Raw genomic sequence first — 57,152 nt, 5'->3', positions numbered from 1 at the left:
GCAAACAAGGCTCCAACAGACAAACCAGAGGAAACCCTGGTCTCTGATGAAGGCAACCCCAAAGATGGGAACACGAAGACCCTCACAACAGCACACTGCTCTGCGTTTCCTGCAGGGCAACCAAGTCTCCCAGGAGACAGAGCTGGGGTTCCAGCACAGCATCCTGCTACGCACACACAGTGATCACAGGGCCATGGCAGGCAGTGGAGCATGCATGGGTGAGTGCAAGTAAGGGAACGCATGAATGAACGCGTGCCTGGGAGTGCTGCAGAGAAGGGGCTCCCCCGATGCCCACACAAACCTTCTAGCACCTTGCAAACTCTCTCTCTCTGTTGCAGTCCAGTGGAAAATCATGTGGAAAAATACAGGCACAGGGTCAGGTCTTGAAATTTGTCTTTTTAATAAAAAGGCACCTATAAAACAGGTCAATACATTACAGGCAGCACAGATACCCAAAAACAAGCCTAAAAATTGTTTCAAATGAAAACCAATAAGATGTCTTCACATATTGTATTTATATATTTATATTTATATATATATTTATATAATGGTACAAAATGACTGGGGAAGTTTCTCCATGGGATGACAGAGAACAGGTCAGTCAACTTTACCTCAATGTGAAAGCTAATTCCAGATGTGTGATTATCCAACATACTGAAAGATGCAGATTCCTAGCATTTGCTTTTTTGGAGCTGGAAAAACATGGCAAAGTCATGGCTAAAAGATGGGCAAACCTTCTACTGCGATTAGGTGGAGTCAGTACACAGAACTCAAGGTGAGGAGCCGAGCAATAAACTACAAGACACAAGACTAGACACAGGTCACGGCAGCGGGCAACCAGCTGATGGCAAACCTTGCCTGAGTCTAACAAGGACTGGCTGTCACTGAGCCTCCAAAGGAACTCCTGCCACACTGCTGTTCACAGACATGGTTGGGAGCAGCGCCCAGGGCACAGGGGTGTTAGGCAGCATTTCTTCTTCCCATTGTTCAGCCATCACAGTGGTAGGGGTAGGGCTGGCTCCAGGGCAGTGAGATTTTGCAGAAGAGCACCAACTGCTGCTCCAGAGTCCTCAGCTCTGACCTAGCATCAGGATTCCTTCTATATCCAGGGCAGCTGAGTCAAAAGGCTTATTGGTCACTGAAGGACAGGTCTTCCTCCTGTTGCCAGGCAGAAACAGCATCACACTGCCATGTCCCTGTGAGCGCTCAGCACTAGTCTTCTGAGCACTGCACAGCATGTGCCACAAGCCTGCAGGCTCCTGCTGATACAGGGACAATGCGCTGCTGACACAGTGAGGACTTCTGTGTCGGGCTGGACAAAAGGGACAACAGGGAAAGTACAAACACATGGAGAGCTCAACCAGGCTAAAACAAAAGCTATCTACAGGCAGACAAAAAAACTTCCATATAGAAAATGGTATGGCTTCAAATTAGCCAAGACTTGCTGGTAGGTGATGAGCAAAGTTTGGGATTATAATGGTATTTGGATGTTTCTGACAAGCTACCAGCAGCCAACAGCCTGAAGAGCAGCCAAGAGAAGCTACAGCCTTTCAGGCAAGTCAAGCTTAGAAAGAGCTACATCTGTTTGAGCCACATCCTCCTGCCTGAAACACACACTGAAAGGACCAAGAATCCAACCAGCTAACAAGTCAGGTCCAAAGCCTGAGCTGAAGATTATTCTTCTGCTCTGTCTCAGGAGGAGCAGAGAACTTCTCATGATTGTTCCTGTTTAACCACTTCAATCCATGTTACTTGCTCACACTGTATACAACAAACCTCTACAAAGCAGGAGACTAGAGCAGGATCCTTCCTCAGATCCAAACCCATGCTTCTCACCCACCACTACAAAATGCCCCAAAGCTTCAGTGTATTCTTAACTGGACTTTATGATTCCATCTTCTCACAGACTGGATCAAGACAACTGCTGGGCTGACATTTCAGCACCCACCAGCCTTTCCAAACAACTTGCAACCTGATAAAAAGCGTTGCTGTTCACTCACTACTTGGCAATCTCCCTTTCCAAAGCCCTCTCCTCCTGGCAACAGCAAGTTGCAAAAGATGAGCTCTGTTATAAGAGAGGTAGTGTGTTAAGCCTGGCTCTGCAGAGATAATCCTCCAACTGTGTGCCCCAGGTTCACCACTGGATACTGGAATTGCAGGTCCTCACAGAGGTCCAGAGATACTGTGATGTGTGCAGAAACGTGCATGCATCATGACACATTCCCCTCTGTGAAAAAACATGAGAGCTGCATGCAGGAAGACCTTATGGAGTACAGGATGGAGAGGGTGGAGTGCATCCAGAAAAGCCAGAGTTGTCCAAATGGCATGCTTTTGCCAGCCTAGGAATGAGAGATTGCAACTCAACTTGGCCTCTTCCATCTGAAGCATAGGACGGCCATGCTGCTGACACTGAACGCTGAGGTAGAGTATTGCACTCAAGGACAGGTCCTCTTCAAGAGCTGGACCTCTCCTGTGCCACAGGGCAGGGCTGCTGCCAGTAGCTCAGGTTATCATGGAGTGAAGACTGCCTGCTAAACTCTACAGATGAAGGACTGACAAGCACAAGGAAAACCTGGGAAAGCATTCAATGGCAGGGAAGCAGGACACAGTGGTGAAGGGTAATAGACTGGTGTAGGAAGGCTGCAGAAGATCAGGGTTCCCAGCTAGCCTCTCCTGGAAGCACTGAAATGCATCACCTTGCTCACCTCAAAGCCCATCTGTCCCTACCCACCATAACATCTTGCCTACAGGGGACATAGCATGAAGGGAAGAGAAGGGACTAGAGGTGACAGAGCTGATCAAGACCTTCAGGTCCAGCACATTACCATCTGTGAAGCCCAGATTCTTCATGCTTCTCCAGCTGAAGGGCCAGCATCCTTCCCATCCCAAACACAGCAGCTTCTCCAGAGAGCAGCAACAGCTGCATCCTCTAAAACTGTGGCCTCTGCCCTGCCAGATGATCACCGCTCCAGCAGCATTTCACTGGGGCTAGAGCTTGGCGGCCTCCCCCGGCCCAATGGTCCTTGGTCAGTGGTTGTGTTGGTGTACTCAGCATAGTATCCATGGGACCTGAGATCTGCATGACACTGCACCACCCCTTCTCCACACACATGCAAAACCATTCAGATTCGTGAATAACACAGGTCTGACAGAGTCACTCTACAAGGGGATCTCTCAACACCCTGTGCACCCTGGGGATCCTCCTGCCTCCTCCACGGAGAGATTTCAATCCTTGTACACTGTTGCCTTTAGCATGTTCTTTTCTTTCTGTTTTTTAAAACATGTTTTGAGGCTTCTATTAAAACACAGAAATACAGGACAATTAAAAACCAGCACAAATTTTGCCTTTCCCAGCAACCTATTTACAGCTAGTTCCAAAAACCCTCTTGCACATTTTGGTTGTTTAAAAAGGAAGGACAAAAAAAAGAGAGAGGAAAAAAGGGCAAGAAAAACACTAGACGGAGGAAAACCATAAGTGAAAACTTTACAAACTGCCACAAGGTCTGGATGTCCCTGGTTGCCACTCAGGGTTCAAAGTAACAGCCCCACTCCCAGCCTCTTCACCCTCCCCTTCCCCAAAAAAGAAAGGAAAAAGAAACCCAATTCACATCAAGTTTACTGCACATCTGGTTTGCTGTGTAGAGGCAAATCCGATATGAAAAGCATCCCACGTGGTGTCCTCCATTGGCATTGGCCCCCAACCCGCCCCCAGAGAAAGGTTTAAAAATGTTTGTAGGCGGAGCCCCATCCCTGCCCCAGCCCTGAGGGCCAGTCAGGGTTAAAAAGGCAAGTTCGCCATGTTCCCAGGCCCAGGGATATAACTCATCTGGCTGTCCAGGGAGACACTCCTCTGCCTCATCTGGTGTGTGACCATGAGGTTCTGCTGAGGCGGGGGGCCCATGAGAGAGCCCTGAGGTGACATCATATGTCCTGTCTGGGCATACATCTCCCCTGACACAGACATGCTTCTCTGCTTGGCCTGCATCAGCATGAAATTCTGCTGGGCCATCAGGCTCTGCTGCGGAGACATCATGCCCTGGTGCATGCTATTGCCCATCATGCCTTGCTGGGGCGGTATGCCTGTCCTGCCCAGCATGGGCACTTGTCCAGGATGGCACAAGGGCATGCTGAGTCCCCTCTGCACGCCCTGCTGCCCGGGGAGGCTGGGAGCATTCATACCTGGACGCACGGGGGGCTGCTCAGCCATCATGTTCTGCAGGTTCATGAGGTGAAGGTTGGAAGGCTGAGATTTGGGTGCCTGGCTGTCGCTCTTGGGGAAATACTGCAAGGTGCTGCTTGGCTTCTCTGATGGGATGATCCTGGACAGGTCAAACTCCGGGATCCCCGTGGGCGTGGGGCGGATGACCTCGCTGAGCTCGGGGTCGTTCAGCACCGACGCCACTCCAGGAAGCACGGGCGGGTAGGGATCACCAATCCGAGGAGGGATGTTCTTGCCCATCATGTGCTGCTGAGGGGGCATCTGGCCAGGCTGCTGGGAGGGAAGGTCCTCAGGTGGCAAGGGCATCCCTGGCGGGTAATGCTGCTGCATCCCAGGGCCACCTCCTGCACTGGGGGCCATGGGCATGCCTCCGGCAGGAGATGGCATGGCATTGTGGGGCTGCTGCATGCGGGGGAACACGAGCTGGTTGGAAGGAATCATCTGTGAACTGTTGGGCACAGGGCCACACTGCTGGTTCAATGAGTCCTGGGGACCCGGGGGCAGCATCATGGGGTTCTGGGGGGGCACGCCCGCCCCTGGCCCACTTGGATGCATAGGAATGTTGGAGCCCAAAGGGTTTGGGGAGGACATCATAGAGGTGGGGGGTGGTTCATGGGAAAGGGGCTGCTGACCAGGTAGGTTCATTCCCATGGGGCTCTGAGCGGATCCAGGCCCCACAGAGTTCAAGTGCAGTTGATTTGGCTGATTCCCCGTCACGCCTAAGGACAGGAAAAAGAGAGAAGAGTTAACCCCTCCTACAGACCTTTCAGGGCTGTAAAATCCACATCCTGAGAGCCTGCAAAGCAGTCCTGCTCAGAATGCCCTGAGCATGGAGCATGATGCTCAGAAAGCAGCCCCAAGATGGGCTTACAAAGCACCAACATGAGGAAGAACCGTCTCCAACTCCAGCTCCTCAACCCCACAAGCACCAGAGGGCTCTTCCAGCTTCATCCAGTCCCATGCCAGATTTGTAATTTCTTACATTCCCCTGATTTTAGAGTCCTGACTGGCTCTGTGTGTGCCTTACATCATGGTCTCATCAGGGCTCTCAGCTACCTGAAAGGCAGCAAGGAGTGACCCTTCACCCCTGCCTGCCACAGGGTTTGCCACCCAGCAAGCTCCAGTGACCACACAACCTCGGGTGCTAAGGAGGAAAAAAGCAGAAGAGTCAGCGGCCCGGCACAGGTGCTGTCTGGGCGGGAAAGTCTGTGCCCATCAGAAAAGCAGAGCAGCCATCAATGCTTGTGGAGGCAGCCAATGCATTTGCATGCCTTGCGGTCAACCTAAGTGACTGCTCAGCAGTGAAAGAGTCAAAAAGTTGATTTTTCATTTCCAAAACCGACAAAAATATTTATCAGACGGCTTTAGACCCCTAAATCAAGTGGTAGAGCATGTTGGAATTCCCCTTTGAGCTGGTCACCACGTGACCAAAAACACTCATTTGCCTAAATGTCCTCACCAGTGCCACCAGTTAGTGGAGCGTATCTGGCCTACTGAAATCACAACTGTGCTACAACACAGCCTTGCCTGTGCAGGCACTTGGGCTCCACTCAAAACACCAGATTCCCAAGCCCCAGTCAGAGCATCCCTGTCCCACTGCACAGGAACACAAGGGCTCTAAGCAGGAGACCTCTGCCTGCAAGTTCTGAACCTGACAAAACTCCGGGAGCCATGAAAACTTGGGCCAAATACATCTCCATGGTAAAGGTAAAAAACTTCCAGGTCTTGTGGAAGGAGGACTCCTCAAGCCAGACCAGCTCACGTCCTTCCACCCAAGCCAAAAGCTGATGGACAGGCTGGGCAGAGGGCAGGGAATTGCACAGACTGTTACAAACAAGGGGAAATTTATGCTATGTGACATGGCAGTCATGGGGAGATCAGAGTTCCTAATACTTTCTCCACCCGCTGCCTCAGGTTCACTGGCAGCCACAAGACAGTCTGACCCCTTGCAAGCCCACCTCCAGAAGTAGATACCTGACATACTTCCAGGTGGGAGCATAGGCCTGTCTGGCAGCAGCTCATCATCAGAGGTGGCGATGGTTTTGATGGCATTGTGGTACAGTGGTGTGGAGCTGGGCATGGCATACTTGGACATCTGGGACATCATCAGTGAGAGGGGGTTCTGGGAAGGGGATGGATCTGGAGAGGAAGTAAAAGGCATGTTTGGATTCATGGTGCTAGAGGTGTTGCTGGCTGGTGCAGAAGAGCTGCTCCGAGGCCCAGAAGGGAGAGAACCTGCAAGAATGAGAGAGATGAACTTAGTATGGTCCACATGCAATGGCTTGCTCCCACCAAAGAGCAACCCTGGCCTCTGGCCACTATGACCAGAGGAGGCTGCAAAGCACAGAGCTGGCACAGTGCCGCACTCTCTGGACTCTGAGAAGGCTCATGCAGAGACCCTGCTCCAGAGCAGTGACAGACTTCCACTGAAACCTGCCCCTGACTGCCCAGCACAGACACAGCATTTGCTGCATGTGTCACAGATCTACCTGAAAAGGCCCTGTTTGGACTCCTGGGAAAACATACTTGCTCTGCGAGATGCAAAGCCAGGCACAGGAACGCATGTCTTCCTGTTCCAGAGAGAGCTTGTGGGCTGGAGAGAAACCCTGTCCACGCACTCATCAAAACTAAGCACAGACATGCACTCGCATACAAGACACCCAGCATACCCTGCTCCAGAGCTCCGATGGAAGCAGATGAGTTCATGTTGAGAGTCTGCTTGCTCTGGTTGACTCCTGGGCTGGGCATGGTGGCTTTGGGAGATGGCACCCAACCAGGGGAAGAAACAGCCATAGAAGGGGACTTCAGGCGGCTTGGTGAGCCAGTTGGAGACCGGACGTTGAGGGAAGAACTCATCACCTGGGGGGACTTGAGGGGTCCAGACTGGTTTGAAGGTGGCATGCTGATCATCTGCGAGGGTGTCTGTGGGGACTTGAGACTGGCAGATGGGGAGGTGACCAGTGGCGAATGCACCTGGCTAAGTGTGGGAGACTTGAGGTGACCCATACTGGGGGAATTCATCTGGTTGATGTTGATGGTGAGGTCAGAGGGCCGGCGGCCCAGCCCCCGGGAAGGTGCTGGGTGCATGTTGGCCAGGTTTCCCCCTGGTGTGGGAGTGGGATTGGAGACTGGAGGCAGAGGAATGTGGCTGAGTCTGGTGGTGCCACTGATGCTCCCAACAGGCATGGTGCCCTGCTCAGGGCTAAACATGTCTGAGCCACTGCCCATCTCCTGGGGCAGGTTGGGATAAGACCCTTGTGCTGTCGAGAAGCCTTGCTGTCCTTGGTTGGGGAACTGTGAGGGAATCATCATTTTCTGGGGTCCTGTTAGTATTGCACTGCCATTGCCATTCTGAGCCCTAACCCTGGCCAGCTCCTCAGGGTTCATGCCCTGGTGGGTCATCATTTCAGGGCCCCTCATCTTCTGGGACATCATCATCTGCTGCTGTGGGGTCATCTGGACATTGAGGTTCATGTTCATGTTCATATTGACATTCATGTTCATGTTGAGGTTGCCAGGGCCCATGGGTGTGTCCATGTCCCGAAGGCCTGACTGACTCATAGGAGGGCTCAGCATCCCCCGAGTGCCTGCAAAATCCATTCCCATTGGGGCACTGCTCAGGGTCTCACTCGTTATCTGCCCAGCAAACATGGATGGATCCATCTGCCTGTGAGCCTGCATCATCCTCTCCATTTCCATGCCCTGGCTCATGGAGTTGTTGGATATCCCCACAGGCCTCTGCATTGCCACTGGGCGTTTCTCCATGAGCTGATGCCGCAGAATCTCCTCTCTTGCACGGGGATTCATAAACCTTTCTGGGTCTCCTTGCCCTGGTGGGTAGGGCAAGGTGCCTTGTGGAAAGTTCCCAGGGCCTCCCATAGGAGACATATCATCGCTCCATCCCATGCTGGGCCTGACTGGCCTCTGCATGGCATTCATGGGCCCAAGAGCATCCAAGGGCATGTTCTGCATCCCTCCAAAGCCAGAGACTCTCTGCATTTGATTCCCAGGGAACCGTGGGCCAGGGAAGGGTGGCCCTCCCCGCAGCTGCAGAGGGTCCTGCACATCTATGGGTCCCCGCAGCTGGCTGCCCATCCCTGGTGGCCACTGCTCTCCAGGCTTGCTGTGGTAGGGTGGTGGAGGCCCACGCATCATCATGCTCCCCATCGACTGAGGGATCATGATCTCTTGCATGGGCCGGCCATGGATGCTGATCTGCTCCTCTTTCCGTCGCTTTTCCTCATAGTACTCTTCCTGCAACTTCCTCCAGGCCACTTGCTCTGGTGTCAGGCTGTCCTGGTTCAGCCGCTGCATCATCATGTTCATCTGCTGGCCCATGTCAGCACCAGGGTGGTGAGGCACCTCATGTTCCAGGCTGGGCCCACCAAGGCTCTGGGTCTGGGAGATCATGGACTGCAGAGGCTCTTCATACTTCTTGATGGTGGCAGGGGGCGCGGGGGGCTGGGCAGGGGCAGCCTGTGGCTGAGGGGCAGTGCCTCCCTCACCTGCATTTTGGCTGGATTTGAGGAAGGGCTCGGCCTCCCCGCTGCGCAGCAGCAGACGCTCAATGTCTCTCAGGGTCTGCAGAGAACGCTCTCGGTGCTCCAGCTGCTCCTTTGAGAGCCCTTCTGAGTTCATGGTGTTCCTGGGGCCCAGGCCTGCCTGCCCATTCCCCGCCATCCCTGGGCCCTCTCCAAGGAGGCTGGAGCTGGGTGTGGCAGAGGAGTCCACTTGCCCAGGCTGCATGGTGCTGGCAGATGCAGTGGGCGTATTTGGATGGTTACTTCCAGGCTGGTTGTTGCTGCTATTGTTCCCCAAAGAGTTGGGAGTCAGATCTCTCCGGCCATCTTCACTTGTCCCTTCCTGAGGCAGGCTGCTGGATGCAGGCAAAGGTGTTTGACTGATGGCCTGAGGTGGTGGGGCTGGAGGCTGTGGTGGGGGAGGCTGTGGCTGCGGTTGACTTGCTTGAGGAGCCAGTGGCTGGGACTGTGGAGTATTGGCAGCAGGAGGGTTAATTGGAAGTGGCTCAGCAACGCCCAGCACTTTAGGAGCAGGTGGTGCCTGGCAGAGAAAAGGGGAAGAAACTTGAGCAGGGAAAGATCCTAGGAAGGTATTCTTCCCTGCACCCTGCAGGAGACCTCTCTGTCCCAAAATGAAGCCTCATGGCAGTTCACCTTCATTTCTTGCAGGAAAAAAAATGTAGGTAACTACTACATGATCTAGGAACACACAAGCAGGTACGCTGCACACGTGGCTGTGGGGGAGCATGCCACGCCCCATCCCAAACTTGTCACAGCTGACAACAGCAAGGACTTGTGCCAAAGAGATTTTGCAGCAAAGCAGCTTCCCACCCCACTGAAATGGCATTCTGGCAACCCATTCTTTCACAGCTGAGCCAGGGGGTGGGGGAGAATGACCACATCAGACTGGAAGGGTAATAGTCATCAGCATGTGACAACAGGAGCGATTGCTTCACAGGTGGTATACCTGGTCTAGCTTTGCCCGCGGGACATTCTGTTGATGGTAGGCCAGAATGGAGTCAGCTCGGCCCTGCAGGACAGCTTCTGCAGCTCTGGGGAGAGAGCACAAATCACTTGAGAACAGGGCACTGCGCCCCATCCTACCCATCCAAGGCCCCAGCTGCCGCCTCTGTTCTTCAGTTCTACAGGAAGAAAGAAATCCCTAGAAGTAACCAAGAATGGGGAATGTTCTCAGAGTCCTCGGATATGTCCTGCACAGCCTCTAGTGAGGATCTCCAACAGACGATCACTTGCTGTTCAATTTCCCTCTTCCCACGTCCAGTGACAGGCTTTGCTTTGTGCCTGCTGCCCCCTAAGGTGGTTGTCACCAAGATGCATTGGAATCTCCCACACTGAACCTGTGATACAGCAGAGCTCTAAAACTAGGCTAGTTTTAACCTAGGCCAAACAGACTAAACTGACTTCTAAGACTCTGTGGCTAAGACAATGCAGGACACAAGAGAGGAGTTGTGTGGAGAATACCGTGTGTTACATTACACTCCCTGTCACACCCACCCCTTAGATACTTTCAAATCAGACCAGCAGCCCACACTGCAAGCAGAGAGACACAGATTTCTCCAGCTCTCTTGTGCATGCGGCAGGCAGGTGTGACAAGGCCGGCCAGGTGTGGCAAGGCCAGCCAATACCAGTGGAGGAGGTGTGGGGTTTACCGCTTACGTGTTAGCAAGCTGCGTTGTAAAGACGTAAACAAACTGTGAAGGCTGCTTCCCTGTTCCGCCGCCTCCGCCTCCTGAAGCCTCTGCCCGCAAGGCAGGGGCAGCACCATGGGGCACGCCGGAAGCGCTGCTCTCGCTCAGGTTAGGCAGCGGGTTGGACCCTGGGCCAAGCTGTGGGGCCGTGGACATCGCAGGATCTGCTACATTACAGCCTGGGGAGCAGAGAAGAGGAGCTGCCGGGCGCTGCTGCGGGGCCGCCAGCAGGCGGCAGCACCGGCCCGCCCGGCCGGGGCCGCTGGCAGTCGTCAGCCGTTATTAAGTAGGATCCGTAATTAATATTAGTAAGCGCTGCAATTACCAGAGGCATGCCTTGCCTTCCTCTACCTTAACCCAGCTGGCTCCCTGCTCCCCTCCAGCTGCCTCTCCCCATCGCAGCAGCCTCTGCAGCCCGACCCTGCCACCGCAGCATTCACACAGGAGACATCGCCGGGAACTCGGTGCGGGGACACTGGCGGTGCCTCGCTGCCAGCCCCTGCCCTTGGGCAGCCCCACCGTGACGCATTCCCGCCAGGCAGATCTGGGGGCAGGCTGACCCTTCAGCACTATCCCTTCCCGCGCAGGCTGCTCAGGCTGCGGACTGTGCCGAGAAGTGCAAGTGGATGTTCCAGAGACAATGGCAACAATGCACTGGCAGGCACAGAGGCCACTCTCTTCTTGCTTTTCTACACGTTCATGTTCTCTAACAGATCCCACAGGACCTTGCCCCATCTCTCAGATATTCTCCCTGTTACAGTTTGAAAGCAAAGTGAATTGTAGATACAAAATGTCAAAGAATGCTGGTGCTTTTGGAAAACAGAGGAGACCTACAGCTCATTGTCCCAAAAAGAGCACATCTCAGACCAGCTCAGCTCTGCCTGAACCACTGTCAAGACCCCAAGAGCCTCTTTACACTGAGCTGTCTTTACAACACAGCTGCAGAGAGAAAGGTGAGTGGCTTGGCAGAGATGCAGCTGCTGCAACAAGAGCAATGCACATTGCACTCTGGCTGCCACTATGACCAGGGTAGTGTGGCCAGAGCAACGTACAGCAGGGACATTCAACCTCAACACTTTTCCCTCCAGCATGTCTGTAGCATCTCCACCAAACAGGTCCAAGGCCTCACTGCATGGCAAACATTCTCACAGCACAATGATCACCAACTGCAATGGGCCCCACAACACTCGGCTAAGTGAGCAAACACAGGCAAAGCTAGCGTCATCAGCCCTCCTTATGAGCTGTAGGAAGGACCTGGATTTATTCAAGCTTCAGAGCGGTAAGGAGGCAGTGACTCACTGTGTGCACTGCTGATGGGTTTGTCGTCTTCCTCGCTGTCCGGCCCAGAGCACCATTCATCGCCGCTGTATGGCTGCTTCCTTTCCAGCACACACCGTCGCTTACTGCGGGGAGCCACCTCACCTGCAAAGGGACAGGGCCAGCAGAGGTGCTTAAGGGACTGAAAGGCTGGGGTCCTGCCCAGCTGGGTGCTGCGTGCTGGCAGCACCAACCCAACCAGGATGCACTGAGCAGTAAGCCTTAAGCTAACAGCTGCCCAACACTGGTTAAGAACCTGAAGCATCTGCTCAGTCTGGGCTCCTTGTCTTAGCAGCCAGATCGAGTGAGGCTTCCCTGTGAGAGTCAAAGGTTCAGAATGAGATGTATTTCTTACCACCTGAAAGGAATCTATGCACATAGGATGTGTCTACCTGCAGTTCCAAACTAGAGAGCTTTGGACATTAACCATAAATTTAAAGGGTCTGTGACTCAGCAATTTAAGGAGGGGAGGGCACATTCACATTCTTTGTAGGAACAAGAGACAGACTCTGCCCTTTGTCGACACCAATCAGGCAAGGGCCTTCATGCTCTCTTATAAACTTGTATGCTCCCTCCACGTGTCCACCCTCTCAGATGGGACTGATGCAGCTCAGAGAGGAAGTGGCTTGCCTAAAGGCACTTAGGGACTTGGGGAGAGCAATCAGACACAGGATTAATAACTTCCAGTCCTGTGCTTTAACTAATGAAACATTGTCTGGCCTTACTTTTTTTACATTGTCTTTTTTACATCATGACCATATTCACATGATCTGTCAGTGTATTAGGAACACAGGAGATTCAGGCATTTCTGATCAGGCCATTTAAATAATTTCCCTGTGGAAGTGTGGTTACAAGACAGCTCTGGGATAAAACTGCAAATGCTTATGATCGGTAGTGTATGGTTACCCCTGTAACACTATGAGGAGAAAGCCCTCCCAGTGCCAGGAAATTCATTCAGGTATATTCTACCTGTTGTTCCATGGCACAGCTCTGGCCTAAGGCAGTCAGGCAACATGACTTTGACTGTGAAAACAAATCCGTAGGGGCACAAGCCAGAACTGCAGCTCTGCGTCTGCAGACTGGGTGTGAGTCTTGGTTGGAACCAAGGGCACAACCAGAATTTCTCCCCCTACAACCGTCTGTGAGATGCTCAAGTATCCCACACAGCCACTGAGCACAGAGCTTGATGGAATGCAAGAGGTTAGAGGGAAGGCTGCTGAGGACAGGGTAGGCAAAGGGTTTAGAAGCACTGACTCAGCCCTTTTCCAGAAGCCACATGCTGTAACACAAGAGTTTTCCATTGCTGATGAAACCACAGAACTGTTCAGACTGTGACCCTTGCAGCAGTTCCTTGCTAACCATGACTGAGTCTTTGGGCAGCTGCAACACCACTAAGCAGCTCTATACCAACAACAAGAAGATAGAAAACAACTCAGTCTCAAGTTAAAAGTTTGCACATTGCACATGCAGGGGCATTTGGTGTTGTTTCAGTGAACTGTGCTGTTGCTTAGATGGCCTCAGTAGCCTGTGAAAACCAGTGCCAGATTCTGGGTGTAACAAATGGTTTAGGGAATGAAATGCAAAGCAAATGAGAATTCAGCCATTCTAGTTCAAAAACTGCAGATGTGACAAGCAGTGATGCAAAGTCACACAGGCAGCCAGGACAAGCCTGAACAGAAGACACAGCACAGAAACCAAAGATGCTCCCATCCCAAGTCCTGCCAGGATGTTTGTAGCAACTGAGAGGAGGACATGCTGAGGCAAGGTCTAGGAGGGCATTACCTTTTGATTCTGTGTCCTGTGATGGGGTGCTGGCTTCTCGCTGTTCTCCGGAGTCCACCGAGATGCTTCGTTCCCGCTTCACCTTGCCCTTCAAGGAGCTGAAGTTTGGGACAGTGTTCTGGCTGTTTTTCAGTCCAGAGTTGCCAGGGGAAATCTGAGTGGCCTTGCTGCCATGGCTGCCTGCCCCCACACCCTTTGAGCCCAAGTTGCAGGTGGGTGCTTGGCTCACATTGTGGTGCTGGGCCAGGGCACTGCTGCTGCCTGCCTTGCCATGGCTGGGCAGTTTGTTGTCAGGGTGCATTGGCTTGGCTAAAGCTTCCCACAGTGCCAGTGGAGGGAGCTCACAGGCCCTTCAATCAGAAATCTGCAAGAGAAAAGAGCAGAAAGTCAGCACAGTGCCCCTCACACGGGTGCAGCTGCTGGGGGCACAGCACACGACCAGTGCACTGGGGCTGTTACTTGGTCACAGGGCCAGACAAAGTCCATGGCAAGGCACAACCCAGAGCTGCTCATGCTGGGAATTAGCCCGGGCCCCTTCGAGCAAAAAATCCTGCTCTGCAGTTACTCACTCACATCATGACAAGCTGTAAACTCTCACCCAGGCATGGCAGACTTGCCAGTACTTCAAGAAACAGCCACAGACATAAGAGCCCTCATTTCAAAGGCCAAGATGAGAAATGGGTGCTCCATGCCAGCCTGGCCCTTTGGAGAGTAGAAGGATGCACAGAGCTATTTTGCAGGTGTTCCCAAAGACACCTTTGTGACCCTAGAGAGAAATTGAGTGCCCTACTGTTTTCAGCAATCCCCTTTGCTGATAAATAAGTTTCCTCTGTGCTGCAAAACACACAGAAGACAGCTAGACAACTGAGCAGACAGTCTTGACACAAGCTTATAAAGGGAAAACTGGGACAGAGCAGGGGACAAAGGTTGAGGCAACCGAGAAGGAGGCAGAGAAGGGTTCCAAGGCAAGGACAGAGCCAGGAAGTGCAGGCACTCATCAGACAAGCTCTGCTTCTCCCTGGGGCCAGAGGGACAGTTCCAGCTCCTGCTTTAAGGCTCTGGGTGTCCACTTTAGCAGGAGCTTCCAGACCAGCAGAATGATGCAATGTGCCACATACCTGGATGATGCTTTCCTGCTCAAAACCCAGCTTAGCTACCTGAATAGTCCCGCAGCCTGAGGCAGAGTTTGGCAGAGAAGAGGAGGTTAGGGCAGAACACAAAAGTTTCTGGGCTGAAGGACATGCATGCAGCTAAGCAATGCTGCAGCAGCCCTCCTTGCAGGATCTAGTTGCCTTGGCAGAGTCTCATGCTCACACCTGGAATATTCCCCTTGGAACTCTGCACAGGCACTAGAGATGACTGGGATGCAGCTCTGTATCACACTGTGTGCTCTGGAAGGCCACCACAAACCCTTGGTCCAACACACAACCCTAATCCTGTCACAGTAGTTTTTACTTCTTGAGGAAGCAGGAGGGAAGGAGAGTAAACCACATGTTCATGGAAGCTGAGGTATGCCTCTGTTTGCTCACATCTGCTATATGCTTTGCATGACACCCCAACAATGCACCCGAGAAGCTTCCCTGTGCACAGGCTGAGAAACTTCCCACCACACAAGGAAGGGGGTTGCTGTGGTCTGCTCTTCCCATTTGGACCATGCAGGCCAGATGCTGTGCACAGATTTCTTCTGCCACCCAGGCACAGGAAGCACCAGCTCCAGACCAAACCCTAGGTGTATAGATATAACCGCAAGAGCTCAGCAGCACTACACATGCTGCTCCTGGCTTGCTAAAGGTGAGCCTGGAGACGCCACTAGCAAAAGCCAAGTGCTTGCTGTGCCAGGGCAAATCACTGCACCTTTGCAAAGAAAGCAGAGTGAAGCACATTTGGCAGATCCATAATCCGCAAAAGATTGCCATCGCCAACAAGGCACAGGCTGCAGCCCATCAGGCACTGTGAGGGAGTCCTGTGCTTGCAGAAAGGGTCGCCTCAGCACCTGGCTCCCTGCAAGCTGAGCCAGGGGCTGATGGCATGCTATGCAAACATGTGGCACAGCTCAACCAAGCATTCTTCCTTAGTTATGCATAGCTTGGCCTATCACTGCTTCCCAGCTAGGAGTTGTTAGTTGCTCCCTTCTCCTCCACCTCCGCCCCACACACCTCGGTGAGGGCTCTGCTCTAGCCAGGAGGAAGAGCTACGGCACTGATTAATTTTCACAGCACATAAGGGAGTTGCTAGCCCTTTAAGTGTCAGCCAGTCTCGCTTGCTCGCTCTTGTTCTCCAGAGACCTATTAATAGCAGTTGGAAAGATCACATCACTCTCTGGATATTTATACCCCTCATTCCACACCAGGAGAGATTTATGTCAGAGCTGCTGTCCCAGTGCCTGCCCAATTGCTCTGTCAAACCTCTTGCAGGGGGAGGGGAGCTGAGCGGGGAAGGAGACACAGAGAGGGCAAGCAGGGAGGAGGAGAAGGTCCATATGGCACAAGCTGCAGCATTAAGCACACATGCTGCCTGCAGTCGCTGGCTGGCCAGCCACAGGGAGCCTTCAGCCCCACTGGAAGAGGCTGCTGCCAGACAGCATTCCAGAAAGCAAGCCCTGCAGCAGCTCCTGCTGCTGGTGGCCCAGAGGCCCTCCCCCACCTCTGCTTTGCTGCACTCACAATCCCTGCAACACTCTGCACCACAGTCCTGAGGGTCACAAAGCCACTGATGATGGCATTGTGTGGCTGCACCCGCTGAGGACGTGCTTCCATTTCAACAGAAGCTTGGGAGATCCAGGTCTGCCTGCACATCTGCACAGGCATGATATTGCGTTTGTAACAGATCCCAAAATGCTTCACTGAAAATGTGACTGCTCAGCAGCACTGCAGCACACCCCTAGCAAAGCCCAGCACGGTGAATACTTCAGGGAGGGAGGAAGAAGTCTGGGGCCCTGAAAAGCCGACACCTGCAGAGTCCAGAGATACACCTCCTGTCCCCCTGGTTCTCAGGTGAGACTGCACGGAACAACACACCTCGATCCCGAAGGACCTGGTAGTTGCCATGATAAAACGTTCAGGCACTGCCTGCAGTGTGGATGAGCCTCATCAGCTGCGAGGTTCCTCCAGAACATAACATTTGGGGGGGACCTACCTTCTTTCTTTATTTTGGATTAGGCTGCTGCTCCAGGCAAGTCATTCAAAACCTTGCCTGAAGCAGGATTGAAAGCTACCCTGGGCTGACAGAGGGATCTGGCTAAACTTTGGAAAACCTTCCTCTTCTAGTGACCACTCAGAGGGATAACACTTGCCTCACAATTCCTAATGGGACAAATGCCAGAAGCAGCTGCCTGAAGATTGTGCTCTGCTTTCAGGAGTAGCAACAGCTGGATTCTGTTGCAGATGGATAGCAGGGATCCGCCTCAGCCTCTTATCTGTCTGGCCACAGCATAACAACAGGCATCTCGACTGCTGTAAGCTCCTTCCCCACACCCTGAGACTCAAACTAGATTTGAGCAGGCGTGCCATACATCTGGGCCACAGGAGATAACTAACTAGAAAGTAGATACAGTGACACCAGCAGACAAACAATTCAAAACATCTTGAGAAGAACATGACAAAAAGAAGACTGCACAGAAATCTGTCCTTCTCGGCAATTTAGCAACACACCCACTCCATCCTAGTAGTTTTTAAAACAATAGCAAACTTAATTCCCAGTCCTGCTTTCTGCCCCTGGCTACCACCAATCCGAAGCAAGATGCCTGGGTTTTGGGTGCCTTGATTCCACCATCATTACACAGGGGGACAACCCAGCCAACCTCATGCAGGGAGGGAGGCTTTCAAGGCACAGCAAGTATCTGTTGAACAAAGGGCTACATCCAAATGCAGACAGTGTTTGCACCTGAAAAGTCACAGCTTTAATCAAAGTCTGGGACCTTAGTAGACAAGAAATCTTGAAACAAAACAACATAAACTGCTTTCAGGAAGTCTTCTCTAGTACAGTGTGAACAGCAGCAGAGGGAGAGGAGTAAGCTCTGGCAGGAGAGACTGGGCTGACATATTTGGAATCTGAGAATTGCTAGTTGACAGTTGAAGAAACCTGAACCCTCCCCGCCCCATTCCCGGAAGACTTTTTCTGGTGAATCATGCTCCTGCTCTCTCCACAGGACGATAACATGGATTCCCAACACAGCTGCAAAGATGAGGAGCCCATCTCTGCCCCCAGCCTTGCAGCTTCCACATCTGGGAGTTGGCTGGCATTGCTGCTGTATTATCCCTCTTGGGAGAAGGCACAAGAGAGGAAGCCAGGACAGCAGAGCCACGATGATTCAAAAAAGAAGGTGCTTCACCACACCTCCCTCCCATCAGAGGCTGGGAAAAGCTCTTGTGAAACTCAGAAGACTACCCAGCTGAGCACACACAGTGGATACCAGAATCCACTGAGCTGTGCTGTGTGTTCCACAGCTCACAAAACCCAACATTCAAAACAGGTTATGACACGGTGATGCAACACACAAAGTCATCGAACCCTTCTCTGCCAGCCTGTCCAGGAAGTAACAAAACCAGATTACTATTGCAAACACCCTCTAAGTACATAACCTATGCTGATAACCACCCAATCACTCACTACAAGATGCAATCTTGACCAATCCAATCCAAATCCCGTGGACACCACCACAAACTCATGCTGAACACCTTGGCTTTGGAAATGAGAGGTCCTAAGCAAGCTGAAGGGTTTCTTGAAGAAAGACATTATGCAGAGAACAGCAGGAGAGACTCCAGAAACCCACTGCTCCTTCGTGACATACTGTGCACTCCAAATCTGGATGAGATCCCCAGCACATGACCCAACATCTAGATCCTAGATTACCAGTCCTCCCAGGGTTAACAGCAGAAGGGGTTGAACACCTCAAAAAAATATCATACTACATCAGTAAAGTCAGTGTATTTCATGAAGGGAAAGACTACGACAAACTTTCCAGAAGTGAGATTTCTGACGTATGAGACCCTTGAATCATTTATGATTTGAGAGAAGACCAGAATCAGAAACTTGAGCTTTCCCATGCAAAAATCATTGTTTCAAAACAATAATTTTCACAAAACCATTCAACAGGTTTCGAGTCTGTTTCAGTGAGAAACAACCCCCCCAAAACCAGCAGTGAAACAGCATTGCTGTCAGCCAGCCAGCTCCAGCCAAGAGTCAGGTGGGTTCCAACACCCAGATGAGCCTGAAAGCGACCCGAGCCCAACAAGCTGCAAGACAGTCCAAGACAATGCGCTCCACAGCAGCCAGTGACTGCAGGAGCATCCCCCGGCCCCAGCAGGGCAACACCTGCCCGAGAGTGCTCATCACCAGCAACAACAGCTTCAACTCAGGCTGCTGCTGCTAAAGGCACTCTCATTTAAGCTTTGCTTTGGCCAGAGAGACTCAGACACTTGAAGACAGGGAGTTCTACCAGGCAACTCTGCTGACAAGGGTCATCTGTTTTGAATGTGTCACGAAATTATCTCACCCTTATATTATCAGACTGATAAAGTAGAGAAGCCCTTTTTCACTCATATTTATTTCTTGGATCCTTCTCATGCCCTTTTAAATGGCAGAAAAGGTGGTGCTCTCGACAGGTGTATGGGAGGGTTCTACCTACAAGACCTGCAGAGAGAACTTAGTGCTCTTTGGAATCCTAGCAGTTCTTCAAGTCGTTTTGGCAGGCCCTGCTGATCTCCTGTCACTTGGAGCTGTCTTGAGAAAGATGAATTTCTGTGGGGCTACTTGGCCACAAGTCTCAAAGGTCTTTAGTAGAACAAAACCTCACATTCATGTTCCCTTCCACCTGGAGACACATATCCCATGTAACGTGGCTGGAAGCTGAGGCTCAGAGACAGCAAGGTGAATCAGGAATGCCATTTGCTTTCTGACCAGCACCCTACAACCTCTCTCCTGTAACAGCTTCAGCCCAACCACGGTTAGAAGACCTCTTCTAGCCCTTACTTGTCCCCCTAGTTCAACAGTTTCTCCCACTCCTCTCCTCCTTACTGCAGCACCAGCCAGAGCCTGGTTTCCTATCCTGCGCTGAGGGAGTTTCCAGGTCTAACTCTAAATTTGCAGATCCTTCTAGCTTCCCAGTTCAACTAGTGTATTCCCTACAGAAACCCTGCACGTGCCAGACAGTCACATGTGGCTCCCTTGGGATGATAACAAGAATTGCCTGATACCATGGCTAGTGTGTCTTGCTAGGGATGGGTCAGCAAGAGACCTGCAGGGAGCTGCAGGTGCCCCACACGGAGGGCAGAACAGCCACCTGTATGCTGCAGCTTGGCAGACTGCAGTCCAGTAACAGAATCCAGTAGGTCAGGAAGCAAACACAGAAATCTCTTCCAAAGGTACTGCTGCTGCCCAGGGAGCTTCAATTTCCTCTGAGGCAGGATCTCATCCTGCAGTATATGAAATCTGGCCAGGAACACGGGCTACTGTGACAGCTGGACACTCCCACGCAGCCTTTGGCTGTGCTGGGATGCACTAAGACAAGCTCATCTGTATATGAATGGAGCGGTTTCCCTTCTGGCAGATAACACCACAGGCTGCTATGCAAGGCCACAACACAGACCTCCCTGGACATTTGCTACATGGGATGAAGAGACATCCTCAGGCCACTTCCACTGTGTTTGTGCACTGGGGTTACTGGGACTGGGCAAGTAATGCTAAAAAGCCTAGCTAGTGAGCTGTGCCCCACACTGCCTCTGCTCTCTTGAGCAGCAGGGCTCACAGCTGAGACCTTAAACCTACACCTTTTCCACAAGAATCACAAGGGAGACAAGTCTTGCCTAACGTCACACATGTCAGGTAAATAGCTGGTGTAGCTGAGCCTATGAGGACAGCCTTTCACCTGCATCTAGGATTTAGTAACTGCTTTAGGATCCTTTGGCAACAACAAAAGAAGTCTGCAATGCCAGTAGTGTTCAGGACTGGAACCCAGCAATGCCTGAACTTCCTGAGGAGCTTCCAAGCCTTAACGCAACAGTTTCTGCTCTTTTTTTTTATAAGAAAGTCTCTTTGCAGGGCTCTGTGACAGACTAGCCATGGTCAGCAGGCAGGGCCATCGCCCCGTCAGCCTTCTCTGCCCACCTGTCTCCACGCCAGAGACACGAGGGCTCCCGAGCACTGCAGGGTCTGTTGCCTACGGCCGGTCCAGCTTCATGCCGGCTGTCCAAAGCTCCACATGTTCTGGGTGCCCCAGCTCTGGGCCCGAGGCGAGCCTATGGGACGAAGCCACTAGGTGTCACCGTCAGCCAGGGCACGCAGAGCCTGGCCAGGGCCGAGCCCGGGCCAGCCAGCGGCGCTCCGGCCCGGGCCGGGGCACGGCGTGTGCCCCGCAGCCCAGGCTGCCTCAGCCCTCAGCCAGGGCCTCCGCACTGTGCTGGGGAGCAGAGCCATGCACCACATCCCTACGCTCTTTCACATTAAAGCTGCGTGCAGATGCCTGTTGTACACTGCAAGACAGGGCTGAACGTTCACCTTGCAGAAAATCTCCCTGAAACACTAGCTCTCCCTTTGAGCAATCTCAGATCACTCTCCAGCCTGAAGAACGGCACAGTCCTTGCAGGCAGGATCCCAGCAGGAAACCCTTGTGGCAAGGACTCCCCTCCCACCTCTCTCAGTGCCATGCAGCCTGCTGTACCACCAGCAGTGCAACAAGTTTGTTTGCCTTTGAGGAGGCTCGTGGCAGAGAGCTGGGAAAGAGCTGGACTCTTCCTATGCCCAATCCTGGAACTACATACAACATACAAAAGATACACCTGGACAAAAGGAATAGGTTTGGAACAACTGCAGGCCTGCAAATTGCCTGGATTGCAGCACCACGTCTGTGCAATTGGGCACACACGTGTGTGTACCCCAGCACAGCTGGGGAGGGGGCGCTGACCGAGGAAGGCGGGAAGGAGGGGGAAGCAGGGTGGCTGCCCCAGCTCCTTGCCCCCACGCTGCCCCCTGCCAGCCCGGACTGTACAAGAGACGCAGTGAGCTGCTGAGCACTCCTCCGAGATTATAAATACCAGGCCCAGCAGCAGCAGCAAGTGCCGGGCTCTATAATTAAACCACGGCTGAGGTCACTTCCTTTTCCCAGCAGCTCCCTCCAGCCCCCACCCCCTTGCCTCGTATTTGCATGCCATCATGACTAAGGCACATCAGGGTGTAAGGTCATAGGGGAAGCAGCTATGCGACTACCTCGCAGGAAATTCCACCCTGGGAAACCTTTCACCTTCCCCAGTGCAGAGAGGATCGGCACAGGCAGCTGATCCTGCAGCTGAGTGGTGGCAGCTGCCTGCAAGCAGTACTGGGACTACAGTGTTGGGCTGGAAAGGGAGGGAGAGACCTCGAGGAGAGGGGAGCCACTGCTCCCCATCTAGCTTTACCATCAGAGTCTGGGCTAGCACCGATCTGGAGAGGTTAACCCACTGTGCACCCCAAGACAGCAGCTGCTCTGCCTCCTCACCGTGCTTCACCTTTACCCCCTCCATACACAAAGCTGAAACTCCTCAGCTTCTGCCACTCAACAGGTGCAAAAAAGCAGCACGGCCTTCCCCACAGATCCAGTCCCGATTCTCAGGGGCTATTCTGCCCTTATGCAAACACTCACGCAACTCAGAGGAACTCCTCCAGAGACACAGTGATCTAACCCTGGCCAGGCCTCCAACCACCCAAAAGGAAACAGGCAAAAAGAACTGGGAATTGCCCCATCTCACTAACTGCATCCTTTGGGGAGGCAGTGAGCCCTCTGTGGCTGCAGATGTACAACCACAGATGGAGAAAGGCCCGCAGGCAGCCTGCCCTGGGGCTCTTCCTCACCAGAGAAGAGACATCTTATTAACTTATGACTGGCCAAGTGGGCAAGGGCTTCTGACATTGCTCCAGCTCTGAGGTTTGCAGGAGGCTTTGGGGTTTGCAGTGGTCCTTGTGGCCAGAGGTCAAGTGCCCAGACTCAAGCAGATCAAGCTCTGAGGCATTGTTTGCACTAGGTACAGTAGCTGGGGTCATCAAGTGCTCACAACTCAGCCCTTGGCCCTCCACAGTTAACTCTAGTTCTGCCCTTATTTAAGAAACAGAACATATTAAGGAAAGTTATTGCAACAACGAAGACCAGAGTACAAGGAGGGGAGAAGAGTGCAAAGGCTACTGAGTGGGAGGAAATAAGAGATCTTTTGGGAGCAGGACAGCCGTTTAAGTAATGATATGAATAAGTTATCATGGGGGTTTGCAGAAGAACTAGTTGGTGACTTTCACAAGGTATCTATTAGTTTTTAAAGTCCTCAGGTATTTGAATTACCAAGCCAATTCTCCAGTCTCTGAGCTAGCATGAGATTTATCAGGGTTAACATCTCTGAAGACTGACATCCAGAAAGTTTCCTGTACAGAGCCTTACCATGCTATTCAAATGCCTCTTCCTCACCCCCGTCCCATGGATTCTGGAGAGGAAGTTTGTGACAGAGCAGGGGTGCCGAGGCAGCCCTATAACCCCTGGAATCAGCTGATCAGGAAACACACATAGCAGAAAGCTGTGGGGAAGCACAACTGCTATCAAAAGATGGACAGTGCAGAGCCAGCGAGCAGAGTGGGACACGATCGCCCAGCTCCTTTGGCCAGCGACAGGGTACTTGTTGTCCTCTTCAGCACACGGATATTGTGCTTTGGCTCCGAGCCTGCACCCGCAGCGAGACACGCCTGTGCCCTCCAAGACTCTGTCTCCACAACAACAGGAACCAGAAGCCACAGCAGACCCCGAGCAGCTCAGTGCCCGAGATCACATTACAGGACAGGAAGGAAGAAGGCACTTTGATCAGTCTGGAATTGCTTTAAACAGGTTCCACATCGATGTCTCAGCCACTGGAATTAACCCCCCACCACCCTAAATGTCCCATTCCTAAAGACATGTCCTGCTCCGGCATGCACATCGGGGCCCAGGCAACCAGGCCACTGGCAGCTGCTCCCAAGGAAAGGTCATGGCAGAAAGCAGCCTAGAAGAAGGCAGAGAGCCTCCCTATGCCTTGCCAGAGGAAATTAAGGCTCAACAGGGCCCTACCTCTCTGGTGTATGTCTTTAGCACAGGCACATGCTAGCTGTCCTCAAAACAGCAGCAAGAGGCAATTTTAGAGGCAGCTGGCAGAGACAGGCTGGTGCTCTGCTGCAGCTCCCCTCCTCACCTGAAGGGCAGTGGGAGCTCCTCCACCTGCCTATGGGACCTCCTGCCCCATGCATGCCCATCCTGCAGCCTGCTCCCAGCAGGCAGAGGGTTAACGATGCCCAGGGAGCTGCAGGAAGCCTCTTCCTTGCCCTCTCATGAACAATGGGGCCTTTGTGGGAGGCCAGGCAAGTGTGGGCAGATCCCAGGACTGGCAGTTACCCAACTGGGCACGTTGTTCCTGCCAGGTTCTCTCTCTGCCTCCTCAGGTAGGAGGAGAGCGGGTGGCTGCCAGCCCTTCCTGCGGGCCCTGGAAGAACACTGGGCAGCCCAGCCACAGAACACCACGTCAGCGTGCCCCGTGGCCCCACCAAGCAACCTCGCTCCTACCAATACGCCTGGGTACAAAACGCAGTCAGACAGCCACAGACACAGAGCTGCCAGATGACACCACCATGCAGCAGACCAGACTGCGCGCTGGCTGAGCGCTGCCAGCACTGCCACCTTCACACCTGGGCATCCAGCAGGATCAGCTGTGCTTGCGGGATGTGTGCGGGGAGGGGGGGAGGTGCTGCAGCAACCAAAAGCAGTTTGTCTCACCATAAAGCCACATTTTGATTATAGTCCCCCCCCACAACTGTCTGTGGGGGGACTACGGTGACCGATTTCCAAGCCCCCGCAGTCTGAAAGTGGAATGAGTAAGCAAGGAAGCAAGCAGCTCCAACATACTCCTCCTCTCTACAGATTTGCATCTCCCACGCCCAGCACATCAGTGTACAGAAAACTTGGGGATGCTCTGAATTCACACTCTCAAAGCACAGAACTGATCCCCAAGGCAACACGAGCACTCTACGTCACACTCCCAGACCTTCCAGCAGAGCTTCATGCCCCCTTGCGCGTGGAATCAGGGTATACAACAACAAACCCAGCTCACTGAGGCATACACTGAGCATCTGTACAAAACCTTTGGCCAAGCACCTGACTCTGGACAAACAGCCTGCCTTAGGGCTGCCGCATGCCACCTCTAACATAGGAAATGCCTCTGGCTGGTTCACAGGCGATGCAGTGCAAAGACAGTGGAAAAAAGCCCTATAAGACTCAGCACTGCCTCCCTGGAATCTCTATGCTAGGCACAAGCTGCCAGGCAGAGAGCAGCTCCAAATATCTGGATTAGCTGAAGTCCCAACAGAGGAAAGGTGCAGCCCAGGTGCCTGCCATGTGTGCCACTGTACACAACCACCGCAGCTCAAACCCTACAAGATCAAATGCCTGTGATCAGTTACGAGGGAGGAACGTCCTTTTCCACTTGATGCTGCAGCTGCATCCCCCATCTCACAGCAAGACTCAATCTTCCAATTTTTAGGAGCACAAATACCATCTTTCTTGGACCTGGCAGCACCAACTCTGCCAGTGGCAACCACTTCTGTTTCTTTTTTATCCAGTCCCAGTGCCCTGCACTAGATCCAGGAGTGACACTGCTCCCTAATTTTGCCAGAGGCAAACTGAAAAGCAGCTTGAGCAGACTCACACAGCTCCCCAGGTCTGCACCCCAGTTCATCCTTTCAGAGCCAGTGTCTTCTTCCCTGCAACTCTCAGATAACTGCTCTGTCAGTTCTTTATATGTCCCACCTGAGGGCATGGCTTTCTTCCTTTCCTCCGATCACTTTCTCCCATGCCTGATACTCAGCTCTGTGAAGGCAACTTCAAGACATGCCAGACAAGTTAAATACAACACTACCTCAGACCCCAAAAGGGAGGCTAGATGCTCTCGAAGAAAGGACTGCAAATAGAGCTGTCACTGCAAACCTGCCATGCGCCTCACTTGGCAGCCAGTTCTGTTCAACAAAGCAGCACAACCCCCAGACGAGTTTTGCTCTTCCCTAAACGCTCAAGCACAAGAGTCCAAGATGAGGGCAGGTAAAAACATTTGATGGATCTGACAGGGCAGAGTTTAATCTGTATCTCTTAAGATGGCAGCGCCTGAAAGAAAACAGAGTATCTGCTTCCAACAAGGAAAAGGAAGAATCTGGATAACCTTTTGCTAAAAGAGAAAAAAAAAAAAAAAAGAAAAAAAAAGAAAAAAAATCAGGGCAAGAGGGACAAAACAATCTTTGTCCTCATTTTGCTGGTCACACAGACACAGGGCAGCCACAGCACCCACTGCCCCAGCTTGGCCAGCAAATAATAACCCCAACCAGCCCATTTTCACTGAGGTTTATAGAAACCAGGCTCCATGGTCTAGGGAAAGCTGCATCCTCTGAGAAAGAGGTAGAGCATAGATGGGATTTCCAGACTACACTGATAATCGGCTCACAGAAACCAGATAGGACAGCACACCCTCAGAGGTCACCACTCGGCTCTACCACGTTTGCTCCAGATGCTGCCCCTTTAAACATAGCTCCAGAGACCACACAAGGGTTAAATCTGCCTATAAATATCTGTTCTCAGCAGGGCTGCTGCTCTGAACCCTCCAGCCATCTGTTCTAGCTTTCCCCCATCTAAGACTCTAACATCTGAAACACGCTTACAATTCTTAGGAGTGCTCCCAAAAATAGACCAGTGCCATGGCTCAGCTCTGTTGCCAGTGTCTGCAAGCACAGGAGCATGTATACTGGTGCCTGTGCCAGCACAAGCCCGGAGTCATGCAAATATGAACATGTCTGCCTCTACGACAGCGAGCAGGCCTGCACCAGCATGGCTCTGTGCTGGCGTGGGTGTGCCTGCTTAACTGCAAATTCATGTGAATCCGCACAAGCGTGTTCATGCTGGTGTGAACCTGTGTCTGTACACGTGTGCGTGTCAGTCCCAGCGCGTGGGCGTGAGAGAAGGTGGAAGCCTCTCTGCTGGTGGATGTGATGGAAGTCCTGCCGTGCCTTCTTCCTCAGTGGACAGCAGCGCTGCAGGACACAGACACCTCTCCTCCCGCAGCCCGGTCCTGCTTGGCCTCAGCAAGAAGTCCCGCTGCATCCAGGCCCTGGCACTCCAGTCTAGACAGGGAGCCTACCCTACAGCACAGCAGGGAACAGAGGACACCAGTTCTCTTGTTCAGTGCCTGGCTCGGCAAATTCAGCAGTCCCACCTCTGGGCACCAGAGCCTCACTGCGAAAGCAAGCGAAGCCTGATATGTGTGAGGCCCAGGACACACCACCCTGCTCACATCCAGCTGCAGCGTGCAGGATTTTCTCTAACACTCCAGAGAGAGCACAGGCAAGGCTGCAGTTACAACAGTTTTGGAGCAGAGTGGGCTCCAAGTCTCTCAATAGCTCTTTCCAAACATCCCAGACATGAGTGGGTTCACCCTTCTGACTCCCAAGGCCATTAGCCTCACTCCACAAGGGCAAATGCAGGAGACAAAAATCATCTTCATGGTCAAATGCAAAACAGGAAATGAGCTGTCAGCTCCCAGATCTGGACATACTGTCCAGGAGCAGACAGACCATTCTCCTGAGCATCCTCAGGACACAGCACCTGCTCTGTGCCAAACAAAGCTCATTCTCGAACTCCCATTATGCACTGGAAACTACCACAAAGAAGCTCAGCCCTGGCTGCTGGCCCTGCTGACACCACATTGCAGGATGATGTACATGCACGGCCTCAGGGAGGGGACATGCAGTGTCCATCCTCAACACAGTGACAACAGCCCGAGGATGAGACAGCAGCTACATTTTCATCTCTAACTACTTCCACAAGAGTGATTTTCCCCTCCAGAGCAAGTAAAACTACAGACAAAGCTCCAAACACTCAGTGCCTGGCTGTGCAGGACAGGGCTTTTTCCAAGCGCTCCAGTTCTACCAGCCCCTGTACCCCACGGTGATGGCAAACACCTGCCACAACACAACACAGCACACGTGGTGCTGAGCATCCTTGTCCAGCACAGGCGCACACAGAGCCCACGGGCAGGGAACACTGTGGGGGCTCCCTCACAACTGCCCCCAGAGGGATGGGCCAGCGGGAGGGACCAAGCCCACTGAAGTGTCATTTGCCTTTTTTCCAGAGTGTATTCAAAAAGGCACCTGACAAGTTGGAAGGTCGGAAGGCAGAAAGTACATACCACCACAATTTTACTCAGGACTTGCCAAGCTGCCCATTGTCTTTCACCCCTCTGATGTACTGGAGATAGCCAGCTAACTCCAAGAACTATAAGCAAGACTTCTAGTGAGGCCTAAAATGTATGTTCTCCTTCAACTCAGGTGACAACAGAAATGGAAAAGAGGTATTCCAGCTCTTTATTTCAGGCTTTGGCAGGGAGATGACCTAGGAAACAGCCTCAGCAGACTGAGTCAACACAGCTGTACTCTGAGAGAGGAAAAAAACCCCCATTGATTCAGGTATTGATTTGCTGCAGGAGTTTGTGTTTGTTTAGAAGTTTGCCCATGGGTCAGACCTTGTTACAAGCATCTTTCCTGGTGATGAGGTTAGAAACAGACTGTGCCAAACTCCAGTCACCTGCCTGGGGAGCAGAATGCAAGCAAGTCTGGAAGTTAAGTAGTCCCTCAGGGATGCTTCCCTCCTCCACTCCCTCAACTTTAAAAACCATGCTGTTGGGTGGAGGAACACCACAAACAGCTGTAAGACAGCATCAGCATTTTGAGGAGTCCAGCTAGGGTGTAAACAGAGGGGCTGAAGGTCAGGCAGTTTATCAGAAGTTTCAGATCATGAGATGGAAAGGATTTAAACAGCAGATCCATTTCAGGATTATTTTCCCCATCCCTATCTGTCAGAAAGAGCACTGGGATTTTGAGATCCCCACAGGTTTGCAATTCTGAAGGCAAGGACTGAAAAATGAACCAAAACTGAACTGACAAGTCTTATTTCTTTATCTCTGGCAAAACCAAAAGGTTAAGTACCAGGATCAAGTAGACATCCACTAACAGAGACAATTACCAAAAGCACTGCACACAAAAAGTTCCTGTATGGGGTCGGGTCCCCGGTGTGCTCCATGTTTGGTGGAAAACAATAGTGTCCACTTCAGTACCTGGCCACAAGTGTCAGCAAACTGCAGGCCACTAGATTCTTTTCCAAACCATTCCTCCTTCTCTTCTGCCTTGCACGATTGCTGAGTGAATGACCACAAATCAGTTTAAGGAAAAAGAGTGGCTCTGTCAGGCACAGTGATTCCAGAGAGACACTGAGGTATTGCTAAAAAGCTCTCCTCTTCCCACACCTCATCAAGCCTATGGGCATAAGCTCCTAAAAGATGGGAAAGGAAAGAGAAGTGATGACAGACTGAGGACTAGGCACTAGGCTGGAGATACATCCCCAGTATCCTCCTGACCTGAAAGCTCCCCTTACCGCTCAGCAAGTGCGCAGCATCCATTACCCTCTACTAATTTCCAGCCCCAGAAATCTCTGCCAACATCAGGTCCCAGCATCGCTTCTCGTTTTTCCTCACCTCTTCTGAGTTGCTGCCATAATTTCTGTATGAACTGCAGATGTCTCCCCAGTGCAGCACTTTCACAGCCACCTCCAGCTTAACCGTATAGTGGACCACCAGAGATGGCCACCAGCCATCAGAGAAGAGACGGGGGCACAACTACATGTGCAGAGATATACATCTTGGGGGATAACAGAGCCGTCGTTCCCCTCATGTCTACATTCCCCATGTGACATGTGGCAAAGATGCTCAGCCTCACCAGCAACTTGTGGGTACCTTTCCCCACCGTGTTCTTAACCCTTTGTCCATCTTTCAGTTCCTTTCATTTCAACAGAGCAAAATATTGTGAAGGATTTACTTTGCCTTTTAACATTTCTTAGCCCATGACATCCTTGCTAAAATAAAAAACAGTAAATCAGTTTCTCCTCTTCCCCACTTTTGCGGCCTTGCAAGTATGTCCTGTGATTAAGTAGTGAGATATGAGAGAGGAAGCAGCAAACTAGCTCAGACCAACGTGGGTATGTATCCTCAGCTACTTGGAGGCTCACAGCAGGCAGCCAGCTGCTTACTCTCATGCAGCTCCCTTGCTGAAGTACACAGAAGCCAGTCAGACTGGAGAATTTGCTGCATTGTATGCATTTGAAATAGCAAAAATCAACATAGAAATTAAGAAAATCTGTCTCTGAAGCCAACTGGACAATTTGCATCTGAAAACTTCTCGCTGGAGGAGCCTCCTTTATTTACAGCTAAGTTTTATTTCTGTGGGGTGCCACATGTGAGCTGGGACACACACTGAGATTCCATGACTTGTCATGATCTGTCACACAGTTCAGGCTGGAGCAAAGGCTTGCCACAAGGAAGGAGGGAAGGAGCAGAGTGAGTACTTCGAACACACCGGCTTCACCCCTGCACCATCTCCTCTCCACGCAGAGAATGGGTAACAAGGCTGCCCATATATGGGGCTACAGAATTTAGATGCCCAGAAATTAAAGATGTTGATACCCAAACCACAGGCCACAGCAAGAAAACCACCCCTTGGTGCTTCCATTCTCAGGATAAATTGTGAGCAGCCCAACAGCATGAGGTGCTCAAAACCTGGCCAGCTGCCCATGCAGACTGCCATCAGAGCGGCCAAACACCCCTGGTTCCCCCCAAAGAGTGTCTTGGTCCTCTGGAAGATGTTGGCTATTCACACAGGAGTGTTGTTGGCTCCCATCTTCCCCATGGAAGCGCACATTTCAACCAGACCATCCCTACACCAACAGCAGCCAGGAAAACACTCGGGAACCTCACACAGCTTCCTGCCCCCTGAAAGCCAGCCCATGTCCAGCATAGCTTCTGGGTGTCAGGGTCCAAAGGAGTCTTGACCCTCAGCTCCCATCCTCCCAGGCCAGGCCTGCATGGCCTTGGGCAAGGCACTTCACCTCTCTAATTGCCTGTAGGACAGCAGATGCTGCCATCAGCCTGCAAAGGCCTGAACGCAGCAGGGAGCTCCCTCTCCTCCCAGGCAGCATCACTGTGAGCAGAAGCAAGAAGGCAAAGCCAGGCTGCCCTCCTGTACCTTCTCTGCCTAGCCTGATTCTGAAAATAAAAACCAGCTTCCATTTGTCCCAGCCCCAAGAGAGAAAAAGGCAGAAAGAGGTTTGTTGTAAATACATGAAACTGTCGCTAAGTGAAGGAGGAAAAAAAATCCGGGGGGGGGGGGGGGGGTGGAACAAGGGAGGGGACAAAACCGCATTTTTACTCCTGGTGGCCAGCCAGCTGACTGACTCAGTCAGTTTGGTTGCTTGCCATATAGATTTAAAAACAAAACCAAGCCTCAGAGAGAGAAGGGGGTTCGGATGAATGTGCTTTTTTCTTGTGTTTTGAGTAAATCCTAGACCGGCCCAGGATATGTTTAGGAAAATGGCTTCCCTGCCTCACTGTACCCAGGGATGCAGCACAGAGCAAGGCACAGCACAGGTCAGCCAGTGCCAGTGCAGTGTGAGACTCCTGCTAAGGCACTTTGCTCCTGGCTATCACTGGGTCTGAAAGAGAAGCGCAGTGAAAGCCCTAAGGCTCCAGGGCTACCGTCAGAGCTGGTGTCCTCCAGCCACCTCAAGGGGTAGGGTCTTTGCTCTGGGTCCCCAGACAGGTGTCACATGCCTGATGGGTGGCAAGGCCAAGGCTAAGATGACCTGCTCCATTCAACGTGTCCTACATCTGCTGAGAAGAGGGCTGTAGAGTCTAGTCTGCCTGCTGCTGCAGCTGCTCTTGGGCTATGGGCTACAGCTGAATTCTGTGGGCACCTCCTCACCTTCGCCTGTTTCTCGCCAGAGGAATGTGCACAGGAGGTGGGAGGAGCAGGGAAGAGGTTGTTTTGAAATACCAGCTCCAATTTTTTTTATCTGGATCCCACAGTGCCCGTGGCATGGTAGCCACCTGTAAGAGTGTTCTGCTCCCAAAGCACTGTACAAACAAAAACACGTGCTCCCCACACCCTCTGCAGCAACTCAACATGCTGGCATGTTCAGCACAGCACCAGACAGACAGTGCTCACTGCTCCACGCCAACTCGGCACTTCCATACAACTGGATGGCCACAAAATCCTATGTGAATAAGCAGTTCTTGGCACTTTCCAGCTGCAGCAGTCATTACAAACACTAGCTGGTGAAGGAAGCCTCATGAGCCTCCCACGCAGTGATCTCCCATAGAAACTGGCCAGCCTCCCTGGCAATTAATCTGTCACTCACTGCAGGGAGTGCAGACAGAATAAGTTACCTAAGGAGCTGACGACAGGTAAGTGCAAACCCTGCTCCTATTCCCATTTCAAGATAGCAGAACTGAGGCTAAGAAAAACCAAGGCCCTGTCCACAGCTGCCCCAGCCATCAGCAAGGCCAAGAAGAAAACTTTGCTCTTTGGTTCCCAGTCTCCAGCATGGACAATAAGACAATTCTGAAGTGTGGTCCATCAGCAGAGGCCCACTGGCCCCATGGGGGCTCAGAGGAGGGGTGCAGATGTGCACCCTGCAAGTGGGGGAAGCAGGTACAAGATTCCCCCAGGGATTGCTGCAGCAAGGCACCTGGGAAGGCTGCTGCTGCCTGCACTGGCTCATGCAGAGAAGAGGCAGACAGACACAAGTACAGCAGCCAAACTGGATGGGACCCACCAGTGCAAGGTGAGGGGCACTGTTCATGAACCAATGGCTGGAGCTCTCCCCAGCCTTCAGCCTTCCCCAAAAAGGCCTGCCTCACTCTATAGAGGTGTTTGGGGCTTGAGCAGGAAAAGCACAGTGTGGGGCTAGGGACAGGGCAGGGGAACAACAGGCAGAGGTTTGCAGCGAGCTAAAAGGAGAGATTTAATAACTGTTGGAAAAAATGGCTGCTTTATTGCAGGCAGCTTGTAAACCCTGGAGCCTGAAGGTCTGGGAGTAATTTCTCCCTCCCACGTGCTGGGCTCAGTTTGTACTGGGGGTCAGAGGCCAGTGCTTTTCCAAAGCATTCTGGGACAGACGCCAACTGGAGCAGGCTGCTCAACACCGCTCCTGCAGCAGGGCCTGGGCTTTGAGCAGCAGGCTGGAGCTACTATTAACCCTTTGCGGGGTGATTGCTCCCTTCCCCCTCTCCTGGCTCCATCCCTCCAGTGCAAAGAAGAGCTGCTGCAGGCCCTCCGGGGCCACCCCAAAGGCTCTGGGCTAGGGAGGCCGCGGGTCTCCCCCAGGGCCAGCTGGCGCTGCAGTGCTGCCCAGGGCCTGTGCTGAGCTCCCTGTGTGCTGGCTCAGCGTGCTCCCGAGCCCCTGGCGACAGTCTCACCTCTGGGTCCAACCCAGGAGCTGGACTCCTTGCAGAAGGAAATGAGAGCCCACAAGAGTGACAGCCAAGCACTTGGGGTAGTCTTGCACCAGCCTTGGCATGGAGGGAATAATAACTCATAGGAATGCACCCAGCACCACCAGGGAAGGAAGAAGAGCCAGGTACCACTCTCCTTGAGCCCAGCACCAGTCCCTGCAGTCCAGACACCTACACCTGCTATGCCACTTCCTTCTGGGAAGCTTTTGGGCACAAAGTCACAACCAGAGGTACTAATCAAGGCGCTCACAGGAGAGAGTGCTCGCATCTCAAGGGTCCCTGCTGGACTCTTGGCACCCCTTCTCTGCTCAAAGGAAGGATGTCCTTCCCAGCAATCTCCTGGGCCCTGGTGCTCCCTCTGCCTCCACTTATCAGTGCTTTCTTCTCAGGATAACATTGTGCCCAGCTGCTTTCCCCTGCACTCCCTCACTAGTCTCCTGGGGGAGGCAACAATTGGCTCCACATGGCACCTTCTGCTTTTCCTCAGCATTGGGTAAACACCAGAACCTACCAGTCCTTGCTTCCAGCTGCTGCTGACATCCCTATTCCCCAGTGGGGGTTTAAAGGCTGCCTGCCAGAGCCCTCTAACCTCCTTAGCTGTCTCCTCCTAGGCTCTGGGACAGGCCTAGATGTCTGGGGGAAGCATGACTTTGCTGTGTCACTGAGTTGCAGCGGCTCTGGATCACCTGTGCAGGCAAGAGCATGGCTTCCTGCAGCATTTCAGCTTCCCCTCTCAGGGATGTGTGCGAGTGTTTCTGGCCTGCAACCCAGCCCCTCTGCCCCCACCCAACTGAGTATTTGCCAGCACAAAAAGAAGCGAGCTCAGTTCTGTTTCTCAGTGGCATCTCTCATCTCCCTCTCAAACACATGCCTGATCCTTCCCTTGCTTCATCTCCTTTGTGCTCAGCGCCACACCAATAAGGAGAAGGGGCCTGTGGCTACTGCCCAGGCAGACAGCACACTCAAGCACTCAACCTGGGTCTGGCTGCTGGATCTGCTCCAGGCTCTCTCCTTCTGTGCAGCAGCACTGAGCCCAGCTGGCACCCACAAGTGTGCACTTGGCCCTGCCTGCCATGCAGCCCCTGGCCTCGCTGCTCCTGTCAGCCCCCATCTCTGTGCCACATCCATCACAGGCATTCAGGTGATTTTGCAGGCTCCTCCAGCAGCATTTACATGGCATCCACACAGCTCTCCCACTACTACTTCTTCTGACACCAGGTGCAGTCACTGTCCACAGTCTTACTAAGCAAACAGGGGGGGCAGAACCTACTGTCAACCACGTGTCAAGCAATACTTCTCCACATAACACCAAGCTTCCTCCAAGCTGCCAGGGGGGATTTGGCTGTGCCTCTGCACTCCTCCATTGCAAAGATGCTCACATGAAGATGATGATCCCTTCTCCCTCCAAACACAGAGTTGTGCCTTCTTGTCTAAATCAGTTTAAATTGTGCTCGCATATTTCTGATCCAGGTACAAAATGGCAAATTTCCCTACTAGCTTTGTTTATCCCATCTTTCCAAGCTCCTGTTTTCATGTCCCACCTGCAATCCCTTCAGCTCCTTCTTCCAAAACTGCCTTTACAGTCAAAGCTGCAGAATCCTCTTTCATCCTCCACCATCCCTTCTGACTAATCTACATACCTCAGCCCTCCTTCTGGGCATGCCCTGAGATCACAGACAGGCATTGTCTTCATGCTCCCAGCTACTGCTTCACTGGTTTCAGGAGAAAGGACTTTGCTACGCTTTTCATGCCCACTTCATTAAATCCTGCTCCATCCCTCCCAGCTCCTCTGCTCTCCAGAGAAGTCCCCAGGCTAGAAGCATACAAGATGCAACCAGAGCATCTTGGCAACTGTGGCTTAAGAGGACTGCCTCGGCTTGCGGTAAAGGCTACTGCCATACCTTGTGGTGCCAAACGCTGATACCTGCAGATGGGAACCCGGTGCAGCAGCACTGAGAGACTGAACCCACAAAAATGCTGCTTTGGCAGGGGCTTCCTACTGCCAAGATGGCAGAATTACCAAGCCTGGGGGTTACTCTCAGGAGACAGAAACCCACAGCCCTGTGGCCATCTACATCCAAGGAGCACATCGTCCCATTACTTGGCCAGAGCAGAAAGAAACAAAAGCTCCCGTCCCCTGGAAGGGGCTGCATGAATACCTGCAATAGTGAGCTTTGCCTCCCTTGGCTGCACGTGACATACTCAAGCCAGACACCGGCCCAAAGCATCCACCTCTGGCACCAGGGCTGCAGTTCACAGCTGCCCTACCCACATCTGCTCCAGTCAAACAGCTCCAAGCTTTTTGCCCCAGACTCCATGCCTGCCTCAGGCCCCAGGCGCTGGCTGGAGCCCTGCCAAAGACAGGGCTGCCTGTTTGAATCTCAAGCCAGAACCCGGTAAGAATCACCTTTAATAAGCCTTTCTCCTCCATCAGGCACCCTGATTTTTTTTTCAGCTGAGGTCTTGTGAAGCAGAAGGCTGCTTGGAGCCAAGCCAGCACTGGGGAAACCACCATTTCAAGGTCCTGCGAAGGTGTCTGCAAGAGCAGAAGGAGCCTTGGTGGGGCGTGCAGGAGTGATGCAAAGAGCAGGCTGTTTGCTGGGAAGCTGCTGCTGCCTGCCAGGAGGCAGTGGGGGAGGAGGCAGCAGATGTCCGCAGACAGCGCTTGCCGAGAGCCTGCAGCGCTCCAGCCCAGCGAGGGAGGAAGGCAGCGGCTGGTGCCACTGCTGCCGCACTCTGATGGAACAGGACAAACACCACAGGCTCCGCCGAGAAAGCTTATGCTGCTTTTCTCTCCAATAACCACTACTTCAGCGACGGGAAATGGGAGTCCTGGCACCTCAGCTGGGGTTAGAGAAAGGATGACTGCTGAGAGACCTCAAATGCAGGAGGAAAAATCCCTGTCATGAAACTGCAAGACCCTTCTTGTCCCGGAAGCAGTGGCAGCTGCAAACCCCAGCACAGCTGCTGTGCTGGGGCCAAGTCTGTCTAAGGGGCCCTGGGCGAAGGCAGTGTGCCACAGCCCGTGAGCTGCCTTTACTCCTGGCGTACACAACAGCTGGACACTCACAGTGAGAGCCCAGACAAGTGCCTACGGGGAGATGCACAGTAGAAAGAGGAAGAGAGACAAGCTCTGGCTAGAGCCCCCTCTTTGAGCACTGGAGCCAAAAAGGAACACCCCTTTCCCCCCCTTTGCAAATGGAGGACACTGAACAAGGCCACCAGTGCCGTGGCAGCCAGCCAGTGAGCCCAATCCCAGCCACACTGCTTTTGTTGTGAGTATGAGTTGCCAGTGAGGCTCCAAGTCAGTCCACGTGGTTCTCATTTCCTGCCTCTGGGTAGGGAAGGTTGGGTTTCTCCCCATCCCACAGCAGTGAGGCTGACCAGAGGAGCTCTACAACCAGAAGCTACCTTGCAACTACCCCTCTCCCATGGGTTCTGTCCTGAACCCAAGATGTGGTCAGCCAAGCAGCATTGGGCCTGACAAGTCATATGGTGCTGGGGAGCAGCACCTTAGAAAATTGGTCCCTTGGCACTGGGACCTCCAAGGGCAGTGGCAGGTCCCAGGCAAACCATCCTACCATCAGAGAGGATCCTGTGACTACAAGACTCTCGCTCAATTGCTGCCCAGACTGTTCAATGGGACCTGAAGGCTCCCAGAAAAATTGGCATTTACCCATTTCAGACTGAGAGGGATTGACTTCACCCAGAGGACTATCTTTGGCTCATTAAGCAATACCATCCACAGGCTTATTCAGTTCAAATCAAATCACTCCTGGGTTCCTCCTACAGCATACTGAGATGCAGTCTGGCACTTGGGTCCACTTGAGTCCTCTTAAAATAAAAATTAATTGATATGCAAATCAGACAAGGCATTAGACTAGTCTACTGGCCAAGGGCAATGCACAGATTCCTCACTGTTCCAATGCTACAATCCCAGCTCCCCCACACTCCTCCTCCTTTCCGAGCCCAGGGTCAGCCATTAGCCACGGCTCACCAAAGCAGGGAGGACTCACAGACACACACCTGGTGTGCAAAATGTGGCCTGGATGCCACATGTTCTCGAGCCAGGTCCCAGCTCTGCCTCATCCCCTGCCTGACCATCTGCATGTCATGTCTGGCAGAAGCACTGCTGGGCTCTCACCTGATGCTGAGCCACTCGCACAGGATTTGAGTCAAAGTATGGGCACATTAGTATCCGTGCCCAGTGGGGAGGCAAGGAGGCAGCAAGAGAAGTGAGGGCCTGATTTCCTGGACTGTTTGCTACTGGGATTCTCCTATAGTTTCCAAGAAAGATCAACTCTTTGCATACCCCTGGTTGCTTTTCCAAAAAACTGCAAACAGCCACCACAGCTCCAGCCACTGGACCACCCACAGACAGAAATAGCCACAGATCACACAGTGAAAGAGCAGCCACCCAAAATGCTCAGGACCAGGTCTTGGAGGAAGGACAGTGCCAAAACACGACAATTACTCTTGGATATGGTCACCTCTTCTTTCTCCCCTTCCAACTAACTAACCACCAGCCACAGTTACCCTCTTCTGCAGTCTTGTTTCAACCAGAGGCTGGGCAAAGCAATTAACTTCTCCATCTGGTTGCAGCGAGATGAATACAAACGTCATCACCCACACAGGAATCAGCGGCCCTGAGCAGTGTCAACATCGTCCCTTTCCAGACAAGAGCTCGGAAAATGGCACTGCCAGCATCGGCCTCAGAAACAGAAACCCCAGGATGGCTGGTTTGCTCCTCTGCTGCTAAACCCACTGTGGACCTTCAGGGGCCCCTCCAAGGACCTGTAGGGAATTCTGGGGAAAGGACTTATCAACGGCAGCGTATTATTGCAACAGCATCAGAAAAATGCCTGGGGCCCTTAAACTAGGGTGGAAAAAAAAAGGACAACTAAATCCTACTAATATAAGGAATACATCTTAATCAGACTAGGACTTTGTGAAATTAATTTTGATTAAAAAGCATAATAAACTACATTATAAACATTTGCCACCAGTAGCTGAGTCTCTGAATATACTGAAATCACAAGGTGGGGTGAGAAGCAATGGCTTACAGGTAAGGTCCTGACCACACCTTCCACAGGTGGAAAAATCACTCTTCTCATTAAAATAACACATCAGGGCTAAAATGATATAAAAATATTTGGAAATGGCTGGACACCTCTTTGCTGAAGCTCTGCTTTAGGCAAAGTAACTTCTTTTATCAACAAGATGTTTACAATTTCAACTCATGAAACTGACTTTTAAAAAGCAAAAACAGGTCTGGGTTTTGGAAAGGCTTTTATTTGCTTTGATTTATTTTTCTTTCTTTTCTTTTTTTTTTTTTTTTTTTTTTTTTTCCCTAAGAGGATGAGAAGCAAAAACTCACATTGAATTCTCCAATGGAGGTAGGCAGTCTAGGCAGATAATTACTGAACCTCTGACCCGTAAAAATATTTTGGAAGAGATGCCACAGACTGAAGCACAGTCATGCCCCTGCACTTACCTATGCTTCTTTTGGGTTTGTACTGTTCTAACAGCAAGGAAGACAAGCAGGGCTTGGTCTTTCCTTTCCTAGGGTCAAATTCACATGAAACAGGATTCCCCACTGAAAATTAGGAAACTAAAGGGTACAAAAACCATCCAACTCAGCCATTCTAAACCATATATGTGCAGATGGCATCACAAACATAAATAACAATAAACTATTTAACTATTTTTTCAATAGTCTCCCCAGTAGCTTCCCACACGTTTTGAAATCTGATAACAATCTGGGCTAAGAGAAGCTCATCACTGCAAGATACCAACAGGATGGCCACACTCATAATTCCCAGCAGCAGAGTGAAGGTGCTTGGCCTCTCCTGTCAAATACAATCTCGGCTTCTGCACATGAGTCCCAAGAAAGGAAAGGGGATATATCACTCATTTCCCAGGTGCAGGAGGGGACACAGCTATGATGAGGTGCTTTTTCTCCTGCCCAAAATAGCAGAAAGCAGGGGATGGGTAGGGCAATGAAAAAGGGAGAGTAGGGCACAATTCTGGTGCCTGCACCCCACTCGCAGGGCTACCAGGTCTGCATAAGCTGCCAAATCAAATAGCTATCCAGAGCCACACTCCTGACAAGTGTAACAGGCAATGCCCTCAAAGCAGGACCAGTGTGAGGCTCCTTCCAGCCAGAGCCATCACTGCCCACGTCTGATGCTCATCCACAACGACTGGCAGCAGCTGACGCCTATGGATCGCACAGAAACCTCAATCCCTCCCACTGGAGAAGTTCCACAACTCCCCAGGCTGCTGAGATTTCACAGGCTCCAACCAAAACCCCCATCCTAGTCTCCATAGATGAGTTTTCACTGCTGGAAAGGGATCTGGGACACTGGGAGGACATGCAAGGAGGGTGGAAAGAAGTAGCCTGTACCCTTAGTACCTCTCCAGACAGAAGCACTTGTTGGGAGATCCATGACCTCACTGGTGGGCACTCCTGAAGGAAAACAGACAAATCCAAGGGCAGACTTCCAGCGCCTCGCCAAGGGGGAGTTTATCCAAAACACAGGGCTTCCTGCTCCCTTCTTAGCACCATCTTACAAATGGAAGACTTACAAACGGTAAGTCACCATTTATTTTGGGTCCCAGTTTCTCATACAAAGGGGAAAGTTACACTAGACTACCCGTCTTGGGTCAAACATTGTGCTGGCAGCACCTGCATTCCTTGCCCTATGCCCACAGTACCCTGCCTGGGCACGTGCTATCCCTGATAAGGAAACCACCAGCACAGCACCTGGTGGCAATCCCTCCCTCAAGCCTTGGGGACCAACACGCAGCTTGGCCACGTGGCCTGCGACCACAGTAGAAATAAAACCACCACCATTCAGAAAAAACATAATTAGCAAAGATTTAACAGCCAATGACGATGCTGGCATGTGGAGGGAAGACACAGACCACCATCTCCCTGCAGCAACGGAGTCAATGATTCTTGTGTCTGTGACGCATCTGCCAAGGTCTCGCCCCCACTGTGCCCAGTACAGGAAGATGCACCAACTCCACTCACTCTGATCACCAGAAAGCGTATATACTACCATATACAAAATCCTTCCTGTCTTCTCTTCCAAACTCATCTCGCCCTCTCTCAACTGGGACCCCCTCATAAAAGTAAGAAGAGACAGGCCTTTCCTGGCATTTCCTTTTTCTGAAAAGGCTGTAAAATTTTCCAAGCATAGCTAAAGCCAGAGCAAAGTTTGTCAGGAGCTCAGCTCGTTAGGCGGCTGCTCAAGGAGCCCCGCGGGAGGCGCAGGCTGCGTAATTCAAAACATCTTGGACCTTGGAAAAGAAAATAGAAACCAGGCTGCGAGAATGAGGGGGCAGCTCCAGCTCCAGTGTAACCCCTGCTCTGGGAGCGCCCCCACTGCAGAGCTCAAGCAGAGCTCCAGCCCCAGCAGAGGTGCTGCGGCCAGCCCAACGGAGCTGGCACCAGGCGGAGGAAATTCCAAGCCTGTTGCTTCTGGCAGCCACACCGGGCCCTGGCTAGAACCTCGGCAACCTGGAAACCAGCTACTCAGCAATTTTCTTGCCATCCAGAGGACTCGGTCTGAACCACAGTTTCACTTCCCCCTCCCTGCCCAAGGGGCAGGGAACACCAGAGGGAAAGAAACATTTGCTCAAAAGCCGTCGTGACCAAAGCCCCTTCAAACTGCTTTGCTCTGAGAGGACAGTCTTGAGCTGCTGCTATCGCCCCTGCGCCCCCCCCACTGAATCTGGGGGTGGACAGAGCAGAGGAAACTTGCTTGGACTAGCCCTAGGTCTCCCCGATTGCTTTTGCTCCTTGCCAGAGGAAAGTTCAAACAAGGCTGCACAGAGGCAGGACACAGGCAGCTTTCAGCCCAGCCTAACTGCCACGCTTGAGGCTCGCCTGTGGCTGGACCTGCTCCGTTCAGGCCCTGTCTGGCCCGATCCTCTGCTACAGATCAGTGCTGGAATAAATCCTGCCAAGGAAGTGCTGAAAGCTCCAGTGCTGCAGGGGTTTCCACAGCCTTGGCCAGCTTGATGTTGAGAAGAGTTGACCAGAGACGCAGCCGTTCTGCTCAGTTACTACCCTTCAGAGCCGCCCATCCAGTTCCTCCCCACCCTGAGCAGGGAGACCTACACTGTGGGTTGTTGGTACCCTTGCCTTTTATAAGCCAGCATCCGTTCCCAACTGCAGCCTTTCCAGAGGCCTGAAGCCCAGCATGGCAACAGAGCAAAGCAACAATCAATGCACCCACTGCTGGAGCCCCTGCCCATCTGAAGGAGAGTACAGCTATTCACTGATACACAGCTATTTAGCTGGATCTTTCTTCCAAAGAGTGTATTAAGATTTTACTTTCTATTAGGAATACAAATGCTTCAGAGTCCCTGCCTGCAGAACCAGGTAACTAACGCAGACTGATCAGACAGGTACCATGCCTTGGCTAGCAAGTCAAGGAAGACTGTTCATGAAGCAAACTTCAGCAGGGGATACACTGCAAGCAGAGGACTCCTAACATAAACCCTTAAGAGAAAGTTTGGTATGGCCTTCCAAACAAAGGCACATCATTCTTGGAGGGCAGCATTTCTTTGCAGGGTGAACAGAGGACCTCCTCGGAGTACCACAAGCTCCACTTGGTAGCCAAGGACAGAGTTTGCAACACTGCTGTAATCACACGAGCCACAGCTTTCTAACTTTAGCAGGGCAAATCTTGCTAGAAAACTCTAAGATGCACAGGGCATTGAAGATACTTCAAGAGAGGAGCTCCTGACCTCCATCTTCTCAGAAGAATAGAAAAACCCTGCTTATGTGTTGAACAGGAGGCTGAGACCCAGAGAGGCAAGAGAGTAGGAGTGATGAGCAGGAACTGGGAGTCCTAGCTTCTGTCCCTAGCTCTGCCACATATTCCCTTCCTGTCTTTGGTTAAGTCACTTCCTTTTGCTTTTCCTGCCAGCCTCTATTTTGGTGGTTAAAAAAAAAAAAAGCAATCATTTGCTTCTGCAGAGTGTTTAAAACCTCTTCTGTCCTGTGACAGGGCAGAAGATTGCTGCAGCCAGAGGCTGCGAGACAGCCAGCACGCAGGAGCCACGCTGCTCACACAAACCCCAGCAGAGCCTGGCATTTCCTGTGCTTACATTTTGAGAAGCACAGAATCTGTAAACAGTCAGTGCCACAGTGCATCTTCTACACAAACCATATCCTGGCCCATTTCCTCTTCTCAACCACAGGACTAGGAGCTGAGCAAGGAAAAAGTAAGCTGCTCAGCTGACCTGTGACAGAAAGAGCAGTGCAACTGAACACAGCATTGCTCTGGACAGCACACCTTGCAAGGAGGTGGCTGTTAATCCAGTAGCAGCCAGGATGGGGAGGATCCAGCAATACCAGAGGCAGGGTTAAAAGGGAAAAAAAAACAACCACAAAATACAACTGCAAAAAACCAACCCAACCAGCACCCTAAAGAAGCACAATGGTGCAGACGTGCCTGAGGAGCACAGCCCTCCTGCTCCCTAGCAGATCTATCCTGTGGCCTCCCACATACTTTGGGAAGAAAGAAGACAAGTAGGCATAGGCAGGAACAAGGAGCACTCTGTGGTTTTGCTCAGTATTTCAGTCCATCTCTCACTCAGGAGGAGCTCTGCTTTGCTTTCCAAGTCTCGCCCTCTCTGGCATGGATCACAAACCTGGCTTCTGGCCCAGGACTTGGCTCCAGCAGCGCTCATCACCAAACAGGGTGACGCCCCACCTCTGGGCACAGTGCACAGCACAGTCCTAAAGCCATCTTGAGGCTATTACGCCAGCATCAGAGGAGGGTCCCCATTATACCCCAGCTGGGATTCCAGGCATCCTGAGCCGCAGCTGAAAAACCCAACACTCAAACATAGCTCCAGCTCTTTGGGGGAAGAAAAACCCAGCATCAAAGTACCGTTTTCTCTAGTGGCTCCAGCTGAAGCTGCCAGACAATCTGCCTGCATTGGACAAATCCTGTCTCCCAAAGATACCCAGGCATAGCTTGCATGTTCCTCTGCCTGGAGCTGCCCAGAAAGATACAGCAGGATGATGCCAGGTGAAGGCATTGCCCTCCCATCACAGGAAGTGGAAAAGGGACTGGAAACCACAGCCCGATGCACCCATCTGACAATTCAGCAAGGATACCAGGATACAGGGAAGCCACCTGTGCCCAGACCACCTCTTGATAAAGAGCTGAGCCAGTGGGAAGCAGGCTTCATTGCACTGAGTGTGCCTAGCATGGACACACACTCAGCGAGAGCAGAGCAGGTTCTCGTTTCCCTCTTGAGGGCACTGCAGCCCATTATCCTCACACTGGTTTCTCCAGTGCAGGGTTGCAGCTGGCATCAAGACAACCCTGCTTGTTTTGGAGTCATATTGTCTTAGATGGCCCATCTCACGCCTTGGAAGAGGGGCAGCAGCAGGTCTGGCCCCAAGCAAGCAGGACTTGGAGCCAGTCAGGATGCCCAACAGCAGCACACCCACTTCCAAGGCTTGGTACAGGCTTCAGATAGCCATGCCAAGACAACCCATGCTCCATCTTCCTGCCACGCCATGGCCCAGGCTTCCCTGGGCACCGAGTGCTGATCTGCTGGCCAAGGATGCAGGCAGCGAGCAGGACTCCTGTCTCTCCATAGCGTGGCTTTCTCTTAAATCAGAAGCAAGTACCAGTGACACTAACTGCTTCCCCCACAGTACCTCCTGCTAAGTATAACCCTGTGGCAACTGCAAAGGCCATCGGGAACTGGTCCCAATTAGAACAAATCCATCACCCTATCCACCTTTGAGTTTCATAGAAGTTCAGGTAGGAAGAAAACAAAAACAGTTCCCTGTTCCCAGGAAAGGGTCTGGTGCTGAGCCGATGACCTGAAACAGGCACCACAGAAGGAAGGGTGCCTCTCCTTCACGCCATGTGATTTGGCTGGTGCTGCCTCCTCAGGAGAGGCTGATGAAGTGCAAAATACAGCAACAGAAACCATGCCCACCAATCTCCAGTAACAGCTCCTGGGTACCTTCCTCTCAGGGCTGCCAGAGGTGCTGAAGAAAGGAAGCCAAACCAAAGCAGCAAAGACTGGCCCAGTGGAAATCAGCATACAACTTCTATTTTGAAGTCAGGAAGAACTGAGGAATATCACTGTGGCCATCCTCACAATCTGCACCACACAGAGCTGCTGAAGATGCACAACTGAGAAGCAAAGTACTCACGACACTTCCTAGGGCCCTTGCTCCAAGACGGGTGCATTTTTCCACAGCTTCAGTGCTATGAGAAACCTCATAGGGTAACTAAATCTCATGGAGATCAACTACATAAAGTCAGAATCCACAGCTCCCACCACCCTCTGGAAACACAGGACCACACATGAGATCACCAGAGAATGCATTTGCCAGTCAAAATCTGCCTGGGAGCAAAGGAGAGCTGACTGACACCAAGTCCTGACCTGCACTAGATTCTGATTTTCCAGAAGAGTCATGCTGGCAATCCTCCTTTTACTTCGCTGATACAGCTTAAATAATACTGACAAAATATTGCTGCATCTGTACATCATATTGCTATGATATCTCTACCCTGTATTATATTATATATCCATGCATCTACATACCACATTTCCTGTTAAAAATGTCAAAAGTAATCAAACACAGCTCAAAGTCTCCTATGTGCCCTCTCCCACCCCCAATCCAGGGCACTGGCATGATCCTGGGTCTCAGCCAAAAGAGCAACAGTACAAGGAAAATTACATTTTCAGAGCAAGCTCTAGGCTTCTGCCTGGCTCAGGCTGTTGGGGGACAGCAGACAACCCTGGGAGGAGGCAGTGACAGAAGCTCAGGAGCAGGCTCACAGGTAGAACAGACTGCTGATGCATTCTCAGACAGGAACAGCAAACTTGTGCTTTTCCACATGGCACTTATTCTCCCAGAAGAGACCGACTTGAGAGATGTGTCAGGCAGGGTATTTAAAACTGGATGGAGCCCTAAGGAATTAAGCACTGGAAGCCAGCCTGTGCCATCTCCAGGAAATTACTAGACCTGAGCAGATTAAAACCCATTACAGCACCACATCTGGACATCCGAGGAACACAAACACATCCTCAAGTACTTTGACCGCTAAGAACTTTCCCTCCTAGCAGCAGCAAAGCCTGATGCAAGGCAAGGAAGCAAGGTGACTGTTGAAAGTTCGGATGCCAGTTCTGAACCGGACACTGTACTGACAAGAGACGGGGGTAAAAGAGAGAGAAAACAATCATATACACCTATTCTGGGACCCTGAAACAAACTGGAGAGTAACAAAGAGCAACATCTCTACAGCAGTAAGAAACAGCCACTGGTCAGGACCCAGCTGGTGCTCCCCACAGAGGGAACCAAGAGCCTCCTCTCCAGCTATCCCTCCTTTCCACATCCCTCCACAGAGCAAGCACTGACAGAAGGGAAAGCACTCACAGTGTTCAGCAGGAATGAACAGCAGGGGACAGAAGAAAAAGCAATGTTTTTTTTCTTCCCAGAACAGCAAGTATGGAGGACATGATGCCAGCTGGGTTGACAACTTGACAGAAAAGTGAAAGGCTGAGTTGAGCTTGGACCTCAGAAACTCCAGGCCAGTATGAGTGAAGTCCACAGCTCATGGGCTGGAGTCTAAAGTGAAACTAAAGCGCACTGGAATTAGCCTGGAACTAAAGTGCAACTCCAGCACATCCTTGGCAGCTGCCTGGAGCAGCATAGCCCAGTGAGCTTGCTATGTCCAGTTTTGTGATGGCCCAGTTGCTTCATGCAGCTGTCTGTGCCCTCTGTCACAGTGGCCAGAGAGCCACCTTCCAACAGCAAGATGCAAAAGGCCTTAAAAGTACAAAACAACTATTTTACTTTCTTCAACTGAACAACAACTGTGGTTTCTCGTTTCTAAGTAGGCTTTCCTTTAGCTGCTGCCTGTTTATTTCTTTGCACTGGCAGGGATCTGGAAAGAGGAAATGGACTTTCAGGGGAGGGTGACACAGTAATACCTAAAACACTGCACCACGGAAAACACCATGAAATGGATTTTCTAGGTAATGAGGATGCAGGTCAGGGTGGTAAGGAACAACCACCTGCTTGGCTAAAATGGCAACACACATATTAAAAAACAAACAAAAAGGTTCTTCACCACTTAGGTTATGTATGCTCTGGCAAAAGTCCCAATGGAACAGACAGCTGATGTAGAGACAGCACACTGATACTCTCATCTTTCCACCAAGGAGAATCAGGCAGCAACATAGACCTGGCCATTTCTGCACTGCTTCCAGCCTTGGGTATTACATACCCACGTGTGGTGGCAGCCAGCATTATCACAGGCACCAGAGTCAAAGGAGGTCTTGATTCAGCACCAACACACCCTTGCCAAGTGACCTTGGGCAAATCACTTCCTCGGTGACTCACTGTTCTTATCCCTCCAGCCACCAAAGCAGCAACGCAAGGCACACACACAGGCCCTGTATGTGACTGATGGATGGAAGGAGCTGCATGTCATTACTGCATGCCTGGCATGAAACTGCATTTCAGCAGGGTAATGAGTGGTAGCCACATTCGCAGAACAGATCCTGCAGGTCAAGAGTACACACTAAGGCTCACGTAGCATCACTCTGCAGCCGAAGGTGCATGGCTGGCCTCTGTGCCACGCCGTTGGCAGCCCTTTGCCTGGCAGAGCCGGGACACAACCGTACGCTGCCGCAGCCTGACACTCTGTCAAACGGAGCTGCCCCCAAGGCGTGCAGACGCTGCCACACACAACAACACAACAGCCTGCCCTGTCATGTAGCATTACTTATGTGTTCAGATATGCATCCTTCTCGCATTTCTATTCCAGCAAGAACGGGGCTGGAACAAGTTCATCACCTGCTACAGTACACGTCCCTAATACAATGCAGGGGAGTTTTGTTACATTGATTCCTTTCTGTGCCCAAGAAGAATACGCATGTACAGGTGGTGTTTCTCTCTTTTTCGTCCAAGCTGACCGCACGCCTGATTTATCTCAACAGGGAACAGAAGCCTATCGAGTAAAACACTGCAAATAGAGGGGACAGGTCTCTCCTGACAGTTAGGATGGTCCCTGACAGGAGTGTTTGTTTAAACTCTTCGTGAAACGTGGCAAGTTCCCATCCTCCCTGGGGCTTTAATAGCACCGAAAACGTCTTGCAAAATGCAGACCCGCTCCGGTAAAACCAGACGGAACTCGATTAAGTTCTCTGCACCAGAGAAAAGCCCCAGACGAGGCACTTTTGTCCGCGAGGAATCGCCTGCGGCCGCAGCAATAGGTGACAAGGACCTGGGAAGAGCGGTCCCCGAGACGTGAGAGCGAATCGGGCAGGGTCCCGCGGAGCAGGGGCAATGTCCAAGGCAAGCGGGAGCGCTGACAGCTCATCCCCAGCCGGCCGGACTCGGCGGGTAGGCCGAGCCGAGGCCGGCGCCGTCCCCCCGCCAAGTTATCGCCGCCCCCGGCAGCTACGGAACGGCGGCTAGCCCGGAGCCCCCGGCTCGCTCGGACGGCGGCTCCCGGCCGCCGCTCCGGCCGGATGACAGCCCCGAGGCGGGCCCGGCTGCGCGGAGCAAGGGGTCGGTGCGGGGGCGGCGCGGAGCCCCGGCTCCCCCCCGGGGCGGAACAATGGGACGGCGGCTGCCCGGGCCTGGCGGGGCACTCACCTCGGCGGCGGCGGAGCGGCTCAGGGTAGGCCGGGAGAGCCCGCCGGGGCGGCGCGGCGCGGCTCCGCGGGCTGCTGGGGGCCGGCCAGCGGCGCGGGGCCGGCGGCGCGGGCCGCGCTCATGGCTCGGCCGCCCGCCGCAGGGCGCGGGGTCGGGGCCGCTGCCGGCGGCTCCCCCCGCCCCGCCGCGCCGCTCCTTCCGCCCACCGAGCCGGCGGCTCCAGCCCGCGCCCGCCGGCGGGGGTGGGCGTCCGGCCGCGGCGAGCCCCGGCTGCCCGCCCGGCCCCGGGCCGCGGACGGCTTCCCCGCGCTGCGGCGGGCGGCCGGGCGCGGGCGGCGGGGAGCGGAGCCGGCGGGCGCGGCGGCCCGGGCGCGGGCGGGGGCGCCGTGGCGAGGGCGAGGCGCTGCGGGCCGAGTGCTCCTTTCTCCGCCGGAGCCTGAATAATCATTTGGAGAAACAGGATCATTCACTTTCCTCCGAGCCGGAGCCAGGCGCTGCCCTGTCAAAATAAAAGCCCCGCGCGCCGATTAACCGCTTCCTGGTCGCGGGCGCCCCGCCGGCCGCCCAGCGGCACCGCCCGCGACCGGCACCGCCGCCGGGGACCGGGATCGGCACCGCCGCCCATTCCGGGCCTCCCGCGACGAGTGGCCGGCGCCCCGCGAGTGGCCGTCCAGGTGTCGCACACCCACGAGTCGCACAGACATGTACGCGATGGCACACGGGTCTCAGCACTGCCGGGACCTGCAGAATTGCATCCCACTCCTCCCCGCGACAGCACGGGGACTGCTCCTACTGAGCATCCTTCTGCCTTTTATCATCTGAAACACCCGTTCTGCTCAGGCCGACACCTTGCGAGTCCTGCTCTCGAGCCTCACTGTGCCGGGGAGGTCCTACACCTGATCCCATCTTTGCTGCATCTCCCAGAGCAGACTTCGATGATCCTTGTGGGTCACTTCCAACTCAGAATATTTTGTAATTTTACACACAAGGCACAAGGACTGGCTCCGGCCCTTGAGAAGAGCAGCATGTTATTATTTTTACCAACAAGTTTTCCAGGCATTAACCACCCTCCTGCCCTGAGCAACAGACTCCACGGACGGGAGCCACACAGTGCACATGCATACCAGACTGTGGAGGCAGCCTGCCCGCTCCTGGGCGATGCCACCAACATCCTAACCAGGACGTGTCGCTTTCCTGCCTGAAGCGCACCAGCCGCTCAGGAGCGGGGCTGGGAGGAGAGGGCTGGAGGCAGGGACCACTTGCCAGTGTCCCCAGAGTTGCAGTGCTCGAGGTGATGTGGGGACAAACAATCCAGCTCCACTGACGGGAGGCAGCGGCCTCGGTTGAAAATTAACACAAGACTCGCCCCTGTGCTCACACCCGCAGCGCCCGAACCGGGGCGAGGAGGGAACGGCGGCCGTGGGGGACGGGGGACAAGGGGGGTGTCAGCCCCCAGAGCCGGGGGCGTCGCGCGGCAGCGCCCCCTGCCGGCGCGGGGCGAGAGCTCCCGGTGGGCCGGGGCAGCGAGCGCCCCGCCCGGCCCCGCCCCCTCCGGCCCCGCCCCGCCCACTCCCGGCACGGGCGGCACCGGGGCCCCGCTCCCCACGGGCAGGCGGGCGGGGCTGCCGGCGGAACCCTGGCCCCGCCCCGCCCACTCCCGGCACCGGCGGCACCGGGGCTCCGCTCCCCACGGGCAGGCGGGCGGGGCTGCCGGCGGAACCCTGCCGCCCCCCTTCCCCACGGCACATGAGGGACACGCGGCGGAGCCCTCCCGTTCCCCACGGGCAGACGGTGCTGCAACGAGGCCCAGCGAAGAGCGGGCTGCTGTAAGAGGGAGGGAGCGAGCGAGGGAGAAGAGCCGGCTGCTCCCAACGCCTACTGAAAAGTCGCGACATCAGGCTTTGCAGGCGCCTCTTAGGCAGCTGGCACAGGGCGGCCTCGCCCGTTTGCAGAAGCGCCTGTGGAAAGCACCCGATGCCGAAGAGACGCAGGGGGCGGGTTGCGGATGTTCTGGGTTTTACTCTGGGGCCGCAGTGGGCAGGCACTGGGAACCCCTCTGCATCGAGCATCGCTTGCCTGCACCAGCCATCCAAGAAAGATAGACCCCTCTGGGGGGTCTCGCTGCCTCCTTGGTGAACTCCCAAGTCCCTCATCAGCAAGCAGTGACATAATTTCACACTTTCATCCTTCCCAGTAACAGCACTGGGTTCATGCTGCTGCAGACGGCATGCACAGGTGCAGTGGGTTAAAAACAGTGCCCAGCCACCATTACTTGGCATGACAGCTCAGTGCCACAGGCAGACAGGCAGTTCCTTCCCTCCAGCCAGGTGTGGTGCATAGGGGACACATGGAACCACCTCTCCTCTGCCTCCTCTCGTTTCCTCTCTCTTCCTGCTCATTCCCTCATACCTTCTGGGCTTTTTACATCACAGACCTTCACACCTCTCCCAGCCTGCACACGTGGAAGTGGCAAAGCAAGACTGGGAAAGGTCAGCAAGAGGACCAGCTGCTTATTGGTTCAGCAGAGCCTGCTGCTTTCAGAGCTCTACCTTTAATTAACATTTACCAGGCTAGCTACCCTCTCTGCACTTGATGATGACTCCTAGTCTCCCCTTCCCTCCTCTATAATTATGTCCATGCTAGGAGAGACAAGATAGGAGAGGAGATGATGAAGCAGATTCCTTGGAGCTCCTCAAAGCCACCACCACCACGGTAGCAGCTTATTCCAGGAGCTGCCTGGTACAGCAGCACCTTAGCAAGCCCCAGCCAAGATGCCCAGACTTGGCTGTTACCTGCTCCTTTTCCTGCCTTCGGACCACAAAACTTACATACAACATACAAACCAGAAAAGTCTCCCTGAATAGTTAAGGACCAAGAGGGAGCCATCTATGACAGTGACTCCAGCCTTCCCTGGGAAGATTGTGACTGACCACCCAGAAGCTCCTGACACATCCTACCTCTATGGGATACAGAGAATACAGGGCTACAGGGTTTGAAGGATTGGCCTTGTCCTGTTTCGCCAACAGGGAGCTGGTCCTAAGCTATGTCCAAGGCTCTGGGATTTGTTCATTCCCACTGACTCTCCAGAACACCAGCCCTAAGCTCAGACCTTCACAAGACCCCTGTGGGCAAGGCCCTCATTATACTTATGAATATGATTAATTAGGTCCAATTAACTGTACCGGAATTAATTATGTGATTCACATTCAGCTGGGGCTGCCTCTTTGCGAAGCATTTCCTCAGTGGATCACTCCAGCAGATCCCCAGCAGAGGCCCCAGAGATAGAAGAGTCCAGACAAATTGTGCTGAAGGAAACGAGTCTGGGGCTGTGAAATTCCTGTTTTGGGAGAAGCTCTCTGCTTTGCTGATCCACATAGCTATGGAGCAGGGAGCTGGTGGTAGTCCAGCATTAAATCCACAGACCTAGCTCACAGATTCATCCTGTATTCTCCCACAGAAAGGCAATGGTCCAGCAAGAAGATGGAAGAGGCTATGTTGCTACTGCTGAGGTAGACACAGGCCTAAAAACATCTTTTCATCTCTTCCCAGGGTGCTCTCAGTCCTGCCCATGCCTATGCAGATTCCTGGCCAAAGTGTCTTTTTCTTCTGCTCAGACACTAGCAGAGATCCTATCCCACAGTCTCACAAGTCCGTGATGTGCCTGATCTCCCTTGCACTGCACTGCAAGGTCTCAATCCCACTTCTGTTTTGGTGGTACTACAAAGCCATTGCTCAGGGAAAAGGGAAAAACGGACAGCCTAGGAAAGCCCCCAGGTCTTCCCCCAACCCTGCAGTCAGCTGGGGAAGAATGGGTTCCTTCATTTCATGCTCACTGGTGTTTGAGCAGGACAGCCAGCAGCAGCAGGCCACTGCAAGGAGCCTGCACTACCTTTGCCACCTCTGCAGCTGCCTAGACAGCGTGTTCCATTGTCTACATGGAATTGGACAGCATCAGAAGCGCCCAGTTTGGTTTCTCCTTTTAAACAGGATCACCTTTCTTTATTAACTATCACATCTCCAACAGACCAAGACTGTTCACCCACTGCAGTCACAAGAAACATGGAAGCTCAAAGACAACACATGAAGCAATGCAGCCAGCCAGTCTCCTGCTTAGCATTGTCACCCTAGAGCTGGGCAAAACACAGCCTGTGCTGAGGTACTAAGGGAGATTTTAATCAAACTGAGACATCCTCTTTCCAAATGAAAATATGCTGTTGTTGCTGCTGCAGCTTCAGCATGGCTGACAGACCATCATTTAGCAAAGACAAACTCTTGACACGGTTCCAGGATCACAATGACACCAAGACTCAGCATCCTGGTTGCCTTGCTATTGCTTGGATGCCTGATGCATTCCTAATGCCTGTGTGTGTGCAGGCAGGATGCAACTCTTCAAGTCTTCTTCCCTTCTTGTTACTCCTGAACACTCTGAATGCCAACCTTATCCTCCCAATAGCTCAGATGCACACTGCAGCCCTAGGGAAATCATCTCGGCTCCACATAGTCCTGATGTTGCTGGAATCCTGGCATGGGATTCACTCCTACCACAGCTGCCTAGCCTCAGATGGCCTTTGCTACCTGCTCTAGAGGTATTTGGACTGCTCTGCATGGGGCCCTGCTTGGCTGTCCCTGGTCTTGGGACACTGCTACCGAGAAAAGGCTGAGGTTTACCGGCGCCAGGGCTGCGAGGGAACTTGTGTCCCTGCCAGCCGGTAGGGCCAGGAGAGCCGGAGCCCAGGGGCAGCCCCGCGGAGGGGCGCCAAGGGTTAAATGGTTTGGCGAGGCCACCAGCGCGATAAACGCAGCCATCGGCGGAGCCGGCGCCTCCCACCGCCCCGGGGCCGGACTGGCGGCAGCGGCGGGGACTCTTATCCTGATAGGGCGCCTTCCGCCGAGCGCGGCTCTGCAAACACGGGGCGGCGGGACTGGCTCCGCGGCCGCGGCGCTCGGCGACACAAAGCGCGCAGAGCCCTCGCCCGACAGCCGGGCGGGAGCGAGCGGGGCCGGGGCTCTCGGCAGGGATGCGGGATCTCCCACCGCGGGTCTCGGCAGGGATGCGGGATCTCCCACCGCGGCCGTCCCGGCCAGCCTCGCAGGCAGAGGCGGGCACGGAGCGCGATGCCGCTGCTGGTGGAGCAGGCCGGTGGCTCCCGGAGCTCCGCGCCCGCTGCCCGGGGCTCCGCGCCGCCCCGGCCCCTGCCCGGCACGGCGGGACCCCGGGCGGCCCCGGCGCGCCCAGCACGCACCGTGCTCATCGCGGAAAAGCCCGGGATGGGTGTGGGATGGCAGCTGTGCCGGGGCAGACACACGTTCTGTAGGCACGCACGAGCATGTGCAACCGCAAACAGCAGGAACAGAGCACGGCACATGGGCGCCAGCCCTAGAGACACACTACAACAAGCGATCTGCGGTGCGCCGTACCAGGGAATAAGGAGACAGTCAAGGAAGGTACAAGAACAGCTTCTGCTGTCACTGCTACTACGGTCTTACAATAAGGCTGAACTAGAAACAGACCAATCCCTCCCTTTGATTTATTTACTGTGCTTTTATCGCAGACGACGCCTGGAAGCCTGGTCACTGCAAATGTGCTAGTCTGTGCCTACGACTTGCAGAGCAGAGATCAGGACAGTTTTCAGAAAGGTCACAGGCCTGACACAAATCAAATTTTATACAATGTCTCTATTAGAATTGGGGGTCACTTGAAATCACCACTCTGTAAACTGGCTCAGAACGGGAAAAGTTAGCAAGCTGCTGCCTTGTGCCATCGGCAGCATGACAAGGACTTGTTTTGGTGGTAGCTTGGACTACCACTTGAGAGCCCCATTATTCCCACATACAATCTCTGTTCCTAAGACAGTCATGTGCATCTTGTTGTGTGCAATGCCTCAACCACACAAAACTCTAACTTGGGGAAAAACCTCTCCCACAGCATCTCTGACCTGTTTTTCAGGGAAGCAGGGCGTATGCCCTGGCACACAGGACTAACACAGCCCAATTCACCTGCATCAACATTCAGCTGGCTGGCTAGGCCCATGTGCCTTGCACGTTCCAGCAAGGGTAACCACCTGAGTGAGGCTACAGGCTCTACCTGTGTGTTCAAGCTCCGTTTCCTAGGTTTTCACCCAGCTCTGTTTCGTCTGTACCTCTATCTCCCGAGACCTGTGTGCATTTACACAGGTCTGATGGTACTCTCAGGCCAAAAGTGCTGAGCACTTTTGTCCAAATGCTGTGAGGACTCTACAGAATTTGGGACAAGAAAAAGATTCTTCTTGTCCAGACCACCCCACCCCTGAGCAGCTCGTTATTACTTGCATTTCTGTTCAGTCTCCTCTCATACTCCAGATATCTCCACCTTATCTGACAGCCTGCCGTTTGCACGCATCCCCCGAGACTCAGAGGAACTCGGGGACTCACGGGAGGCGGCGGGACCCGGCCCGGGGGCGCCGCCTGGCGGACGCGAGCGGCCCCGCCGCCCCGGGGCTCCCCCGGCGGACGCGTCCCGGCCCCGGCGGCTCTCACTGCAGCCGGCCTGTCCCCTGTGCTCCAGCCTGTCCCCCTGTGCTCCAGCCTGTCCCCCTGTGCTCCTGACCGCCCCTCTGTGCTCCAGCCTGTCCCTCTGTGCTCCTGACTGTCCCCCTGTGCTCCTGACTGTCCCCCTGTGCTCCAGCCTGTCCCTCTGTGCTCCTGACCGCCCCCCTGTGCTCCAGCCTGTCCCTCTGTGCTCCTGACTGTCCCCCTGTGCTCCAGCCTGTCCCTCTGTGCTCCTGACCGCCCCCCTGTGCTCCTGACCGCCCCCCTGTGCTCCTGACTGACCCCCTGTGCTCCAGCCTGTCCCTCTGTGCTCCTGACCGCCCCTCTGTGCTCCAGCCTGTCCCCCTGTGCTCCAGCCTGTCCCCCTGTGCTCCTGACTGTCCCCCTGTGCTCCAGCCTGTACCCTTGTGCTCCAGCCTGTCCCCCTGTGCTCCTGACTGTCCCCCTGTGCTCCAGCCTGTCCCTCTGTGCTCCTGACTGTCCCCCTGTGCTCCAGCCTGTTCCCCTGTGCTCCTGACCGCCCCCCTGTGCTCCAGCCTGTCCCTCTGTGCTCCTGACTGTCCCCCTGTGCTCCAGCCTGTCCCTCTGTGCTCCTGACCGCCCCCCTGTGCTCCAGCCTGTCCCTCTGTGCTCCTGACCGCCCCTCTGTGCTCCAGCCTGTCCCCCTGTGCTCCTGACTGTCCCCCTGTGCTCCAGCCTGTCCCCCTGTGCTCCAGCCTGTCCCTCTGTGCTCCTGACTGTCCCCCTGTGCTCCAGCCTGTCCCTCTGTGCTCCTGACCGCCCCTCTGTGCTCCAGCCTGTCCCCCTGTGCTCCAGCCTGTCCCTCTGTGCTCCTGACTGTCCCCCTGTGCTCCAGCCTGTCCCTCTGTGCTCCTGACTGTCCCCCTGTGCTCCTGACTGTCCCCCTGTGCTCCTGACTGTCCCCCTGTGCTCCTGACTCTTCCCCTGTGCTCCAGCCTGTCCCCCTGTGCTCCAGCCTGTCCCCCTGTGCTCCAGCCTGTCCCCTGTGCTCCTGACTGTTCCCCTGTGCTCCAGCCTGTCCCCTGTGCTCCTGACTGTTCCCCTGTGCTCCAGCCTGTTCCCCTGTGCTCCAGCCTGTCCCCTGTGCTCCAGCCTGTCCCCTGTGCTCCAGACTGTCCCCCTGTGCTCCTGACTGCCCCTCTGTGCTCCTGACCGTCCCCCTCTGCTCCTGACGCCAAGAGGCAGTACTAGAGCAGGCACAAGAAACACCAGAAAACATGCTACTTCATTTTATTTCCCCCACCTCTCCCTCTGATGATGCAAAAGAGATGCAGCCATCCCCGAAAGCAGTGTGTGCACAGCAGAAGTGGATGTTTTAATTAACAGGAAAAGGAGAAACCGTAGCTCTGGTGACAAATGCCAGTCAGGGCTTTAACACCCAGGTGTAGAAGCAAGGAAATGAATTTCCACATCATGCAATACTATCTTTATCTCTCCAGTTAAGAATGACCATTTGGTTACTTCTAATATTTTGGAGCTGATACAGCATTCTGACCAGGTCTTAGGTACTGGGGATGTCCTGGGGACTCATAAGGCTGCCATGCTATCCCCCACCAGGGTCAAGGCAGCCTGCAGTTTTCACTGCTGGGATATTGCATCCAGGTGAAGAATGGCAGGTGTGTGCAGGAGCTGCTGGCACCACCTGTGGCTCATTGTACCATTGTCCCTGCAGAAAAAAGGTGAGTGGGCCCAGGAGGGCCCTTTGCCCTTGGGAGCCTCCTAAGTGGAGCTCCTGGTAGCTGGAGATGCTGACCTGGGGTCTGTTCTCCTTTGTCCCTTACAGCACAATGCAAACCCACATTTGCATCATGCTGCTGAAGCATCCTCTCCCTGTCATGAAATATTCATGCTCACCTCCAAAAGGGGTCCAGCACAGCAAATCTGTGTGTCCCTCTGCAGACAGGCAATCTGTGCTGCAGTGTGGCCATGGGCTTTGCTGTGAGGTCAAGCCAGATCCAGACAGCTGATCTCTGTCTTTGAGGAAGTAAAATAGAGATGAAAAGAAGTAGCAGAACCCCAGGAGGTGCTTTTGAGATTTAACCCTTTCCAGGCTGGAAGGCACTGGCAGATAGTCTGCACCAAGCAGCCTGAGCAGTGCAGGAGAGATGGGTCTAGAGAGCACCCAAAAATGCTGATGTTCTTCCTCAGGTTGGAAAGATTGTTCCCGACCCATCAGAGACTGGCTCTGTTAGAAATAGTGGAAGCTTCTAGCAGCTTCTCACAGAAGCCACCTCTGTGGTTTCCCCCTCAAAAAGACAGGCTGTGTTAAACCAACACAGAGAGATTTCCTGCCTGTTTCTGTGGGAAAGCTGGTGTGGTGACTGCTGTGTGGTTGCGAGGCAGGCAAGAGATGCTGCTCCAGCCTCTCGACTGTCACCTTCTTGCTGTCTTTTGCTTTGTTCAGAAAATTTGTGCTTTGGCCTCACAGATTAAGAACATGCACAGAAAGTTGCAATTACAATGACACATTTTAATGAATTGTCATTTGTTCACTTCTTTTCTCCTTAACTAATTCTGCCTTGGTGATTTCCAGTACAGCACATTTACTTAAATTGAGTAAGAGGTTGCATATGAAGGAGGAAAAGACAGTGGCAGAAGGGGAGGAGCAAGATTTCAGCAAGGGAACCTGTGGAGGACTACAACTCTGAAATATAATCAAGACAAAACTGCTACACTTTTCTTGGACATGAATTGGAGTGGGAGGCATTTGTTACTGCCAATGCAGTCTTCTTCATACCCAGTTCTTCCACACAAGGTTGAATCGTTAAGCATTGACAGTGCATCTGTTAAGATTGGCTCTAGAAACCAAATGTTCTTGAAAATAAAAGAAGCGTGTGCTTGCCCTTCATCTTCCCAGCCATTCAGCTCCCACACCACGGAGAAAAGCCACACGGAGCAGCCTCCACGCACACAGATGGGCTGAGATGGGCCGTGTGAAGGGCTCCTCTGTGTGAAAGGCACAACAGGCTGAGGAACAAGAAGTTCCCCAAGGACGACATCAGTCTTTCCTCTACTGACAATATAAAGCTTCAAGGAAAAGTC

The 57,152-nt window shown here is 53.3% G+C and overlaps 1 protein-coding gene across 3 annotated transcripts; it reads right to left on the bottom strand.

Moving 5' to 3' along the window:
- Nucleotides 1-376: 376 nt before the first annotated feature.
- Nucleotides 377-47,646, bottom strand: BCL9L (BCL9 like). 3 transcript variants are annotated; one of them, XM_058041223.1, is made up of 9 exons: nucleotides 47,562-47,646; nucleotides 13,548-13,911; nucleotides 11,748-11,870; nucleotides 10,417-10,627; nucleotides 9,707-9,791; nucleotides 6,889-9,280; nucleotides 6,194-6,454; nucleotides 4,180-4,938; nucleotides 377-1,158 (listed from the first exon to the last, which is right to left on the bottom strand). In XM_058041223.1, exons 2-9 carry the CDS (start codon nucleotides 13,846-13,848, stop codon nucleotides 1,136-1,138), a joined length of 4,155 nt encoding a protein of 1,384 aa, XP_057897206.1. In that variant the 5' UTR covers nucleotides 13,849-13,911; nucleotides 47,562-47,646; the 3' UTR covers nucleotides 377-1,135. The 3 variants fall into 3 exon arrangements, with proteins under 3 accessions (XP_057897206.1, XP_057897203.1, XP_057897204.1); XM_058041220.1 differs by having other exon boundaries at nucleotides 377-4,938; XM_058041221.1 differs by having other exon boundaries at nucleotides 377-4,938; nucleotides 6,203-6,454.
- Nucleotides 47,647-57,152: the final 9,506 nt, after the last annotated feature.

This window comes from Melospiza georgiana, chromosome 27 (genome assembly GCF_028018845.1).
Source record: "Melospiza georgiana isolate bMelGeo1 chromosome 27, bMelGeo1.pri, whole genome shotgun sequence".
Classification (NCBI taxonomy): domain Eukaryota; kingdom Metazoa; phylum Chordata; class Aves; order Passeriformes; family Passerellidae; genus Melospiza; species Melospiza georgiana.
The sequence above is the reverse complement of the archived record's forward strand: the minus strand, read 5'-3'. Positions and strand labels throughout refer to the sequence as shown.

What these genes read in the sequence shown, in the direction of transcription:
- BCL9L (XM_058041220.1), bottom strand. Translation starts at nt 13,848, where the DNA reads ATGCACCCTGACAACAAACTGCCCAGCCATGGCAAGGCAGGCAGCAGC. An exon ending in ACAGGACACAGAATCAAAAG is followed by an intron (nt 11,871 to 13,547) that starts GTAATGCCCTCC and finishes GTCCCTTTGCAG; the next exon opens with GTGAGGTGGCTCCCCGCAGT. An exon ending in CATCGGAGCTCTGGAGCAGG is followed by an intron (nt 6,455 to 6,888) that starts GTATGCTGGGTG and finishes TCATTCTTGCAG; the next exon opens with GTTCTCTCCCTTCTGGGCCT.